This window comes from Nomascus leucogenys, chromosome 12, assembly GCF_006542625.1.
Source record: "Nomascus leucogenys isolate Asia chromosome 12, Asia_NLE_v1, whole genome shotgun sequence".
Classification (NCBI taxonomy): Eukaryota; Metazoa; Chordata; class Mammalia; order Primates; family Hylobatidae; genus Nomascus; species Nomascus leucogenys.
Genome location: NC_044392.1, coordinates 31,396,639 through 31,468,727, shown reverse-complemented (window position 1 = coordinate 31,468,727; position 72,089 = coordinate 31,396,639). Strand labels below are relative to the sequence as shown.

General features: G+C 38.2%; 1 long non-coding RNA gene and 1 pseudogene across 1 annotated transcript; one reads left to right on the top strand and one right to left on the bottom strand.

Moving 5' to 3' along the window:
- The first annotated feature begins 35,494 nt into the window (after positions 1-35,494).
- Positions 35,495-53,848, top strand: LOC115837520. The gene is made up of 4 exons (XR_004032536.1): positions 35,495-35,505; positions 37,291-37,295; positions 46,575-46,581; positions 53,776-53,848. It is a non-coding gene; the product is annotated as an uncharacterized LOC115837520 (long non-coding RNA).
- A 10,036-nt stretch (positions 53,849-63,884) lies between these two features.
- LOC100604618 lies at positions 63,885-65,063 on the bottom strand (annotated as a pseudogene).
- Between the last annotated feature and the right edge of the window lie 7,026 nt (positions 65,064-72,089).

Here is a 72,089-nt window from a genome sequence, read left to right as displayed (position 1 = left end):
GGAGTCCCAGGGCAGACTTCCATTACAGAAATTGAGAGATGTTGTTGCCTTAGGCTCCAGCACCTTTCCCAGGCTTGTTACATGCCATTCACTCATTCCTTCATTCAATAGATATTGATGAAACACCCCTGACTCAGAGCTGGGGAACATGTGAGGCCAGGGAAGGCAGTATGCTAGGAGTTGTCCTAGGAGATGAAAAGGTCACTGACCCTGACCTTGAATAAGCAGAATTGTGTCATGGACATAAGTAATGCAGATATTAAAGTCAATGTTAGGACAATAAATTAAAGTCAATGTTAGGACAATATAATAATAAAGAAAAGGTTAACTATTTGGGGAAATAATATAGACTAGCGGGCAAAGGCCCGCCAACTGTCAGAAAGTTTTGAGTCCATGTCCTAGACCCTCCATTTTCTAAAACCACCTTGGGCATGCCATTAACTTCCATGAGGTTCAGATACAGAGAACAATGCTCACCTTATAGGGTTACTATGAGCCTTAAATAAGATAATGCTTTACCTAGCACATTATTGTCTGTGTCATAGTAACTATTATTAGTATTTTGACAGTCTAATGTTAAAGCACATCTCTTTCTTTCTTCAGACCCCTAAATTAAAATAAAGAAGTATAGCTATTATTGCAGGGGATAATCCCATATTTGGTAAATATCTCCAGAGATCATTCTAAATAATGGAGTTGAGCCCAAGGCAACTTTGCCAAAAGGTCTTGATCTTTGAATGCCTGAAAGTGACTTATGTTCATTAAAAACTGTCTTGTTGGCCGGGTGTGGTGGCTCATGCTGTAATCTCAGAACTTTGGGAGGCTGAGGTGGGTGGATCACCTGAAGTCTGGAGTTCAAGACTAGCCTGGTCAACATGGTGAAACCCCATCTCTATTAAAAATACAGAAAATAGCCAGGTGTGGTGGTGTGCGCCTATAATCCCAGCTACTCTGGAGGCCGAGGTAGGAGAATCACTTGAGCCCTGGAGGCAGAGGTTGCAATGAGCCGAGATTGTGCCATTGCACTCCAGCCTGGACAACAAGAGCGAAACTCGTCTCAAAAAACAAACAAACAAACAAAAAAAAACCACAAAAACTGTCTTGTTTCCACTGTATTGCTTGGTGCTTTGTTAATATAAACTGATCCCCAGAGAGATTGATGCCCATTGTCTCTGAGAGAAGCTCTGTGCCTCCACCCCAGCCCACTCTACCATGTCCAAGGCTTTTCTTTCCAGACTATTTGAGAGCTGAGCATTAGTGAACCTTATTAAGCTGAGAGGAGATTTGACGGTTATCAACTTAAGCCCTACTCCATTGCATGAGCCAAACCATGTAGCAAGTAAGAGACTCAGGTTGGCTGATAACATTTCCTCTGAAAGTCTCATATTTTTTCTTCTTCTAATTTTAGTTCAGAGTTTCAGGACCCCAGATTTTCATGGAATAGGCCGAGTGACATTGGAGAGACTACCTGTGAATGACCATTTAGTAAATGGGAAAAACAGTGATGCCATTTGGGGGCTTCTTGTGTTGATGATGGCTGAGCATCAGAGACTCTGGGATTGGTGAAGGGGATGATTGGCCAGCCTGCTGGCTTTTGGAGTGAACTATGAAATGATATGAAAGTGTCAAGAACCCCATTGCTTTCACCATCTGTACAGTATTAAGACATATGCATTTGCTTTGTGTGTACTATTTGGAAATACATTTCTACATATGCATTTATGTAAGAGTGTTAGCAGTAATAGCCACAAAAAGGGTCCAAGAAGTAGTGATTGGAAGGCAAGGAGAGGCCACCAAATCATATCCAAAGGCAAGATGTAGAAAGAGGATGAAGTGCTTTTTCAAAGTAATGAATACTAATAATAAGGGTAATAATAACCAGCTACTACACCAAGAAGCAAAGGGTTAAGTGGTGTTGTTCATTGTCACATGATTCTGGGAAAGAGCTGAGCAGGAACCTCAGGGATCCAGGGATCGGGAGGAGGCACATCTTGCTTGCACATGTGGCCTCTACCACAAACACTTCAAAGTGCCTCCTCAGACCGACATAACATTCTGACGCCAACTGTAAATGCCCTTGACACGCAGAGTGGAAAATATCAAACACTCCAGCAGTCCCCCAAATGCAGTGTCTCTGCACTGGGAAAGGCCTTAATGAGCCTGCAGTGAAGGGAGGGAGGGGGGTTTGAGGGTAAGGCTCATAGCCAGAGAGAGGGGAGGAGGTGTAACGGGTGGTTCTGATTTAAAGCTTGTACTGATACATGCCGGCGTGTGCAACTGGGCTCAGGCCACTGTGAATCTAAATGCCCTAGGACCTTGCAGAACAGCCCAAGCATTAATTCCAGGCCTTGCTGAGTCAAGACCCTACTGAGACTGTTTCCCCTTGCACATTCCAGAGCATATGACTCTTAAGTGGAAGAATTTCCCAGCCCATAGAGCTGTACTTTTCTGCAAATGAATCTTTGCACCCAATTTTCTCTTGCATGGTCCCCCTCTATTCTTATTGATAACACTTTGTGATGCTGCCCTCTCTTTGGTAAATTTTAATGACAGAAAACTTAAGAAGCTCTTTCATCCCATGAAGTCCCCCTTGCATTTCTGTAAACATAGAGTCTTTCCATGGGGGTCTGTTTGTATCATCTCCCAGAAAACTCTCTACAAACTGAGTCAGTAGGTTAGTCCAGACAAGGTGGAAGCAAAAGGCAGGTCTCTGCTTAAAATCTCATCTTCTTTCCCATCTATCATTGGACCCATGTGCTGGGTTGGTTTATTCATTCATTCTTTAATTCACTCACTACTTTTGAAACACTGGGGCACATAAAATTCATAGAACATGTTTCTTCTTCTTATTATTATTATTATACTTTAAGTTTTAGGGTACATGTGCACAATGTGCAGGTTTGTTACATATGTATACATGTGCCATGTTGGTGTGCTGCACCCATTAACTAGTCATTTAGCATTAGGTATATCTCCTAATGCTGTCCCTCCCCCCTCCCCCCAACCCACAACAGTCCCCGGAGTGTGATGTTCCCCTTCCTGTGTCCATGTGTTCTCATTGTTCAATTCCTACCTATGAGTGAGAACATGCGGTGTTTGGTTTATTGTCCTTGCGATAGTTTACTGAGAATGATGTTTTCCAGTTTCATCCATGTCCCTACAAAGGACATGATCTCATCATTTTTTATGGCTGCATAGTATTCCATGGTGTATATGTGCCACATTTTCTTAATCCAGTCTATCGTTGTTGGACATTTGGGTTGGTTCCAAGTCTTTGCTATTGTGAATAGTGCCACAATAAACATACATGTGCATGTGTCTCTATAGCGGCATGATTTATAGTCCTTTGGGTATATACCCAGTAATGGGATGGCTGGGTCAAATGGTATTTCTAGTTCTAGATCCCTGAGGAATCGCCACACTGACTTCCACAATGGTTGAACTAGTTTACACCCCCACCAACAGTGTAAAAATGTTCCTATTTCTCCACATCCTGTCCAGCACCTGTCGTTTCCTGACTTTTTAATGATTGCCATTCTAACTGCTGTGAGATGGTATCTCATTGTGGTTTTGATTTGCATTTCTCTGATGGCCAGTGATGATGAGCATTTTTTCTTGTGTTTTTTGGCTGCATAAATGTCTTCTTTTGAGAAGTGTCTGTTCATGTCCTTCGCCCACTTTTTGATGGGGTTGTTTGTTTTTTTCTTGTAAATTTGTTTGAGTTTGTTGTAGATTCTGGATATTAGCCCTTTGTCAGATGAGTAGGTTGCAAAAATTTTCTCCCATTCTGTAGGTTGCCTGTTCACTCTGATGGTAGTTTCTTTTGCTGTGCAGAAACTCTTTAGTTTAATTAGATCCCATTTGTCTATTTTGGCTTTTGTTGCCATTGCTTTTGATGTTTTAGACATAGGGGAGAGGGACAAATAAAAATTAATTTTGCAAACTAGTGTGTACTGTGCTACAGTAGACGCCTGTTACAAAGTGCCAGGATCACAGGGGAGAAAGTAACTATGTCAGTTTTAGGCACTGTGAATCCTTCCCTTAAGAGACTATATTTAAGCTGAACTTTGACTAATGGGTGGGATTTCACCAGGCAAAAGAAGCAGCCAACACAAAGACTTTGGAGAGAGCAAATCATGGTGAATTTGGGGAAGGATGAGTTTTGCATGGTTGAGGTGGAGGATATGACAGCAACGGTGATAGACAAAGCCGGAAAGGCACAAAGTTAAGGGCATATGTGCCAGGCTAGTGCCTTCATTACAAAGTCTAAAGAGTTTAATGTAGAGCTCTTATTCAACCATAGCTGTGTTTCAGAAGGGCACATTTAGTTTTTGAGTGAAAGATGATCAGGAAAAGGGAAAGGCAGAAGGCTTGCTGTGTGTGACAGGCTCTGTAAGTCTGAAGAACATCATTTGCACACCGAAAGAGGAATTAATTTCTATTTGTTCCCAGGTCTGCTAAACTCTCTTGGTACTGCTGCTCCCAACTCCTTAAAGACATAGCATCTAAATTAATAGTGTTCTCAAGGCATTCCTTTGGCCTCTGTTTTAGTATTTCCAGATCATGTGTTCTAGGAGAGAGAACTTCGGGAAGACATCAAAACCACTGGTTCATTATAGAGCTACACCCCAGGGGGAGTATGGAGGATGAAGTCCAGCCCCAGGAGAGCATGAACACATTCTTACATAAATATGGAGCAAATGGGAAATTTTAGCCAGAAAAATGTACTGACTTAAAATGCATTCTGTTACTAAGCTTATATCAAATAGGCCCAAAGGGACCTGTCAGAAACTTTCTTGCAAATTATGTTTATGTGTTTTTAGATGGTGTTTGGGTGGTTACAGTTCTTCTAGTATAGTAACCTGGGAACAGTTGATAAATGACTAACAAAAAATGGTAAAGGAATCCCTTGTGTTAGGTTCTAAAGTTTTTACCTCTTCAGGGATTAAAGAGGAATTAACCCATGAGCAGGAAGCGTTCTGGAAGAAAAGAAGCAGTTGTCAGTGTTGTTGTTTTGTTTGTTTGTTAGTTTTACAAAATTTTAATTGTCACTGCTGGAGAAAAGACCCCAGAATGAAAGGATTAATTTGCTTGATGAACCCCAGCAGATTTTACATAATTTAAAAATAACTAATGGGACCTGCTCTAAAAATATCCCATCTTGTTTCTCCCCACAGAAAGACCGTAGGTAGTCAAAAGTGATTGCTTCATCTGGAATATTGGCTCTATTTAAAAATCTTTAGACAGGACTCGGTTATTTGTTACTGGAAACTTACATAGCTTTGCCTGCATGCACTGACCATATCAAACATCCGCTTTTGATCTATCCATCTATCTAACTGTGTTTACCATTTATAGAATACCAAGCAGTGTGCTGAGATCTTCATATGCATTGTGTTATATTAGCCAGTCTTACAACAACCCCATAAAATCAGTCCTACTATTAGCCCCATTTTACATGTGAGGAAATTGAAGGCTCAGAAGGATTAAGTTAATTTGCACCAAGTTAACTTGAAGCAACCAAGGAGTACAAATGAGATCCCAATCCAGATCTGACTCCATTACACTGTATAACACACTGATATTTCTAAAGAAGGACACTAAAAGCTGTTATCTGAGTATGAGGGCAGAGAAAGGGGATTGGATTTGGTTTAACATAATCAAGTAGCTTGGATGATTGAGGGGTGGAACCAAAAACTCATCTCCCTTGTCTTTGGTCTGGGCTTTGCTTTTGACCCTCTAGAGTGTAGGAAGCAGGGGACTGTTATCCCCGTGCCTGGAATTGAGTCTCCAGGTCACCTTGCAGAGCTGGACAAAATCACCACTGCAGCAAGATCAAGGTCTGAAAGCAATTATGCTAGGCCTAAAAATAAATGAGCTGCAAGTAAAACACAATTTAATAATGTCTAATTTATAAATTCCCCCCGCTTTTACAAAGACACCCAGCTCTTACATGTGGAAGTTCTGTGTTGTAGTGAAGGGAAGTGAATTACAAGGATTTTATTCCTCAAAGAAGCTGCCCCTGCCAGACAACCTTTCTGTGAGCTCAATGCACAGGCAGTCTGCCCTTGTGCACTTGGCACCTTACTCGTCTCTTAATTTAAATGGTCCAGGTGGGCAAGCAGAGCTCCTTGAGGCCCTCCTTGTTCTCTGCCACTGAGGCAAGAGAACAGCCTTTACTGCAGTTCCCCTCTCTCAGCTCCCACTCCTGACAAGATAAGAGGAAAAAATAAAAGCATAAATTTGGTTTTGGTGAGCGTCTTCATGTGGCAACCAGCCTTGCAAGGAGCCTGAGTAAATGTTCTGCTTCCTCCTGCATATGAGCTAACAGGCTTCAAAGCCTGGAAGAAGTAATTCCCAGGTTGCAAGAAAACAGTAGGGTGACAAGTGATCTTGTTCCTCATTTGATTCTAACAGAGATTGTGAGTCCAGCCAAAGCATTTGAAGTCTTTGTCACCCTTTGAATGGAAGCAGCAGGTCCCTTGAAATGGCGTAATATCAATGCTTTGGATTGGAATAGAAAATTGAGATGCAAGAGGACATGATTATCTGGATGTGGTAAAGGCACCTCATCATTTCCCTACAAAAACTTTCCCTTGCCCACGTCTTTTATCAGTGAATGGGTCCATCACATACCTAGGCACCCACAGTGGCATCCTACATTCTTCTTTTCAACCTCATCTTCCACTAAGTCTTGTTGTTTTTCTCCTGAATGTCTCTTTTCTCTATCTTCTTCTTTTCACATTGTCAATTGTCCAAATCCTCTTAATCTCCCCAACCCGCACCCATCCTCCACACTGCTACCAGAGTGATGCTTGTAATCAAGGAATAATAATCATTATAGCTAACATTTTATCTGGGCTCACTAGGTGCCGGGCGCCATGCTAATAACTTTGCCTCTATCCTTTTATTTACTTTGATAACATCACATCCTGCTCTGCAGTTTTTAATGATTCCCTTTACCAGAAGAATACAATTGTAATTATTTAATACAGTGTCATGATCTGGCCCACTCCTTACTGTGATTCACCTCCTGCCACTGTCACCCTTTCACTTGACATCTGCTTGATCAGGCACTACTCACAGCTCCCTTCATACACTCTCATTTTCTGTGTTTTTAGACTTGCTGGCTCTTGTCCTCTACCTGCACACCCCCCCATCCCAACTTTTAACCTCTGGTGCCTCATTAACAGGATCACTTTCTTAGATGAGACAGTTTCACCATTGAACACCTTGGAGAATAGTAAGATCTATATTTGGGAACTTTACTACTAAACTTCATTGCCACAAATTAGTGCCCTCAACAGACTATAAATTCTATATTCAAACAATCTATGTCAAAAGGAAGGCTTTAGATCACCATTACAAAACCCAAATCACAATTTTTGCCAACAATCAATATTTAACCAGCCAATCTGGTGATTGGCTTGTGAAAACACAGTCCTTAAGTGGCAAATTTTGCAACCAGATTCTCTTGAGGACAGGGCTCTTTGCCTGTTTTGTTTCATGCTTTCTTCCCACTTTCTAGGACTAAACCTGGCATATTTTAGGCACTTGAATATTTGTCTTGTTGATATGAAGAGACACTTTTTTGGCTATAACAAACATTTGGATATGTACACTTAATTTTTCCCCATGTTTTATTTTTCATTTTCGATGATGATGAGAGTGTAAACATTTCTAAAAAAAAGCAGTTTAGCAATATGTATCAAGACCCTAAAATAATGTATATCCTTTGTGGCAGAGACTGCAAACTGCCTACCCAATATCTATTTCCCTTTTCTTTACTAAGAGAAAGAAGTACTTCTTTACTACAGAAATCCTTTATTATTGAGATGAAAAGGTGTCCTGCTAAACTTCTACATTTCCCAGCCTCCTTGCACCTAGATGTGGCCATGTAACTAAGTTTTTATGGCTAGCGAGATGTAAGTGAAATTCTGTGAGAGGCTTCTAGGAAGTCTCCTTAGAAGGTGGACAGAACACTGATGAAATCCCCTTTGCTTCCCTGTCCTTCCTGAAGTCTAAAACTAAGGTTAGACTGCAGAATCTTCTGCAGCCATCTTAGACTCATTGAGTCAAAAACGGTTTATTAGAGGCTGTTGGAAATATACAGAATTTTTAAATGGTCCATGGAACTTACCAAGCTGGGGAGTACTGGCCAAGGACAGCATCCAGGGGAAATGATGTTCTGAGGCACATCCCTCTGTCATGGCCTGGTTGCTCACCACTTGGCACTTGTGACAGGAGAATGTCAGCTCATCTTAAAGAATCCAGGCTCCTCCTCCTCGACACCATCCTTTCCAGAGGATCTGGGCTTTCTCTAATTGACCACCACCTCCCCGTGCTCCCTTCTGCCTCCAAGTCTTGCAGCAGTGTGTGTGCATGGAGGAAATCAAATCCCCTTAGAACCTGGAGCTACCAGGAGACCTGGAAAGCATCATTCTCCTTTCTGCTTTTCCAGTCTCTGAAGTACAGGAAGACACATGCAAAGGGGACTGGAGCAGGTGTTGAAGAGCCAGTAGGAGGTAATTCCCACTCTCTCAACTCAACGTCATCTGCAGTTCTTTGTGTCAGGGCTGTCATTGTTCAGAATCAGCAGGGATATCCAGCAGTAGGAATAAATAGTGAGGTTTGTTTCATGCATGCTATGCCGAGGGAGAAAAAGTTATAGAGCCCAGAAAAGAGATGCTATAGAATCACACTTGGCATTTAGAAGACCTCAAAAATGACAGGAAATACCAACTACCAGCTAGGCATAATCAATTCAATAATTCTGGGGAATAACAATGGCCTCCTAGCTGGGCTCCTGCTCTGACCATTGTTCCCTTCTCTGCACAATAATCAAAGTGATTGTGATAAAACTCAAGGCACATCAAATTTCTCTTCTGCTCAAAACTCCCCAAAGTCATCCCTTCTCAGGTAGAGAGAAGCCACAATCTGCACTCTCCTTGCTCCCTCCTGGACCTCATCTCCCACTTCCTCCCAATGTGCTTCCTCTTGGCCACTCCAGCCTTTGTTTCTCTACTGTTCCAAGTACACTCCTACTCCGGCCTTTGCTTTGCCACTTTGCCTGGAATACTCTCCCCAGGTATCTCTGTGGGCTTTTCCTAGGTGACACTTTTTAGGGAGGCCTTCACTGGCTACCCATCCCTTATTTAAGCCTCCCCTATCCACCAACTTTCTACGTCTGTTCCTCTGTATTTTTTTCTTTGCACTTATTGCCTCCAATATACCATATTTTTCAGACATTTATCTTATTTACAGATCATCTCTTCCCATCTCCTAGAATATAAGCCCAATGCAGGTAGAGATTGCTGTCTCCTTTCTTCATCATTGTCTCCAAAGAAACTAGAGCAGTGCCTGGCACTCAATAAGTGCTTCATAGATACTTGTTGAATGGATGAATAAATGAATGTACTGGTAGAAATAGGAACACTTTTACACTGTTGGTGGGACTGTAAACTAGTTCAACCATTGTGGAAGTCAGTGTGGCGATTCCTCAGGGATCTAGAACTAGAAATACCATTTGACCCAGCCATCCCATTACTGGGTATATACCCAAAGGACTATAAATCATGCTGCTATAAAGACACATGAACACGTATGTTTATTGTGGCACTATTCACAATAGCAAAGACTTGGAACCAACCCAAATGTCCAACAACGATAGACTGGATTAAGAAAATGTGGCACATATACACCATGGAATACTATGCAGCCATAAAAAATGATGAGTTCATGTCCTTTGTAGGGACATGGATGAAACTGGAAAACATCATTCTCAGTAAACTATCACAAGGACAAAAAACCAAACACTGCATGTTCTCACTCATAGGTGGGAATTGAACAATGAGAACTCATGGACACAGGAAGGGGAACATCACACTCCGGGGACTGTTGTGGGGTGGGGGGAGGGGGGAGGGACAGCATTAGGAGATATACCTAATGCTAAATGACGAGTTAATGGGTGCAGCAAACCAACATGGCACATGGATACATATGTAACAAACCTGCACATTGTGCATATGTACCCTAAAACTTAAAGTATAATAATGAAATTTAAAAAAAGAAAAAAAAAGAAAAAAACTGTTAAAAATAAAAAATAAAAAATAAAATAAATTAAAAAACCATCAGACTGGTGACAAAATCAAAGAAATTTTTCCGTAGAGGGATCTAATGTAAGTGGGGTTTCTAAAGAGATAGAAAAGGAAATTTTCTAACTCCCTCTTCCTTCCAGAGCTCCTTGGGTTCAGGACTGTGGAGGGGCTGTCTGCCAGCCACCCTCTGTAGAGAAACCCTGGAGCCGACATAGTTGTGGCTGGGAAAGAACATTGGCAGGGAAGCCAGGAGAGCAGACTGCAGCCTCGCCTCTACCCTTCCCACTCATGTGGCCCCTGATTTTACTGATGGAGAAACTGAGCTTCTGTGGGTTCCTACTTTCTTCCATGGTGTATTGGCACTGAAGGAATGATTCACTGATAAGTGACTTATACTCCATGGGTGTAACTCCAGTGCTCAGGGGCTACGTTTTTAGCCTTTGAATTTCCTCCAGAAAGGCTCATGGCAGTAAAATTCCTTCTTTCCACCCCATGGAGTGGGGCCACGTCCCCCAGGCTGTGACCTTCTGCAGGCTTACACTGACACTCAGGGCCCATGGGGCTGGCCATGGCCTGCCTCTTTAGGATACTGCATCCGGTCTGCTGCCGCAATCTTGCTGTCCAGCCTCTGTTTCTTCCCTAAATACACAAGCTTTCCCTGCACCTTTCACATGAGTGTCTTGAAGGAATCCAGAAACATTTTTCTTTAACCTGCCTTAAATTTGTTTTGGCAGAAATTCTGAAGGCTGAAGTCTTGAAAGATTTGGGCTCTGTTAAATTACAGACATAAGTTCGGTGAGGTAAATAGCTCAGGCAAAAATTGGAGTACCCTCACTGTTATTTCTGTGCCTGAAACTCAACCCATTCTGCAAACCCGACTCTAGAGCTGTCTCATCCACGAAGCCTTCCCAGGTCACCAGAAGGCAGGGCATCCTACTCTCCCAGTGGCTGAGTGGCAGCACGGCATGGAAGAGGAGCCAGGCTGATCAGATCCCAGGTCCTGTTAGCGGGTAACTTCAACCAAGTTCTCCAACTTCCCTGAGCCTCAGATTTCTCAATTGTAAGTAATGATAGTGACAATATATTGCATACTTGAAAACTGCTAAGTTCAACCAATTTCTTGAACTTCTCTGAGCCTCAAATTTCTCAACTTTAAGTAATGATAATGACAATATATTGCATACTTGAAAATTGCTAAGACTGTAGATTTTAAATGTTCTCACCCCCCAAAATAAGTATGTGAGTTCATGGATATGTTAATTAGCTTGATCTAACCATTCTACAATGTGTACATATATCAAAACATCATGTTGTGCCCCATAAATAGACACAAATTTTGTCAATTAAAAACAATTTATAAATAGTAATAGTGAAAATAATAGTACCTAACATTTATCAAGAGCTTAAGCCAAGCACTCTGCTGGATATATTATATTATCTGTTTTAATCAATCATTTTTAACAACGCTGTGAGATAAGGTATTTTATTATCCCCTCTTTACATATGAGGAAACTGAAGGTAAATGGGATGATAATTTATACCTCACTGGGTGTTTAAAAATACATGCGTCCTATCATGCAGTAAGTACTCAATAAATGTAAGTTCCTTCTCCATCATACCCACTAAACCAACTTGTAGGTGTTATTCTTAACACTTACCATATATTGTCTTATATAGTGATGTACAGTACTGTACAGTCCTGATTAGAGCATATAGGACAGGAGACAAGGGTTAGAGGCTATCGAGAGTGAGCCAGGCCTGGGCTCCTGTGCTTGGACATGTTACTTAATCTCTTTCACTGTAAAATGGGAGTCTCTTTCATCTTAGTCTCTTTCACTGTAAAATGGGAGTAAGACTGTTAACTATAAGGATTCATTGAAATAATATATGAATATAATCTAGAATAATGCCTGGCATATAGTAGCTATTATTACCACTATTATTTATCATTAATGTTAAAATACATATCAGTATTTGTTCAAAGTTTTCTGAACAATAAGACAAGTCTGTTCCATGTTCGTAAATCTGTTTGGGGCTTCATCCTATGCCTGAGATGCTATAAAATTGTTTCTCACAGTGCATCCAAAGGGTCGTCAGCATCAGAATGTCCTGAAAGCTTGTTAAAAGGAAACGTCTTGAGTATCTCCCCAAAGCAAATGAATCATGATCTCTGGCAGTAACCCAAAATTTTGTATTTGAACAATCTCTTCAGGTAAGTCCCATGGATACTGAAATGTGAAGACCATTCTACTAGGAGCACCAAATATCTGTGAATGAAATAAGCAAATGGGCATATTATTAAACTAGTGCTAATAACTTTAGGTTACAATGACCCTGGTTTTGCTCCTGACATAGAATTTTTTACTTGAATTCCTCATTTGGCTTTTCCTTGTCCCAAATCTTCCTTCAGTCTATTTCCTTGGATAGGTGGAATAGCTTTCTATTTAGGCACAGGTCTTCCTCAGGCTCTGAAAAATTCCTGAGAGTTGTTATACACCAGCTGATTCATCAACAACATGTGCATAGACGTAGGCACACTCTGGGTTCTGGCCTCTGAGTATCATCCTGAAGCTCTATTAAGACAAGTTATATTGATGAAGGCTATAAGAAAACAAATACCTCAAAACTTTCAAAATATTATAATAATAATTTTAATCGGCATATAAATCTTTTCAACCTGAACATTTTAGCAAAGGGAAGAACAAAAACTTGAGTCACATGAAACATATGAATTAAATACATAGGTATTTTGGATTTATTTTTACACCAACTAGATGTTTTTAAAGGACATTTTTTAAAGCATCACTAAAGTAAAAGATTATTGTTCTATAAAGACATGTCATACCAACATTTCAGTAGAACACTACCCCTTTAAAAATAAAAGGGAGGAAAGACAGAATAGTGATGTGGTCAGCAGAGTAATAAATTAAATTCACCTGGCAGAGTTCATTCTTCAGGTCTGAGGAATGTAAAAAAACACATTTCTAGTGAATGAAAAAATATCCACAGAAAAAGAGACCAGTTTCAAAACATGAAAGGAGAGGTTACAGTCTCAAAACCCTGACTCCAGCACAAACAGCATGTCCAGTTAAGAGTCATACTCCCTGGGTAATTTCTATACCAAATATGCAACATTTTATATAAGCCAAAAAAAAGCTGTCAAGCCCAACAAAGCCCAAGCTTGTTTAATTTCTCCCACAAAAGGAAGACAATAGCAACCTAGAATTGAGCACTGCTTTTTTATTAATGGTGCCTATATTTTAAGTTTTTAGTTGAGTTGGATAGTAAAAAACTACACGCTAAAATGACTTACTCCAGAAGGCAGTAATTGTCATATGCTAAAAAGCTGAGCCTAAAGTTCTGTAGCATTTGCATGGTCTCAGCTCTAGCAAATTTCTCACCCATTTCTGCTTCAATTTCTTCATCTGCAAAATTAGAAAAAGAATTGTGCCTATTTGAAAGGGTGGTTGTGAGGATTCTATGTTATAATGCCTGTAGAGCTCTTAACACAGTTCATTGCATATTGTAAGACCTTAATCAAAGCTAGTTTTTATAATTGTACAAGATTTAGCTTGGAGACAAAGATGTCCACCTGTATTGGAACGAATAATCCATGCTCAAGACCCTAAAAATAATAATGAGATATGATGTTGTGTAGCCCTAGGAGGGGAGCTAAAGCTCACATGGAAACTGAAGAACATCAGGTAAATCCAGTTATCTGAGCACTGAGCAGCAGGAGGTGTTTGATATATATTAGTTGGACATAGCAAACTGTAAACAGATGGTACTTTTAAACAGGCCTCATGTCATCAAGAAGTTTCTATGCCAACAATAATTCATCATAAATTTAGGAAACAGTGCCAAATCCAACCCCAGATTATCTGAGTTGTAATTTCTAGGGATAATGGCTGTTAACTCCTTTTTCTCTGAGATATATAAAACCCTGAATATGAATTTGTATGTTTTCACAAGTTACACTGTAATAGTGAGGGAGTGGGTGATATTAATTTCTGTTTTCTGTTGGATAGAAGGAGGTCTAAGAAGATAAAACTGCTTTCATAAAGTCAATTGAAATAGAAACTCCATCTCTTAACACCAGATTTCAACTTCAGTTCTGTAAAACTCACCGCCTTTACATGGGCTTAGAGTGCACAGTAGCTCTGATTTCCTTTGGTTTCATTTTTAAGAGTAATAACTTATAAATTTAAACCAATTCCATGGTTTTTCCTATCACTGTCTTTCTGGATATGGTTTAGGGTGTTTTTCTTTGCAGCTTCTAAGTAAATGTGATGCAGGTGTGAGTCTCGTGCTGGGAAGGATTAGAAGGCAGTGCAGTCATGGAGGCTCTGGGGACCCACACCTTTGGTTTTTCATTACAAGCAGGTGCACCAAGCTGGGATCAAATACAAGATCTGAGAGAGAAGAGCCTGCATTCCAGGAAGCAGTCTCAGCTTCCAAGCAGGATGCAGCAAGGTAGTTGGGTGAAACTTGAGGACCAGAGAGATGGCTGTCCTGAAAGGAGCCCCCGTCTATGGGGAAGTGTTACATATGGAAAATGGGTATCAGAGTTTGAGATAATGACCAGTCAAGATAAGAGAGGTATGGTAGAAGAATCTGCTATAATAGAAGCTGAGAGGTCGTTGACATCGTGCCTATTATTTTAAAACAAATGGACAAAAAAGACAAATAGAACCTGTAAAGAAATGATGGTTCTATAACTCGCAAGCAGAAAGCAAATGAAATAAGAGAAAAATAAGCTTTTTGGCACCAGTGTTAGTTATCATTCATTATTCTCAGAAATAACAAATACATATGTCTAGAAATATATACCTTAGGAAAAACATCAGAAACAGCAAAGATTTCTGCTAGAAGATGTACATCACTGTGTTACTCAGACTAATAAAATAATGGAAGCAGATTTCATGTTCAACAATGAGATGATTCTAAATAATTTAGCACATATTAATACAAGTAAATGTTAGATACCTATTAAATAAGCTCTTAAAGACTGTTTCATGACATGAAAATGTTTACAATATTGTATTTAGTAAAAAAGCAAGACATAAAACATGTATACAATGTGATTTTCTGCAAAAGAAACACAAGAACATAAAAGAAAAAAAAATTGAGGTAACTGCCATAAAGGAAACAACGATACCCTATCATTAGGTGATGAATTTGTGAGAGATTTTTGTATTCTTTTTTGTTTAAATTTTTAGAAATACTGAAAAATACAACTAGCTTTCAATGATAATATTATTTGAATAAAGGTTATGTAATAAACTAACACAGAAAGATGGCCAATGTGCCTGGAAACCATTTTTTTTTCCTACTAAAACTACTGTGCATATTAAACCTGGAGAAAGGCAATTCCAAATTAACCTTACGCAGCACTAACCCCATGGCTACCTTGATTCAAACATACAGGAATTCACCAAGACCACACTACTCAGCTGGCCTCAGGAATGCACATGTCTGAGCCATTTCCCTTCGGCCATGTGGGGAACATCATTCCCATATATCCAGAGTTGTAAGCAGTCCAAGTTCTGTCATTTTCAGTGGGTAAAGGGAGGAAGAGGACTACGTGATGGCATGCATGGAATCACACATCATCTCTTGTGCCATTATATCTTACCAGCTTTCTTCAGGCGCAAACCCTCCAACATGCTGTTCATTTTTTTTCCACTCAAGAATTTGTCCAAAATTTGATACGTGCAAAAGATGTCTGTTTGGCCTTCCTTCCTTCAGCGTTTTCACCATTCATTCAAATGTGTGATAGGAAAAAAAAACTATCTGATTAGCTTTAAAACTTTTATATTGTCTGCATTGAATTTTTTCTATTATTTATTTATTATTTATTTATTTATTTATTGAAATGGAGTCTTGCTCTGTTGCCAAGGCTGGAATGCAGTGGCACAATCTGGGCTCTCTGCAACCTCTGCCTCCGGGGTTCAAGCAATTCTCCTGCCTCAGCCTCCCAAGTATCTGAGACTACAGGCGTGTGCCACCACACTCGGCTAATTTTTTGTATTTTTAGTAGAGACGGAATTTCACCATGTTAGCCAGGATGGTCTCAATCTCCTGACCTTGTGATCTGCCCACCTCGGCCTCTGAAAGGTTTATTTGGTTTTTAAATGTTCTCCTCTTGGAAAGTGAGCATTTTCATATGCTGCAAGTAGGAATACAAACTGGTACAACATTTTTTTTAAGATCGTTTAGTGATTAAAAACACATATACACATATGTTCATATAAGTTTACCTGCTTGAAAGTATGTATACCCTTTAACCCCAAATGCCACTTCAAGGGGTTTATTCTAGGTAAATAATCAGCAATATTTACAAACAAAGGTTTTGCTTTTGCTTTCTTTCCTACTTTTATTTTAGGTTCAAGTGGTACATGTGCAGGTTTATTACATGGGTAAATTGAGTGTTGCCAGGGTTTGGTGTACAGATAATTTTGTCACCTAGGTAATCCACATAATACCTGATAGGGTAGTTTTTCAATTCTCATCCTCCTCCCACCTTCCACCCTCAAATAAGCCCAGTGTCTATTGTTCCCTTCTTTGTGTCCTATGTGTACCTAATGTTTCACTCCCTCTTAAAAGTGAGAACAGTCAGTATTTGGTTTTCTGTTCCTGCATTAATTCGCTTAGGATAATGGCCTCTAGCTCCATCCACGTTGATGCAAAGGACATGATCTCATTTTTTTATAGCTGCACAGTATTCCATGGTGTATATATACTACATTTTCTTTATCCACTTCACCATTGATGGGCATCTAGGTTGATTCTATGTCTTTGCTATTGTGAATAGTGTTGCAATGAATATACATGTGTGTGTCTTTATGGTAGAATGATTTATACTCCTTTGGATAATATACCCAGTAATGAAATTGCTGGGTCTAGTGGTAGTTCTATTTTAAGTTCTTTAAGAAATATCTAGACTGTTTTCCACAGTAGCTGAACAAATTTACATTCCCACCAGCAGTGTATAAATGTTCCCCTTATTCCACCACCTTGCCAGCATCTATTATTTTTGGCTTTTTAATAATAGCCATTCTGACTGGTGTGAGATGGTATCTCATTATGGTTTTGATTTGCATTTCTCTAATGATTAGTGATATTGAGCATTCTTTTTATGTTTGTTGGCCACATGTATGTCTTCTTTTAAGGAATGTCTGTTTATGTCGTTAGCCCATTTTTTAATGCAATTGTTTGGTTTTTGCTTGTTGATTTTTTTGAGTTCCTTATAGATTCTGGATATCAGACCTTTGTTGGATGCATAGTTTGCAAATATTTTCTCCCATTCTGTGGGGTGTCTATTTACTCTGTTCATATCTTCTTTTGCTGTGCAGAAACTCTAGTTTAATTAGGTCCTACTTGTCAATTTTTGTATTTGTTGCAATTGCTTTTGGAGTCTTTGTCATGAAGTCTTTGCCAGGGCAAAGTCTGCCTATATCCAGAATGGTATGTCCTAGATTTTCTTCTAGGGTCTTTATACTTTCAGGTTTTACTTTTAAGCCTTTAATACACCCTGAGTTGATTTTTGTGTATGGTGAAAGGTAGGGGACAGTTTCAATCTTCCGTTTATGGCTAGTCAGTTTTCCCAGCACCATTTGTTGAATAGGGAATCCTTTTCCCATTGTATGTTTTTGTCAGCTTTGTCAAAAATCAGATGGTTGTACATGTGTGGCTTTATTTCTGGGCTCTCTATTCTTTTCCATTGGCCTATATGTCTGTTTTTGTATCAGTACCATGCTGTTTTAGTTACTGTAGCCTTGTAGTATAGTTTGAAGCCAGGCAGTGTGATGCCTCCAACTTTGTTCTTTTGTCTTAGGATTGCTTTGGCTATTTGGACTCTATTTGTTTCCATGTGAATTTTAGAATGGGTTTTTCTAATTCTGTGAAAAATACCATTGGTAATTTGGTAGGAATAGCATTAAATCTGTAAATTGTTTGGGGCAGTGTGGCCATTTTAATGATATTAATTCATCCTATCCATGAGCGTGGAATGCTTTTTCATTTGTTTGCATCATCTCTGACTTATTTCAGCCGTGTTTTGTAATTCTTGTTTTAGAGATCTTTCACCTCCCTGGCTCGCTGTATTCCTAGGTATTTTACTCTTTTTGTGGCTATTGAGAATGGGATTGCATTCTTGATTTGGCTCTCAGATTGGACATTATTGATGCATAGAAATGCTACCAGTTTTGGCTGGGCGTGGTAGCTCACACCTGTAATCCTGGCACTTTGGGAGGCCGAGGCAGGCAGATCACCTGAGGTCAGGGGTTCGAGATCAGCCTGGCCAACATGGTGAAAACCTATCTCTACTAAAAATACCAAAAATTAGTGGGGCATAGTGGTGGTTGCCTGTAATCCCAGCTACTCAGGAGGCTGAGACAGGAGAATCGCTTGAACATGGGAGGCAGAGGTTGCAGTGAGCCGAGATTGTGCCGTTGTACTCCAGCCTGGGCAACAAGAGTGAAACTCTGTCTCAAAAAAAAAAAAAAAAAAAGAGAAAGAAAGAAATGCTACTGGTTTTCATGCATTGATTTTGTATCCTGAAACTTTGCTGAAGTTGTTTATCAGATTGAGAAGCGGGCAGAGACTCTGGAGTTTTCTAGATATAGTATCTTATCATCTTCAAAGAGAGATTGTTTGACTTCCTCTCTTTCTATTTAGATGTCTTTTATGTCTTTCTCTTGCCTGATTGCTCCAGCTAGGACTTCCAGTACTATGTTGAGTAGGAGTGGTGAGAGTGGGCAAACTTATTTTATTATGAACAAAAGTTTCTTATCAGATTATTATTTATAATTGAGAAAAGCTGAGAATAATCTAAATGTTTAAAAATAGGAGATAAGTTAAATGAATAGTATATTCACAAAATAGTAAACTATGCCATTGTTAAAAATAATGAGAATATTTAATGGCATGAAAATATTTATGGTATATTGGTAAGTACAAAAAGCACAGTATAGAACACTGTGATGCTAATTTTGTTATTTTTTTTTAAGGATGACTAAAAGCCTATACAACACAGTGTCAACTATAGTATCTTTGGGTGACTTTTATGTACTTTTTCTATTTTCCTATGTTTTTCAAACATTATATATTGAACATACATTATATTACTTTACTAATAAGACAAAATAAGTTATAATATTTCAAATTTCTTTGCATTAAAAACCAGTGTTCTCCTTTGAAATTTGGTTTAAACAACAACACTGACTATCACATGTCATTGGCATCTTTTGGATAAGACACCAAAGCTCATAGAAAAGGCTAAGCAAACAATATTTGCTGAGAATTTACTATGTGCCAGATATTTTGCCAAGCTTATCTTATTTAATCCTCATATAAACCACCTGAGATAGATGGTGTGCAGCCTTTCTTTAATTCCTCTTTATATACTGGAATATAATTCATCCAGAAGATTTTCTCACAAGGGTCTTGTTCAATGTCATTGAAACCACCCTGTATTTTTCAAAATGATGATGATGAACTGATTCCTGAGGTTGGAACTGAAAATTGTTCTGGGATTGTGAGACATGGCTCTTTGAAAGCATCACAAGCACCATCACAGTGAGGAAACACAAAGACTTCTGGGAAGGAACTAGTTATTGGCACCAGGAATCGGTGTCTAAGACAGATGTCCATGACTTTCGTCCAGTCTAGCCTTAAAAAGTTGTAAACACATATCTCTATGAAGAACCAGAATCTCTCTGAGGGGAATGTGTATTCGTTCTCCTTCCTTTTGGATCTAATCATTTTACCAAATTACTTGAGAACATGCACTAAAAAACAAAAAGAAGTGTAACTTTTCCTTTAATGGATTAAATAACCAGAAAGTTTGTAAAGTGGAAAAAGTAAGTATGAATTCTATTTTCCCTAAGATCAGAAGTAAAACAATTAATCTTTTTGAAGAGATCAGATAATTTGGTTTTGGCATTTAAAATTCTTTGTCTCTTTTCTGAGAAAGGATCACTTGATTTTATAAATTATTTCCTCCATCAATTAAAAATATTCTGATTCTTCCTAGTGATTGAGGTAAAAAACAAGGTTTCATATAGATGTTTTTCTTCTAGGGGCCACAAAAGTAGGGTTTAACATTTAGGGAATGTGTATCTTATCTTTTCTGAAGTTTTATTTATTAGCAGTGTGTCATTTTTATATTTTATGAAGAATGCTTCCCAAGACAGTATGGCTGAATATCTCAACTCCAGTTGGATGGGAGTAAAAAGGCCTTTATAATTACAGGGTGGAAAAGTAATGCAAGCTTCATTTAGACCAAGAGCTCTTTGCCCTAGACAACTTCAAAAATTAAGTGACCGAGGGAGGGTCTGGAATTTCATTTAAATTAACATGGTGCCTGTCATTATACTTGACACCTGGGTTTAGTATCTAAATGCTGAATTAAAAAAAAAAAAAAAAACAGACCACAATAGGACAAGATAGATTCCCTCTGTATATTGCTCTTCACCCAACACTTTTCTCATTGCCAAGAAGAGTATTATAAATCACTCCCTGATTATTCTTCATATGTTCCCCAGATTGTAGTTCATTTTCCCAAACCTCAACTTATTGCACTTTGCTGGACTGTAAGACCAGAGTGTGATATTGAAACCAGGCTCAACTTCTTCAGAACTCTACTATTCATATTACTCAACCTTTGTGGTTGTGCTCAGTGCTAAATCTATGGTCGCTCCACTCCCATTAAAAGCTCCCTGGATTTTGTTTAAGCAGGGTGATATCCTTTGTTACCTCTGAGTGGCCTGTGGACAATTTTGGCTAACCCTTGAGAAGTCCATTCACTTTGCCTGGTTTGACATACTTCAGAAGCCATCAAATATAGCACATGTAATGGCTCTGTGACAGGAAGATTCTGAAGCTGGGGACCAGGAATATATGTTGTCCTAATTACTGAGGGATGCTTTTACCTATCAGTATAAGCTCTGAAAGGAAATGAATGTGGCTAAGTGTACATGGATCATTAAGCTTTCTTCCTTCTATAAACTGTGATCTTTCCTCCAATTTTAACTTGAATGTCAGGCAACAGGATCACAGTTCCAAGAAGAAAAAAATGTTTAAGGCCTGGAGAAGGGAACGGTGGGGAAAAGAAGTAACATTTTTAAAAGTCTCTTGAGTTTTAAGTGGAGACACTAAAGGAGGCAGGATCAAAGACATCTTTTCATAATACTGGTAATAATTGTTACTGATGATAATTTAAATACTTGATTGTCTCCATTATATTCAAAGGAGACTTGTGGTTTGGTTGTGCCTTCAGAAATTACAGAATATAAAACAAAGTTGGAAAGTTGCACATGGACCAGACTTTGTAAAGGAAAGAAATAGCATTTGAAATTTAAATAGAAGTCATAGAAATTATTTTCCAAAGATAATTTATTAGGAGAAGCAGAAAGAACTCTAACCAAAAAAGAATAAGGTGTCACATGTGTTTTTTACAAAACAACATAAAAGGGAGCTTTAATGATGCCTTCCAGAATGCAGTAATAAATATTGGTAATATAATGTAGGGATTGGGCATGATGGGTGGAAGCAGGTAAATAATAAATAATTCTTCACTGGACCAGATTCTAGTGTAGAGTTGAGTAGGGAGAAGCCAAGTTACAATTTTTGCACAGAGAATACCATGTTCTCAAAACTCCTTGCCTCCTCCAAAACACTATATCCATTCGAAGAAGGGTTCCAGCCAGAACTCAGTTCTTCCATGCCCCTCATGTCTGACAAGAAGCTCTGCAAAAACATGTCTTGCCAACCTGCACATCACTCATGTCCTGAACTTTCTGGAAATTTAAGCCCTCATTGGGAGAATAGGATGTTTGTTTTAAGTTCCCTCTACCAGGTCCATAGGAGTTTATAACTGCCTATAGCTGGTGCCAGCTATACAGACTGAAGTGTGTAAAGATCAAATATAGATAATTGAGTTAGAGGTTGCTAATAATCACTGACGGTTAACAAATCAACAAAAGAATTTATCAAATATCCTTGATATATAAGGCCAGAGGAATACAAATAAATTTAACACACAGCTGCGTTCAAGGGACCTACAATCTTGTTGTAGGGAGGACATTAGATATTAGTTATTGCTAGGTATTGTTAGTTAATTTTTCATGGATATCAACATGAATTGGAATGATCAATAAAAGCCATCAAGTTCAGATAAAGGAGAAATAGATCACCAGGTACTAGAGTGATGACAAAGTCTTCAGAAAATTTATGAGACCCGAGGAAGGAAGGGAGAGAATAAACATACCTTCATTGATAAACTGTTAGGGGTCAGGCACCTTATATATGTTCTTTTACTTAATCCTCTCACTGAGTATCTGGGGTAGATTTTGTTCTTATTTTATATATGAGAACACTGAAGCCCAGAGATGCTTAGAAACTTGTGAAGTTCACAAAACCAGTAAACAGAAAGGTAAGGATTTGAACCCAGTTTCAACTGCATTCATAATCTTATACTCTTTGCACTTTATCATGAAGGATGTATGGATGTGATGGGCTGAGAAGTCAGAGAGCTGATTTAGAAAACATAGGTGCTGATTTAGAAAACACAGCATTTGGCATGTGTTTTCTAAAGCAACACCTGCCAGATGATTGAAATTAGTCCAGAAGTTAGCAGCTGTCTCAGTGAAGGAAGGAGGAAAGAAACATGGCAGCCCAACACACAGAAGAAGATGCTATAATTGGAGAGTTTTTAGCTAATTATTTTCTTGTTTGGGGTTTCTCCAGAAGCAGACCAAGAGACAAAGATTCAAATGCAAGCAGTACAAGGGTCAAACTGGAAAAATTGATAGAAAAGTATAGGAGTGAGACAGAGACGAGAAGGCAGCAAACACAAGGTGAGATATTAAGACAACGACTACTGTGGATGACAGAAACTTAATCTTACAGGGGAATCTTTGGAAAACAGTGTAGAAAACCAGCCTCAGAATCCTCCACCCAAGTGTTCAGAGAGCTAGAGGATTTATACACCAGCTCCTACCAGCCATTGGTTAAGAACTGCAGGTGGCAGAGGGTACAGTAGTTATTTCTCTGGTACTGCTTGCCCACCATGTATACAAACAGAGCTTTATCCAAGGCTTGGAGGAAAAGCCCAAGGAGAAGGCATAAGATACTGACAGCTGAAGCTGGCTGCCTGAATGACATGGTTAAGGCCCAGGGATAAGCACAGGGCATTGATAGCCCCTGCTACAAACATCAGTATCTTTGGCGCAGGCTTTGTGATATTCTCTATTATTCTACCCTCTTTGAAGCGTATGAGTACGTAGATCATTGTCTCTCAAACTTCCGAGTGCATAGGAACACTTGGGAAGCTTGTTAACAAACCAGATTCTGGAACCTTACCCATTGAAATTCTGACTCCTATTTCAGGGATGGAGTCCAGGAATTTGCATCATTAATAGGTATCCCAGATGATTCTGACACATAAGGTCTGCGGATTACACAATAAGAAACAATGCCTGGACTCTCCAAGTATTACACAAAAAAATATATGAACAAGAGGGAGATTCTGTTATTCAGTAAAGAGAATGGCTTTTGGATCAAGGTATCCTTGGATTTGAAAGCTGGCTCCATCACTTAGTGATCTTAGGAAAGTTACATAATCTCTTTGCTTCTGTTTCTTTACCTGTAAAATTGGGGTAAAAGCACCCATCTCAACTCTTTGTATGAGAACTAAATAATGTAACATATAGAACAGTCCAGAGCAGTGTAAGGTACATGGTAAGTGCTCAGTGTTCATTCCCTCCTTTAATTTTTCTTAGAAGATTAAAATCTGTTGATTTATTTGTACCAATGGCAATTTATTGTTAGTGCTGTTTGACAAATTATACCTGTATAATTTATACAAATTATAACTGTATAATTTATACAAATTATAGAAGAAAACTCAGTAATAAAACAATGCAGGCCTCAGCTCTAAATTTACCCTATACTTTATCAGTGCACCTAAAACTTGGGCTATTTTTTGTCTTCCACTTACAATCACATTACCTAATGATTATCCTGCGGCTATCAAAAGAAATGCTCACATGCCAAGGAACAGATCACGTTGATCTGGCTTCTAGGTCTTGCCCAAGAACCTGACTCTAGATTCTCGTTCTTAGACACTGACTTTCTATACTGTGAAGCTACTGCATTTGGTTTATTGGCTCTTTGTGTTTCCAGGAATGACATTTCCAAGCATATATTGGGGAAAAAAAGGATGATACCAAGAAAAAGATTAGAGACAACACATAGATTATGATTTTGGATAAATCATGCCTATTGATTGTTATCCCATCATACCCAAATTGATTGGCAATCAGAATGAATTTGAGATTATAATAGTATTACCATAATATAGACCTAAAAAGATGAATATTATAGCACAAAGCAAAATGCTTTGCACTTAGTAGATTCACAAATGCTTGTTGAATTTAATGACACCATTCAGGGCACACAGTCATCTTTATGCTTCCTCAGCATCTCTAGGTATAATCGTTTTCTCCCATGACTCATCTTTCTCTTAGTCTCCTAGTTTGGCCTAAGTGTTAACCAAATCTCTTTTGCCTTAGTTTAAGATAATTGACTTCTACTTTGTCCTTGGAATATGGAGAAAAATATAACAAAGAATGAAGTTTTGTTAACTTAATTGCATAAATAACATGTCTAGACTAATAGTAGTGATTTAAAAGGGAAAAAAAAAAGCTTTCTATAAATGTTGATCCCATTTCCCTGATAAGGGTCTTTTGCCATAGCACTGTGCCACCCACAAACATGGAGCAAGGGCATTTGTTTTTTCAAACACAAACTTATGAGATATGCATTCCAGCATCTAAACATCACCAGAAAAACAGACACTGCTGGACATGAAGCCTGAAGCATGAGCCAAATAGGAAATCACTCTTTTATCTAACCCCATGAAACTGCACCTTCTAAAGCAGTCATTTTCCCCATGTCTACTCAGGAAAGCCAGTGTGGTCTAACTGGCTTTCAGGGCTCTGTCTATTCTTAACGTCTGAGATCAAGTCACATCTTGACACCTCATTTTCTCTAATGTAAAATTATGGAGTTGGATGAAATGACAGATAAACCCTCCTGCATCCCTAAAGGTAATTTGTCTAAGGGAAACATTTAAGATAATCAATAATAATTGACTCTCATTATTTGCAGAAAGTATGTTCTATAAAGTAGCCTCAAACACTAAATTAATAGCAAATACTGAACCATTGCTCCTAGAGGAAATACAGAGTTAGGTTCCTGCAAGCCTCTGAGCACATTTTTTTTTTATCAACTGATCAATTGATCAATAAATAACCTTGTTTTATGTATGTTTTTATTTAAAAATACCTTATTTATATGCTATTGATTTATTAACATGGAAATCATGGCCAAAAGCATTGCAAATCATGACTGGATGGAGCTTATCTAACAGGGATACTTTCTCTGCAAGGCGCATTAGAGTCCTCTTGTGCTTTGGATCACTACACAGTACATTAGCACTATAATTGGAGGCCATTCCAAATAGCAAAATCACCAACAAAGCACAAAAATGCAGAAAACATGGCATTAAATAGACCATGGAAAGAATACACAGAACATCATCTTATTCCACTTTAGGTGGGAACCTGTGGATCAGGAGACTCAAACTTTTGCCTGTGTGTGTCTGTGAATGACCACAAAAGAGCCACAAATATTGATTTGGCAGTTACAAATTAGTTTTAGTGAATAGGTACGCAAGTACAGAATCTGCCAATAATCAGAATCAACTGTGCATTAAAAATATAAATACTGTTTTTATTTTATAGTGTCTTGCTTCTGAAAATAGCAAATTTTCTCCAAAACCTTAACTTAAAAGCAGTGTAGTAAGCCCCTGAGATCCCCTACGAATTCGGTAAAATTACAACCCCATCTCACAGATGGTGAAATTTAGAAATGAAGCAGCTTCCTGCATGTCCCCAAGCAATGTGACAGCCAAGCCAAGATAGCTCAGGAGTGTGAAACTAATCCTGTGTTTGGCCCACTGGGCTGCCTTGTTCCTGCTCAGTTACCCGCTGTACGATGTTCTCCCTTCACTGCTTGTTAGCTACATCCTGCGCTTCGGCTCTGTGGTGGAAGTCTGCAAATCATGCTGGGACATGCCTTCTGGAATTGAAACAAGTGATTATAACTATCAACCTGTAATTTCATCCTGTAAGAGTGTTACCTGAAGACTCACTGGCTGTTTTTTTACCATAATTTTTTATTTCAGAGATGGCATTGCTGACATTTACTTCTATCCCCTGTGTACAGGCAAAAGTCTCAGCTCCACAGCCTCCTACTCAGGACACTCCAGTCTCATCTATCTCTACATATATGTACCTAGAAACCATACTGGGCTATTCACTTTTCCTTTTCTGGAGGGCAAGAATCAGTTTATATTTATTTTTTAAATTCTCTTTTCCTTCTCACCATGTCTGTAGCAGTGCTTGGGGGCACAGAACAGACTCTGAACATATTGATGAAATTGAATTCTGTTCTGCAGAGCACATTTCTCCCGCCTTTTCAGGACTTGTAGTTGGAGGGAAACAGCACTATGGAGTATTTTCAGACTTGCTAAACACGTTATATAATTTATCTCACTTAATCCTTAAAAACCCTGCAAATCATTATTTTTCCCATGTTGTAAATGGAGAAACAGGTCTGAAAGAATTTACATAACTTGTCTAAAGTCACAAAGCTAGTAAAGCTAGTAAATGCAGAGCTGTGATTGAAACTTAGAACCTGTTTTTCCTATGGGCTATGGCTTAATTTATTGGTCGCAGTAATGCCTTATATTTCACCAGCTGCAGTTTTAACCAAACAGGTAATTTCAGTTTGAAAAAAGAAATAATTTTATTCTACTACTCATTGCCTAGACCTTCACAGACAGACAAAAAGAGTTGGGGAAGAAAATAAGGATTGGAGTATTCGGGCCATTTACCGGTTGCCCTGTAAGATTTACATAAAAGTTTCTCTGCCAAGAAATATGAATGTAGTCATACACTGGGAGGACCATTTTAAGATGTTTATCTTTCAAAGAAATGGAGATTAATAGAAGTAATATATCACAAGTTGAATACAAACAACAGTATTGGAAATCTCTAAACACAGTATACAAAATGGCTTTATTTTACAGCTATTCATCTTTCACCTAATTACACAGCTTCTATATTATCTCATAAGAAGATAAGTAACTGACATTCTTTTCTCTCCATTAGTAGCTGTTGGACATTGTTTGTCTCTCTAGAATTCAGCAGATATTACAATTCCCATTATATAGATGAGTTTCAGAAAGCTTAATTGTTCCAAAAGATTCTTTTGCATCAATTATGTGCCAAGCATTGCATCTGACAATAAACCCTGGATTTGGTGACATCCTAAGCTCCCTTTCAGTCAATGGTCTATTCTTTTCTGTGGCTACTCTAAAGATTATCAAATTCTTTCAATAACTATGAACCCATTAAAAGTCTTTGGAAGAATGTGTAAACCCAGAAAGAGATTTTTTCTTTTCCTTTTTTTTTTTTTTTTTTTTTTTTGACCTTTGCTGAAATCATTCCAAGATTCTCAGGGCTATGATTCTACACCTTTAAGATCTGCCTATAACAATACATTGATCGAAAATCATGAAACCTTTAGAAAGATCCTTGGCATTTACCTTGCCCAGCTGTCATTTTCTCCATAGCATTCATGTTCAGATTTAATATTTCCAGTGGTGATTTTTCCACTGCTTATGCCATTTTGGGAAACTCTTCATGATACTTATTTAAAATTCATCTCTCAGTGACCTTTTTCTGTAAGTCGTAACTCTTCTTGAACCATAGAGAACAAATCCAAATAGTTTTAAAAGGACTCTATGTGGCATGATCATAAGTCCCTGACAATACTAGTTTATGAGTGTTGCCCTGGTTTCCTGTCTATTTTAGCATCTATCTCAGACTTTTCATTGTATAATGAAATGTTAGTGTAATTGTTGCTTTAGAATAAGCTGTAAATAGGTAGGCCTCCCCTTTCCTCTTGCAACTTCTGCCGTGGTCTCATCTAGTAGCATGTGTGACATGCATGCAGTGCACAGCGTTCTTACCCTCATAAATGGCCGAATCTAAAAGATCACCAGTGGTAATTCATCCCTCTTTCCCTGCCCCTTTCTTAATCATTAACATTTCTTCTTCAAAAAGAGCTTGCTGATAAAATGAAGTGTGCTCAGACATAAGTTGCTAGGGACAGCTAACTCTTTCCAGTTTCAGGTAGTTTTGGGAGATGTATTTGATAATCTATCACTGCTGGCCACTGGGTATACCAATCAGTTATACTGTGATCAGTGGCAAGGCCTGCAAGATACATGAAGTTACCAACTCACAGTCAACCAGGAGACTGTGAATGACAAATGTAATAAATTATAGTTCAGGTACGTGTGAAATAAGTGGAGGAAATAAAGACAGAGTCATCCTACCTGTGGAGCAAAAAGAGAACAGTTTAAACAGTTTTTGTATTGTTTTGTCATTTATTGTACAGTGTAAGATTACAACTATTTACTTATTTTTTTGACAAAGCTTTTCAATTTTGACATACATACTTCTAGCAACAATAGCTAAAAGAAAAAAGTAGATGTCTGTGATATGGTTTGACTATATTTAGGTTGGTGCAAAAGTAATTGCGATTTTTGCCATTGGAAGTAATGGCAAAGACCACAACCACTTTTGCACCAACGTAATATGTCCCCATCCAAATCTCATGTTAAATCGTAATCCCCAGTGTTGGAGGTGAGGCCTGGTGGGAGGTGTTTGGATCATGGGGACATATCCCTCATGAGTGGTTTAGCCCATCCTCTTGGTGATATGTGAGTTCTCTGAGTTCTCAGGAGATCTGGCCATTTAAGTGTGTGATCCCTCCCATCTCACTCTCTTTCTTGCTCCTGCTTTTGCCACATGAAGTGCCTGCTCCCACTTCAGCTTCCACCATGAGTAAATGCTCCCGGGGGCATCCCCAGAAGCAGATGCTAGTGTCATGCTTCCTGTACAGCCTGCAGAACCATGAGCCAATTAAACCTCTTTTCTAATAAATTGCCCAGTCTCAGCTATTTCTTTATATTATATAATAGCAATGCAAGAATGGCCTAATACAGTATATTGAGTTGGAAAATAAGAAGCAAATTTTGTTTGCTCAAGAAAGTGAATAATAAGCATGTAATGTATGTAAAATGTTTGTTGGCATTTACCATTCATCATGGGCTATAGTGATATACTGACCACATAAAAACCAGAAGATACAAATCTGCTGGAGAAGCAGCAGACATTACTGCAAAAGTGAGTAACTAGTTTGTAAAGACTGTGTCCCATTTGTAACCACAGTAGGTACCCTTCATAGCCTTCTGTGAAATATGACTTTTCATTTAGATCAAATAGCTATTTTAAATTACTTTCAGTCATTTTTCACTCTATGGGTTTCTGGGTTTTTTTTTGTAAATGAATTAAGAGTAAAGCAATAGCTGTTAGTATATGGCTTAAGGAGCAGAAGAAATTAACAGTTAAATAAGGACAGTTTTTGTTTTTCTTTTTTTAGAGACAGTTTTTCTCTATATTGCCCAGGCTGGACTCCAACTACCAGGCTCAAGAGATCCTCCTGCCTCAGCCACCTGAGTAGCTGGTACTACAGGCATGTGCCACTTCTTCTGGCTTGACAGTTTTATGTCAGTGCCATCAAAAGACCTCAAGTGAAAAATCAGTTCATTCTAATCTATGCACTTTTTTCATCAAATTTATGTAATCAAAGTCAGTCTTTTGCAAATTCATTCTCTTAACAGTGCAAAACATCTGACATTATTATGAATAAACAATAATAATAAATAAATTCAATTAAAGCATTTAACACTAAAGGTAAAACTATATGTTTTTGCAATGATAATACAGCACAAATTTTGGTGAAACAATGTTCTTAATACCTTCAGAAGCTTATGGAGCAGAGATGAACTTAGAATTGGATATGGTCATATATACTTCATAATTATGTCCAAATAAGCTATGATATTCAACCAATTGATATGGAAACCATAGTGGTCAAATTGTACAACTACATTTATTAATACACAGAGTAACTGAACTCCCAAATTTTAAGAAATTACTGCGGTATATAGTATGTATATTTTCTGTTTGCTATTTGAAATCAGCTTTTAAAAATGTTTGTGCTTTTGAAGAGCTACTTTGTAAAGCAACCCAAGTGTCCTACAACAAAAATAAACATTTATGTAAGAGGTTTCTCTCCATTGGATTTGAATTCTTAAAAAACTCCATTGGATATATTTAGTAAAAATATTTGATAAATGGAATAGTAAAAGTACTTTAGCCTTTGAAGTTTATAGATATTGTATATACTAAACTATGTTGAATATCTATGTGTGTGTCTCAATGTACACATACACACACAATATATTAAAAACAAACTTGCAAAGAGAAAGACACTGAAATGTATCCCTACAAAAGCAATGAAGAAACTGATCAAATTAAATAATGAGAGTTTAAATGACATACTTGATAAACTTTTAGCTCTAGCAGGCCTTAGTAATATTAACACTAATCAGTAAGGGTTAGCTTCTTGCCAGCAGCTAAGTAAACAAAGCACTTCGTGACTTCTTTTAATGGTCTCAACTACAAAGGAGATACAGTTATTATCCCTGTGATTTTTTTGTTTTGCTTTGTATTTTTGTTTTTCAGTTTAGTTTGTTTGTTTATATTAAGAATCTGTAGCTGAAAACAGTGAGATGGCTTATCAAGGTTACTGAGCAGGTGGTCATGACAATCAGTGCAGCATGGCTATCTATCCCGTAACTGCTCAACCTTGAAAACCTATGTCTTGCCACCAAAACGATGGTACCAAGCTTTATTTTGCATTAGACTTTTTTTTCAAATTAAAAGTACTAGCCTCTTCTGGGTAAAATAATAATTCACCCTTTAGGAGAGATGAAACTTTCTGATAACTTTAATTCCTTCATTTTATAAATGAGGAATCTAAAATTCCGAAGTATACTCAATGGTATCTTCAAAGATACAGTGCAACTGAAAGCAAAGCTGGTCCCAGAAGCCCTGAGGCTTAGCTCTCTCCTCTAATGCATGCCCCTACCTCAGATAAACCTTTAAATATCCCCATACATGTTAGTGTAGATCTGAATCTTCACTCTAACACCCAGAGAGCTTGATAGTGCTTCTGTACAGGTAGAAAGGCCCTATGGCCTCAGGGTGTTCAGCCAGAAAATTATAATGACGTTAAGAAGAGTTGGCCTAGTAAGAAAGATCTTGGGAGAGCATGGACTGAGGGAAAACATGCATCCTGAAGTTGCTTGTATTTTTATTAAGGCTCATTGTTTCTGTGAGAACACTTTATCTGCAGGATGAAAGGAGCATGTGTCTGAAAGTCCTGCCTTCCTTGACTCACTTCCAAAGAAATGAAGGACAGAACCAGCGTGGCTCCTAGCCATCTGTGCTCCTGAGGGTCCCCAAAAAGGCCTTTCCCTGGGTATTCAGATGATGCCATCAGCTTAAAATGTCTTTGTGTAGGACTGGCTGCACCCAGAAATCTGGCAGCTGAGTGTTGGGAAGAAACTAAGAAATCCTTGAAAAATATGAAAGGATCAAAGGTGCTTATTCAAATATTTTAAAAAGAGCTCTGTTTTTAATAAGAAGCAAATGAGATCGGATAGAGAAGAATCCAGAGACTGATTCTGGTGTGGAAAACTCCTTGTGGCAAAGACCAGAAGAAAGGAGGATACCGATGGGAACATTGCTTATTTGGAAGCAAGGCATTAAACAGTGTGCAATTGAATTGCTCTGCCCTTGAACCTGGAGGAGTGCGCAGGAGTAAGCAATTACTTAAACAGACACATCTTTCCTAAGAGATATGATCCAAGAAAAATAATGAATTACAACAACAACAAAATTAAGGAAAAGAGAAGAAACTCTCAGCCTTCCCTCTTACCAGAAAAGCCGTTTCATGTTTCAGGAAGACTTTCAACATAGAATACTGACTTTATTCGTGCATTAGTCAGTCATCAGCACTCTAGCAGTTTGGATAAAAGAATGTTGAGAAATTTTGGATATTCTTCTCTCACTAACTAACCAACCAAACCAACCAAAACTACCCTCTATACATTTTTCTTTAGAGTAAAATATAATTTAAGTGTGTGTTATTACATAGAATAATTGTTTATAACAAAGAAGATCCATTCACTTAGCAAACTCCTAATCTTTAAATAGACCAGAAATAGTCAATGTTCAGATCCACACACATATTGAGGCTTCAAAACTGGCATAGAAGGATCTCTTTTATAGAACCCCATAAGACTTATTCCTGTATTCTTGCTGAAACTTTAAAAGAGGCTAATTTATATTTATCCCTAAGGGGTCAATGAAACTGATGGCAGCAATCTTCTCTTATAAATTGCAGATGAATAATTAACAAAATATAATAAATTATAATACTAGAAATGAAAAACAGAGAAGCATAATACCTGGTGTTCACAGGGTATGAAGAAAGAGAGAGTTTGTACACAGGATGTATGAGTTTAAATTGGTATAACTGTTTCTGTAAAATTGCAGTATTTGTCAGTAACTTTTGTAAAAGTTTATCCTCTTTGACCCAGCAATTCCAACTGGAGAAATATATCCTAAAGAAACCATGTATGTTTACAAAGACCTAGCTACAAAGTTGTTCAGTATATATTTGTTTAAAAATGAAAAGTATACATTGTAAAATTTTTTAAGGCTATGAAATAAATTATAGTGCATTCATTTGATAACCATTTTATAGCCATTAAATAACATTATTTTAGTAAATATTTAGTGATGTGCAAATATATATAGAATTACATTATGCAAAATTAGTGAAAAATATTCAGAGTGTATGTGCCTATGTTGAAATTGGAATGAACTGTATTCAATTATTCATGGCAGTTATCTTTAGGTGGTGGGATTTTAAAATTACAGGGATTTTAAAATTACTTTCCTTTATACTTATATTTTCTAAGTATTTATATTTATGGTTGACATATCTGGTGCAGTATCCAAACTTCCCTTCAAAATTAAACTGCCACACTCATAGCCTTGTTCAGCAGACAGCTGCTCTTTGGGCATGGGTGGTTCTGATTGGTCCAGGGAAACTTGCCTGGCCCCACATGACCTCATCCCTTAGGTTGGCTGGTGAATCTTGCGATGGCACCACCTTTCACGGGTTATGAGAGAGGGAAAGAGAGGGATAAAGGGAGGCAGAGAGGGAAGGAGGGTGAGATGGTTGGTCCCTAAAGCTGCCTCCATTTGAATCATTTCCTAGTGGCAATTAAAGTAGATATGTACCTTGCAATAACTACCCCGCTTCTCATCTGTTTCTTGTAAACAACTACAAAAGCACAATACCGGGAAGCCTAATCTATTATAATCAGGAAATAATGCTAAATTTTGTTTTCAAATAAAACTGTAGCAGGGTAATAACTTTTTATGCTTTCTGAATTATAAAAAGATAATTAGGCATATTTTATATTCTTGGCATTCTGTTGAGCAGCATGTGCTTTTCTCAAGAGATTAAAGTTGTCTGCTCTGCTTCTCTATTTTTATAATTCTGAGCAAATAATAATATTGCCTTATTTGAAGCTTGTATAAGACTTTCCCCCTACATGTGAGTCTTAGTCTTACAGAAATTCATTTATCATACCTCCTCCAATGCAGTTTTCTTTGTTTATTAGGGCATATTCTTCCAAATGCATTTCTGAGAGTGGCATTTTAGTAACATCATTGATCTCCAGCCCAGTGTGCTTTGGAAACTCTGAGAATCTATATGTGGTCTGCAAGCAGGAAATATTGTGTTAGAAGAAATAATTATTGAAGGGATGGATGACCAGAAAGAAGAGATATTAATATCAGTTAAGTATGATTTTTCCTGTCTGTCATATGCTTAGCACTGTGCCAGCCTCTGAAAAGCCATGATGATAAGGCTGATTTCTATTCTTAGGGAGCTTAAAATAATGTTATGTTGGACTGGAAGTCATCAGGTTCAGATCCTCCCTAGGAGAAATCTATTTTTATGGGTGATCCTCTCCTGAAGGCTGGCTTGACCACCCTAGAATATGTGAAGCTCTGGAAAAATACATGGAGCCTTTGTCTGTATAAACAATTTTAGTTACCTCAAATCACTGTTTCGGTCCCATTCTGGAGGTCCAACCTCATGCAGTCCTTCAAAAGACATTCCACACCAGACAGTAAGGGTAATCAGCTTGCCAGGGCACTTGAAGCCCTGGAATAACCCCACAGATGGGAATCTTAGAGCTCCTCAGGGCATCTAATTGGTTCTACACATGGGATAGAGGTTTGACTGAGATCCACGAGGGTCCCTGTCTTGGCATGGAAAGCCCTGCCTGGATGACATTGTGGGCCTCACCTGTCTCAGGCACTGAAAGGGGACTAGAAAATTTTGAGGAAGATCCTCCAAAGCACAGTCCCCATAAGGTGTGGGGCTTGGGGCAGGAGTTCTTGCTCACCTAGGTCTAATGGCAGTACTAAAGGTAGACATTTCTCTTCATCTTCCATTTTTCAGATGCCTTTCCCTCTGACTCACTTTGTCACATACATACCCACAGCATCCAAGGCACTAAACATAATAAGTAATGACCTTGGTAATGGAAAATTCCACCTCCCTCCCTAGAGTCTGACATGTCATCACTACATTTCCAGACAGCTTATCATTAATGACAGCAGTATGAGCACATACACATTTAAATTTACATTCCAAAGCTCCAGACAGATAAGGGAACATGGATAAAAGCTCTTGCTCCTATATTCAGACCATATGACTCCAATATATATATAGACATATTTTATTCTGCAACCACTTAACTGTGAGGTCATGATGCTGATGAGCCACATGGATTTCTTCCTGTAAACCGAGAGCCGTCCAGCAAATCAGGATCACTGAGCTGTTACTACCTGGATAGCACATGAACTTTCAGCCAAGTGCTAAAGACCATAGGCAGAAGTTCTGGCAGCTGGAGCCCCAGAGGATGAAAGTGGGAAACTGAAAGGAGATGGAGTCTAGTGCATCCTTTGTCCCAGACACAAAGACCCAAGTATGAGCCCTGTGGAAAGAAAAATCACTAGCGAAAGCTGAAGGAGCCTCTCTTCTTAGACATTCAGCAGCATAAGGCAACTCAGTATAGCTTTAGAACACAGGAGATGAGATGTGGTATATATTACATTAAAAGATCACTGTTTTCCTTTTTGTGGTGCTTTTTCACAGAGTGGACCCCTGACGTACGGTTGCATCTTGAGGTTGGTGACTTAGGGGGCACTAGGAGATGGTACTCTCAGCTCAGGTACCAGTGTCCTCGTAATGAACAATGGCAGAGATGACAGTTGTCAGGTTTTCAAGAGTTCTGAGGATGTATGAATATCAGCTATTTATAAATGGGCATGAGAAAGGGAGAATAGAAGAGGTGCAGAATTGAACTGTGGCTGACAGACATCAAATCTTTTATTCATACTCCAAATTGACATAATATTTAATAGAGATCAAATTTCTTCTTCTGCTTCCCAGAAAAATGTTTCTTAGAAAAATGAAAAGAACTTAGGAGTTAGCCATAGAACTGAATTCAAATCCTGGCTTTTCAGATTATGAATTGTCTTTATTTTTTTTTAATTAAAACCCACCTCCTACACAAGAATTAATAGTCTTTGAACAAGCCATTTGATCCTTTGGAGACTTAGTTTCCTCATCTGCAACATGTGGAAAATATGACTTCATAGAGGTAGTACAAGGATTAAATATGCCTTATAAGTCTGTTACAAAATCTTTTGTGTTACTAGTCATATGGTCACTATTTTCTAAGAGCCTATAGTTGTTGTGTTATTCAAAGGGTACACGAGGATATACTATCCTTGTTCTTCAAAAACATGGACTTCTTTGCTGGATCCTCCCTCTGGTTGCCAGTTACAGTGGTAAATAATTGGGTGCAAGTGCTTGTTTTCTACAAACAGTTGTTGGAGGAAGAAAACTCATTCCTTCAAGCCCTTTAAAAGCTACAAGACACTAATGCATGTCTGTGTGCCAGCAGTTTAGAAATGAGAGTTCCCACATTCCTTGCGCCTGGTTTCATTAGTTCACCCGCCTTGTTGGTGTTAAGGTTTTATAAATAATCAAGACAGGATTGATTTGTTCCATTTCAGCAAACTGTAAAAGAAAATAGTCAAGAAATTACTTCCATCATCATTTCCCCACCAATCACGTTACTCTTTAAAATTGGGCATAAGCCTGTGTAGCCTTTCTCAATTAGGTGAATGATGATTTCATTTCAGTAATCTTCAGGGAACTTATTTCTGGTTTTCTACAAACATGCCAAAAAATGTAGCAGGCTTCATAAAGAGTTCACTTTGATTTCTCTCTGGCTGAAGGGATACTTAAGATGCAGAAAGATCTGACCACCAGTATTACTAGGATTTATGGTGTTTAGTTAGACCTACCTGGATGTGGCCTAGAGTGATGGAAGGAACATCAAGACAAGAATCAGAATACGCAGGGTGCTTAAAGGTCTCTGGTACTGGGGTTTAAAGCCTCTTAGGCAGGACGCTGGAAATTCCAGACTAGGGCTGCCTTTTAGATATGAATAAAGAAAGGGACAAGAATCTTCAGCAAGAGTAGACCTACTTTTGTAGGTTCTACATACTAGATATCCATTTACAATCAATTTCATCCACCAATATAGTCTATAAAACCTTCCGTTGTCCAGATTTTCTCTATAACATCCTAACTGATAGATCCTTGTACCTATGCCTGAACAGCTTCAGTGGCAGTTCTCCCAAGGCAGCTGTCTTTGGGCTGATATCCCCTATATTCTCTTCTAGTTCTATTAATCTATGCCAATGCATGAATGTAAACAGGAAGTACAATGCTGTGAAGACACAGATTAAAGGCACTAGCCTACAATCTATAGCATCCCACAAAGTTACTTTTTTTTCTGTAGCCAATGCACACACAAACAATTTTAAATTTGTTTTTGTAATGTATTTTTAAAACATGTGAAACTACCCCCTTTCTTTGACACAGGGTTTTGCTTTTTCTCTTCAAGAGAGAAAACATTCACATCAGGATTGATTTAATTTTTCCCCTTTTAAATCATAAACAGTCCTGGTACAAGAAACAGTAGCTGTTATTGATTAAAAGTTCATTTGCCTTGCCTGGGTTGATGATTGATACTTGGAGTACAGGAGGGGTGTTGGATTTGGGCTGGGGGATTGGAAGTGGGGCAATTTTGTCACATTACCTGTTCTTTTTATAAGAGTGTTAGTGTTGGAGGAAATTTGGGTTTGGGGGGAGAGCTTTTTTCTCTGTGTAAATTTTAGTAGATGTTGGTTCACTTTTTTGTTTTGTTTTGTTTCTCGCCATTGCTGGGTTCACCAGCTTTAAGTACCTGTAGTGCACATGAGCTTGTGAGAGGTCCTCTAAGTGGGCTTTTAATGGTCTGTTGAATAAAGCAGCTACCAATTCAGGAAATGCATGCATTTTATAGGTGCATATTTTCAAAGCTTCTATTTGTGAGTGCCAGTTGAGAGTGCCTTTGTATGTGTTCTTCACAGACCCAGTATAGCAATAAAGACTGCCTCTGGAAGCATTAAAAAGCAAAGAAGAAATTTCCATGTTCCATTTATGCTTCTAATATAAAAAATAATAATTTTGTGGTTAAAAAAATCTTACCTTTGGAAAGTTATTTGAGCCCATCAGAAAATTACGATTTCACAAGCGTGGCAGTCAGATTCATTGAATACATTGGTCAGTGATATTTGTAATCAAGGCATGGGATCTTAAAGAAGGTAAAAAGTAATTAGTGGTTACAACAGAACTCTTGATCTTCAGTTTTCTCATTTTTTTGTGTTGTGAACATTACCTCCCTTTTAGTTTTTAACTGTAGCAAACATGTACCATGCACTAGAGATCCTTGGACTTGTCAGTTAGCAGAACATCTGGAAGTAATAGCAACCTTTGCACAACACCATTTAATATTGACATATTAAATTTAGAATAACAGAATATATAATATGACACCAGGTTTTATTAGTTATTAATAAAGGCAATGGGTAGCAGCACCAAATATTTAAGAAAAAAATGTGATGGGAAACCTTAGATTTGAAAGATATTTTATTAAATTTATTTTTCTGAAAAATTAAAAAGATTGCTATTATTCATATTTAATGGCACAGCACCCTGACTAAAATTATGGGAAAATGGTCTTCCATAGAAGGTATAGTTTGATAACAAGTATCATGAGCACAAACGCATGAAAATTTTGAATAAGTTTGTAGAGAGCTTGTGTATCATAAATTTGACTTTTTCAACGTTGCTTTAAAGTTCCTGGAATTGTCTAAGCCAAAAACCAAAGGGAAAATACAAATAAGCAAATGCTGATGGATTTGACTACATACAATGTAAAACCAGTTTGTTGCATAAAACACTATAAATAAAATTAAAAGGGAAAAAAAGACAAATTGGAAAAAAATATTTGCAACATTTATTATGAAACATTACTATGAAATGAGAATTTTTATAAATCAATAAGTGAAAGACTAATAGGTAAAAATTGGTAGGCAAAAAAGATAATAAGCTATTTATAAAAGAAGAAATACGAGCAGCCAATGTACATAGTAAAAATTATTCAACATTATTGCAATGAAATGCAATGAAATGACATTTATTTCTATCAGCCTGCAGGTTTAGGGAAATGGATGCAGTCATACACTGCTATGTATGTTGGCACAATTTTCAGAAAAATAGTTTGGGATCATCTATCAAAAGCCTTTAAAATGTTTATACGTTTAATGTAATAAATAGTTTCATTTCCAGACCTGTTGCTATCTCTCATTGTTTCCCTTACACCAATGGTTTTGTTGGCATTCATGGTATCACTATTTGCAACTGAAAAATTATAAACAAGTCTCATTGTCTAATCCTAAACAACAGATTAGGTAAATTATGATGCAGCACGTGATATCATACTGTGAGCTGTGTAATTATTGTGCTAGAGATCTTTCCTTATTGATACTAACTCGTATTCATAATATTAAATTTAAAATAAGCTTCAAAGATGTATTATGCTATGATTCTATTTCTGTTAAATTATATATGCAGATTAAAAAGCTGGAAGCTTGTATATCAAGTGTTTATGCCATTTTATCTGGGTGGGTTGAATTACGTGTGTTTATTTTGTTTTTCAGCCTAAACCTTTTTTTTTTTCTGTATTGATTATTTGTGTTAGACTGAGAAAAAAAAACATATTTGAAGTTCCATCCTGCAGAAGCTATCTAAGGAGACCAAATGACATATCTAGCTCAAGATATATCATTACCACTAACAATCTTTTTTTTCCTCTAAAAACAACTTCTCTTAGAGATTCTTCCTTTCTAGAATGTTTTTCACCCATTTTATTCATGGGTCATCTCAGCCAGTGATGACTTTCATATTCCTCCAAGGGATCATAAGGTTTGTTTCTGTGCAATAAACTCTCCCAATCACTAGTAATGAAATCAAACCAGTCTAAATTAAGGTCTTTGTTAGAGAAAGGCCAAGTCAATAAATAGTTTTGTAGGATTTGAATGAATTGATGAAGAAATAAGTCAGACTCTTGGCTCTCATCTTACTTCCAGCCTCTGGAATAAGAATGTTAACTCAGCCAATGTAATGTTTAGGAAAATCAAAAAAAGAAAAAGAGAACAAAATTTTAAAACTTCCATGTCCAAGCATTAAGATACTCACTGATCAAGCCGAGATTGCACCACTGCACTCCAGCCTGGGCGACAGAGCGAGACTCCGTCTCAAAAAGAAAAAAAAAGATACTCACTGATCTTATTTTTGAGCACTTATCCAAAGGAGATTAGAATGCTCAAAATCTGTTTAAAATGAATAAACTTGAAAAACAACAGAAACAATATACAGGTTTTGGAACTGGTGAGACCTTGGGTGCTCCTAGATCAGCCCTGCATCTTGCAAGGCTCTGAGCCCTGTGCTCTTCCATCCTTGCATCTTGTAAGCTGTGAGAATAGATGAGGCATTTAATCCTTCTGAGGTGAAATCATGCCAAAGTAAGGTTGCTACAAATATTAAATAAGATTACATACATCTTGCATTAGACAATTGATAAATATCAGTTTCCTTCATTCCAGAAGATAAATATGAGGGCAGAGGAGGGGAAAGCAGGAAATCTCCCTCTTCTCTAACCCCTATGTTCGGAATTTCAGGAACAGTCCTTGCAGTGTGGTGGGGGAAATATATATGTGTTTGGAGGGAGATAAATGGGTATATGTTTGGAAGGAGAGAACATTTTAAGATAATTTTAATATCCATCTGAGAATAAGAACTAAGAAAAATCCATGGTCATAAAGTACAGTAACTACTGAGATACTGTAGAGCCCAGGAAAGCTTTGGGCCTGCAACACGTAGATCATTATTTTTGAGAGTCAGCAGGTTCTCCCCTTGCCCTGCCTGCCAGATGGTGCTGAGCAATCTTAGCTATGCCACCGAATGCCTACTTCAGTTTTGCTCTTTGCCAAATAAGAACGCAATATTTTTTCTCTCTTAGAATACACCAACAAAATATAATGATTTTAAAAAATGCTTTGAGTGCTAGAGAAGGTAATATTTCCATCCAAATTATTGTAGTTTTTGTCATTTTTGGTGTGGCTGAAGGTGTGAGTTTTATCTTGGAAGTCCAAAGCTGGAAAAAATTCCATCTCAGTTCCAGTTGAAGTGAGAAATGCTTTGGAGGAGACCTGAAATTTTAGGAGCTCTTGAAACATGATGAATAGGTAGAAAGTTTAATGAAAAATAAACATTTTGTGATGGTTGGGGCTAGGTGTGTGGGTTGGGAAAATAGGAATGGGCGTTTGGTGTGTACCTCATACTGAATGTGGTTTGAGAGAGTTGCTGTGAATTAGGCATATCACAAATGTGAAACACATCTACCACAAGGTCTACTATTGTGGGTTTGAGTTTGAAATACTGAAGTGTTTCTTTAGGATCAAAGCTTTGGCAAGGGAAGGTGGGCACAGGGACAGGTTCCAGACCGGCCAGAAGCAAAAACTTCAACTTTTCCTCAGGAGACACGTAGTCTAAGAAAATGCTGTTGATTGCTCAAGTATATGTGTTCACATTTACTTTGGAGCATTTCTTTAAAATATTTCTTAAGTAAAAATGCCTCTTCTTTAGAAATGAGCAATAGCTGGTAGCTGTTGATTTTCTGTCTCGGTGTCTCTTCTCCCCAGTCCTTTTGAGGCCTGTTAGCACTTCCTGCCTGAACCTTCTGGAGGAAAGAGAGAGAATACCCCTAATGAGTCGCAGTCTTTTTCTTCTACCATAAGCCTGGTTTATGAAGTCAAAATGGCAAATAAAATATGAATGCTCATGTATTTAGAGGAGAAGAGGACCTGGATAGACAAATTCCTTATCTGGGCCCTGGGCCTCACTGTATCTCAAAGCAAAGAGAGCAGGACCACTCAATTCCGTCACATCAGGAGCACCCAGCTGGCAAGGACTGCCCTCAGCATTCACACCAGATGTCTACTGCATCTTACAACCTTCTTGGGAAGTTAATTTTAAAATAAAGGCAAAGCACACAACTGGCAAAGGTCCTCTGATGGAAATTGGAAATGTCAGGGAACAAACAACACAGGAAATAAGAGTTCCCTTTAGGTGCAGCTACATCCAAGAAGAGTAAGGCAAAATCCCATTCCCTGCCACAATCCCACCACTCATCCTGAAGGACTGAAACCCGGAAAGTAAGTTGGCCTTATTTTCTCTGCACCTCTTGACAATTCCCCATTCCTGCTCTCACAGCTTTCTTTTATTCCCTCCAAATGGAGGACTTTAAATAAAGTCCTTTCTCCTGTTAAGCGCAATAGAAAACTAACTCCTTGAGGCAGGGATTAGATGTTATTTATATTTGTATTCCTAGGGCCCAGCAAAGAGAACTTCACATAGTAGGTGCTCAATAAATGTGTGTTTATTGTATGCATGAACAGATGCATTCAATAATAATTCAAAGTGTGTGTGTGTGTTTGTGTGTGCATGTGTTTTGGGTGGCAGTGGTGGGAAGACGTGTTCGAAGACTCTCCCCTAGGTCAGGGTACCTGGCATAAGACTGTCCATTTTATATGAGCTATCTCGCTCACTCCTTCCAATCCTACAAGGTAGGTCATCAGAACTTCTCAGGAAATGGAGGCATGTAGAAGTTAATGTCACATGTGAGCTATTGAGGATTGATATTTAAATTGAGCACATGCTACTTCCCTACTATGATGATTGAGACTCTCATTTATTACACCCTCTCAGACAATGATCCATGCAGTGCCATGCCTACAAGATATGAGGCTGGGTAAACCCCTTTATTGTGTAAGTTTAAGGAAGGACTCCCAAAACTCAAATTGTTCCCACAGGATGCCTGAGAGACCAAATTCATTCTATGTTCCTTTCTAAAGGAATCTCTGGACTCCAGAATTAGCAAAGATTACTGGCATTGAATCTTTGGGTGTATTTCCAGCATTTCCTCTAACTGGATATAATACTATGTGAATCAGTTTGCCTTTCTGAGCTTCAGTTTGTTCAAGTCTCCAAAAGGAATATATAGCATTGCCTATTCTCTCACCACAGAGGAATGATGTTGAATAAAAAATCCAATTAGATGAACTTCATAAAAAGATTTGAAATTTGCTAGATTGTTAAGAGACCTGTCTTTTATTTTTGTAAACTTCACAACACCTGGGAAAGTGTTCAATAAATTTGTGAAATGGAGGAGTTAGGATAACTTCATATTCAAATACAAAATTTTCATTTCTGTGGTTCAATTTAGAAAATTGTTAATACAATCAGAAATAACAAAGATAGAAACAAAAATAGCCAGTCAATTTTATACTCTATTTCTCTTTCTACTAGATCAGGTGTTATCAACCTAATATAAGAATAAGCAAAAGATTTATTCAATTGTCCTCAGTGTTAGAACAAGATCGACAAGCTTAAGTGCAGGTGCCTGGCCTACCCGGTACAAGTTTACTAGTCCTGGTTTCTGTTTTACCATATTCTCCTGTATGTAGTCCTTCTCTTGTGATCAGTGCCATCCCAGATGAAGTCTTTGGCTCTTAGAAACAAGAATTCTTTGTTAAAACGAAATTGCCAACATCAGCCTATGTGAATAGCCACACCACAAGTTAAGAATAAAGAAGGTCTTCAGAGCCAATGTCGTGTCCTTCAAACAATAATCAGCTTTTAGGAGACCATTTTTCTTCATTATGCCTCAACAATTGCCACTCTTCTTACCTAACTCAAGCTGTTTTCTTCAGCTTTTTCTTCAACATTCTCTATGTAACATAGTACAATTCTTGTCATATAAACTGAAAATAGAAAGGAGAAAAAGATGATAATCACCTTGATGGCAGTAGAGCAGAGTAAATAGATAAGTTAATTTTACCAGGTTTTTGAAACTGTTGGTAGTTTTCCCTTCCCATTCCAAGGTAGCTAAGATATTTTGTTTTCCTGATTGAGGGCTTTAGAATTTCAAGGAAGCAAGCAGAACCCAACAGATGCTTATAAGACAACCATTGCGTTGATTGAGTTTTGGAGTTGAGCTCACTGAGGGGCGTAATAATAAATTGTTTCAAAGGGATAGAAGTGAGTTCTGGGAGGATTTGAAAGTATCTGGGCAGGGGAGAGATTTAGGGAGAGTCTCTCAGAAAGAAAATGGGAGTGCTGCAGATCTAGGGAGCTTGGGAAAACAGTAGCCTGCCTGCTCTCTTTCAATGTCCTCTTCTTTTCCAGTGAACTGGGGAGGTGGCAATAATTTAGAGGACACTGGTTTCCTGGTATATTTAAGGGGACAGTTTGAGATATATGGAAGTTCCTAGCTTCAGCAAAAACACTGGAACATAAGGCTGATATGGAAGTAGCAGGGCTGCCCACCTTCAAGGGCACAGGTGTGCTTGGACGACAAACATATCAATGGTGACCAATGTCGACCAAAGATGAAAAGGTTACTCAATGTTCTGAGCTGCCTAAGACTCTCACAGTTCTTGAATGATACCAGAGAGGTGAGATATTTCCTCTCTCACTATTCTCCAGGAATATCCTCTACCAATGTTACAAATGTCTGGGTTTTTATCTTCCAATATCCTAATTAAATTAGGTTTTGAAAAATAAATTTATTTGCCGTTTATTGCACCCTGGAATTATAAATTAAAGTTCATACTTGTTACAAAATCAATATATAAGTTTAGGTCTAAGAATAGGTTATACAGCCCATGTAAAAATATGTGTAAGCAATTTGCTAACATAAGAAAAGCCTCCTAATTCATAAATGTGGCTATAAAAAGTCCTTTGGGAAATCCTGGCAGGGACTCTCTTTAGGACTCAGCATTCAGCATCTTATTTAATTCCTGCTTATATTGATTTTTTGTACTAAAATTGTTTATTTCCTAAGTTATTTATACACATTAACTAACTTAGCCACCTAATAACCCCATGAGGTAGCTAATATTATTATCATTTTACAGATCATGGAACATGAGTGGCAAAGACAAGACAAAACAAGTCAAAAGATCCAGCACTTTTGAGTCCTCAACTGTAAGAGACCCCACTGTCTTTAAGAACGGTCCAGAAAAGCCTTTTGTGTTCCCACAGACTAGCAATTATTGATTCTAGCTCATATGACAGGTGTCTTGGCAAACAGGAAATGGATGACAGAGCCTTATAACAACTGTAATTTTAAGAGACAAATCAAGAAGACATGACTATTGGATGAGGAACAGATGGCTTTCATCTTCCATTACTACAGCACATAGGAGAATGCAGCAAGTCCACGTGGGTGTCAGAAAACAAAAATCTCCTTGTGTATCTAGCATTTAACACTCTCTCTTCTGCTTCAGGAAAAAAAGTAAACATGCCACAATAATTGAACCTGCACACTTAAGTTTCTAATAGTCAGATTCTCATGAAGAGGAGAGGGGAGAGAAAGAAGAAGAGGAATTAAAAAGGAGGAGGAGGGAAGAAAGACAGACAGAAAGAAAGACCAGCAACATTATTTTGTTCTTTGTTTCCATTGCTTCTTCATGGCTGAATCACCAAATGGCACACAAATATTAACTCTGAAAGATATGTGGAAATGTGAAGCATAATCTTTATGATTCTGACAGCTGGTGATAAGCAGCAGCTGGGTTCATGAGTTCCATAGCCTTTGTGGGTATATTGTTAAAGCATTTCGATGGAGGAGAATTAAAAAATTAACTCTCCCTTCAAGCCTTGCCTACCCTGAAATATTTGTTTATAAATTGGAGTAATGCATTCCTTAAGTCATGTGCATTTATGTGCTTTTCAATCAGATCCTCATTCCTCCCATCCATTCTCTACACTTTTCTTTTTCTTTCCTTGGTTGTCGCCAAAGCATCAGAACCACCCCACCTCTCCAATTCCTAAGCTGCTCTGCATACACAGCCTCCCTTTGATCAGCCGCTACTGGGCCTAGGTATCTTGATTCCAACAATAATTGACTGAGCTCCCATGCTCCCATTTTCCTTCCAGAGATTCCTGTGGTTTAAGCCAAATACTATGTAGCTCTAACTACTTAAAACAGAGCCTCTGATTAGGACACAGAAAGTTATAACAATTGGATGCAAAGCTCCTGTTCTGAGAGTGACCAACATCCTGGCCTCTGACAAGCAGCCAGTCCAAACATACTGGAGACCAAATGGAGCTTTAGTGGAAGGATGGTTAATTGTGTGTTGGTTCCCATGGACAGAGTCCATGTTTCCATGTGTCATTTGCAGAATATCCAAGAAGAATTATAGGAGAGGCTAGATGAAAGCCTTGGTATGAGTGATAAACAGGGATGACAGAAGCAGAGAGTGGTTGGGTTAGATGAACTTGTCAGAAGGTTACTTGTGGACATTAAAGCTGGGCAATGTGCCTTGTGTGGCCTGAATATAGGCCCTTGCTTGGATTCTAGAAGCCCTATTTTCTTGGGCTCAATATTAGGATCCAATTACCTGCAGCAGAGCTTTATTTGATCCACTTGAATTTCTATTTTTCTACAGATATTTGTGAGTAGCTTCCATGTGCGAATCACCAAGTGCCAGAAATAAGCAATGAAAAAGACAGGCAAAGGTTTTTTTTTTCCTCCAACTTGGTTTGATTCCAGTTGGAAAAAACAGAAAACTGATAATTAAACAAGGTTACTTTGGGTCATAATGAATGTTATGAAGAAAAATAAAGGAGTTAAACTGGGAGAGATGCTAGAGAGTACTGGGATGCTAGAAAACCACTTTAAATTTGATGTTCAAGTGAAGCCTCCCATATCGCAGGGAAATATACCTAAGACTTTAAAGATGCAGTGGAGCCAGACATAGTACAGGGAGACATGGGTGGGTGCGTGGAGGGATCACAGAGAGTATTTGAAAGGAAAAAAGTACTACACAAGACAGAATTAAGGCATGACCTTGAGGATCTGTATGTTCAAAAGGAGGCCCTGTGGCTGGAGCCTCATGAAAAAGGTAGAGAGGAGAACTAGATAAGGTTGGGGAAGCCAGCAAAAGCCACATCATGTAGGTCTGTAGGCCATGGTAGAGTTAAGATTTTGTTCTAAATGCAATGAGAAGTTTCTTAGCAGTGTGGCCACAAAAACCACATTCTTCTTTCTTCACTGCAACTCAGTAGTCTTCTCATAAGTTTGCATTTGACAATCTGATAGCTACGTTAAGGATATCAAAACCTAATCTTTGGCCAGTACTGAATTGTTCCTTTCTGCTTTGCTTTGGGTAGTTCTCACAATCTCTTAATGCTCATTCCAGATTTTACTTTGCTTCTGTTCTATATTAGTTTCTGTCCAATTAGCCATGGGGCATGTTACGTATGGGTGGAATCATGTTTTGCCCATATGCCCTGTTTAGAATTACAGTGAGTGTTTATTGTTCAAAATGGTACTACACTGATAAGAATCTATGTGAATGCATCATGGACTCTAAGAATATAGGATTACTGACTATTCACTCATGGCTCTTTACATTAAGCCCTTTATAGTAAGGATCAGTTGTCATCTCATTTGGCGTACCCAGCCTCATAACTTCTTATAAATTATTATTCTCTTACCATTAATGCAAGAATATAGACATTAATTCAAATGAATGGCGTCTGGAGATTGATTTTACCTTTGATAGTTATCCATGATGGGAAGGCTATGAAGGATGTCTTGCTAAGAAATGGGCACATGATACCATTATTTGTCTGCTGCTAGATTTAGATAAACAGATTTATGTGAAAGGAACAAATTGGGATTTTAACCCACACCTTCCAGTGTTAATAAGAAACTATGTATTGAGTTTCTTATTAACTGTGAGTTAAGACAATGGACCTTCAGCTACATACTGAGTAAAATCAGAGACTCAAGCCTGGAACTAGTTTTCCCGAAAACATACATTGAACAGTTTCCGCTACACACTTTCACAAAAGTATTGGCAATCTGACATCTCCTAGGCATCTGGGCTCATGAATATTTAGATAGATAGAGTGCTGAATACTTGATTGAATGATGCCATCTGGCACTCCTAGATTAGATGATGCGTCTAGTTCTAAGAGAAATAAAATAGGTTACTATGAAGGATATTAACTTTTATATAGGATTCACCTATTAATGAGAAAAAAATTATTCTCTATCAGTCCAACAAGTTTTTTCTAGGTACTAACCTTGCGCAAGATAATGTGTTAAGGTCTAGGAAAACAGTATGAAGTTCTATACTTAGGACTTTGTACCTGATATTTGCTGGTTTCTTAGGAGGTTGTTTCTAAAGCCATAGGTATCATTCGAAATGTGTCTACTGAGAAATTTCATGATCTTATCTGATACATTGCAAAAAATATATTTTAATTAAAATCAGAAGCCCAAGGATCTAGGAGTTAAATTGACCCCAAGGAAATTTCTGGAAACTTAACAGGGCCAAGGTGAACTCATAGATCCCAGTTGAAGATTGTTTAGTTAAGGACCCTCAAGTATTATTAATATGTGTGAAAAATTTTTATACATCTCGTCTTTCCATTTCTAAGGCACACAGTATAGACATCAATTATAGGTAAAGCATATTTGCATTTCCTAAACTCTTGTTTCCTTCTCATTACAAACTATGTGTTTATGCCAGGTTGTTAGTGTCATACAGAATGCTTAGACTTTGACATTCCATACTTTAAAGTGTGAGCTATTGTATATTTCCCTGGTATTTATATCTTACTGTTTTTTTTTGAAACACAAATTCTCTGCTTTGATGCTTCATTTCTTCACTAGCACCTCCACACCCCTATCCTGAATCCAAGAACCACATCAGTTCAGGTCTTAATGACCACATTACCTACTATACATAAGTCTTTTCTCTAAAAATAACAAATCATCCAGAACTGATAGCTGCTCATGGAAAGTCTATTACTTTGTTACTTCTGGCAGGCGCATGTATTTTTCTTTGGCTGGTTAGCCTAGTGGTGTTTCCAGCAGCTCGGATAATTGGCAACCCTGCATAATTCCTTCTGTTAGGCCTGTCAAAGTCTTGTCTGACACAGGTAAACTGGACATGACTATACAAATCTACCAGGGTATACAGTGTCACTCTGAACTGTCACACCCTGCCAGATAGTCTCCCTAGTGTGTCAGTGACTGGTTAGAGCTTTCTGGGCCCAGCATAGTTCTTCTCCATGAGATAAGATTTCTGCAAGCAGGACTTTGCCCTCAAGGTTTATGTTTTATTTAAAACTCAAGGCTCCAAAAGCTTCGGGTCAAATTCCATTGCCATTTATTTTCCCTTGCCATTTCGGATTGGATTGTCCCCCAGAGTCCCTTTCTTGAGCCTTGGACCTATCACTCCCCAATTGTGTTTCTGACCTTTTCACTCTTCGGCCCTAAGTGCGCTATTTTGATCCACATGCTGGCTTTCCCTTCCAGGGCAATTTTGAATAAACTTGTAAATAGAGATCCAAGTAACTTTTTCACTTTCATTTCATGGTATTAGTGACTTCCATGGTTCCAGAATCCCCTCCTTACCCTTGCATTGGACTGCCCTCAGAGGAGAAGTCACTGGCTTTCCCGCATTCTTCTGAAGTTGATTGACCAAGCATGGGAAATCCAGAAATTTGCTCCTTGAAATATTCCTACAGTTATGTGTTGTGCTCTCTCTAATTTCTATCATGCCAAATGGCCCTTTAATACATCTTTGTTTTCTCCTAGACAAAAACCTCTCTTAAAGAAGTAGTGCCTATAGTTTTTACTCAGTACTGTGCTTCATGCATACAATAGACTCAACAAGTTATTTATTAATGAATTTAAAAATCAGCATCATAAACTCATTAGCTCTAATTTGAGTTTTTAACATAACCTGGTTCATTGATGGCTTTCTCTTTAAAGTTTCTATTTTAGAGAATTTGTATTTTTTCTAGCCTGAAAGCTTTAAAAATAGGAGGCTGAAGAATTCCATTGTTAGCCAAAGTGATTGTTGTGTTTTAATTTCAAGGTAAAAATGTACATTGCTTCATCCATAGCCTGAGTGTAGATTTTATGTTTGGCTCTTCAGGATAAATTTACCTTATAAAAGATCACCTAAGATAGCAGAGAAAAGCTGCCATTCATCCTTACTAAAAATAAAACTCTAGGCTTAATGGAACACAAGATGTCTCCCTTGCACGGAATGTAATGTAGCTAGGATAGAATTCTCTGTTGGGTTTTTATGAAAAAATGGCCTAGTCTCCTTCTCTTTCTCTGAAGCATTGGGTAGCTGCCAATTTATTCAGATTCTTCAAGCATCTGGTAAAGCTCTGACTTGATTGCCTTGGTCAGATTGGATAGAAGCAGACCCAGGTGTTGCTCTTCTAGGCATGGTTTCCATACTACCTTGAAGTTGATCTACTCTGTAAGTTCAATCACCTTGAAAATTACCCTCTAGTTTTCCATCAATCACATTGCCTCAGTTAGTCAGTTTTTTAGCTACTTGGATTTTGTGTGAAATATTTATTAAATTAAATTACACCAATGGACTCTGGGATTCACAAATATGTTGTAGATACACTTATAGTTACTCATCTGACCGAATTTTTTCCTGAGGAAAAAAAATAGATAGTCAAAGGACTACCTTCTATGAGTGGTCTTCTAGACTGCAAAAATCCAGATCTTGTCAGGATTCCATAATTTAATGAACAGAGTTCGGACTGACTTTGATTGGGGTGAAGAGCCTTAAAGAGAAGTATTAGTCCTTGGTTGCCAAAATGTCAAGTGTGACTTCAGCATCTTTTTATTGTTAAGACTAAGCACAAACAGAGGTATTTTTGGAGTTAGTAACATTTCAAACCATGTAGAGTTTTCAAGTCTGTGTTTGTATATACCATGGCAATGCTTTGAAGGAATTCTTGACCATACCAATTATTATTGAAAGTTTCTACATGGATAAGTGGACTGCCTCAGGTAGACCAAAGATTTATTTCAACCATTTTGTTTATTCACAAGAGAAAGGTTTCAAGTTTTCATATGTTTTATCTGTGAACAACTTTCAAATGTGTAAAATGGCCTGTGAACATGTCCAACGTAACACCCCTCAACTCAAAAACTCCCAAAAATGTGAGAATTCACCGATGGTAACAAAGCCCAATAAAGAGTTTTAAAGTAAGCAAAGGGGCATAAAATTATGAAATCTTACCGATAGTTTACAAGCAGAAGTATGGTTACCTAAATACCACCCATCTACACACTCCTCATAGAAATTCCTACAGGCTCTTGAAAAGGAAAAGAACAAGTTTCATGCTGTAGAAACACAAGAGATAGAGGGAGTAGTAATGCTATAGGACATCAGGTGGAGGTCTAACGGATGTACAAGCCTCAAAACTTTCTTGAAACAGAAGGCTTTCAGAAAAATAGAAACCTATGCAGTTTCTTTCTACCTCTACTGGCTCACATTGGATTGATTCTCACTTTCACAATTGCCTGGTACTGGTTGCATGGGTAGGAGCCCTAGCCTAGGAAGGAATGTGGTAGAGGTAGAAAAGTATCACTTAGTTAGCAGTATGTTATATTCTGTTTTGTTTGTTTACAGTTTCCTGTGTTATTATGGTCTCACCAACTAGAATGTGTATCAGTGGGCAAGGATAGATGGCATATATTAATACTACCCTCTCTACAGCAAAAAGCAGAACACATTGTTCTATGTAACCAAATTCTGGAGCCAGGAGTTTGAACTCTATCAGTCTGTGCCCCCTCTACTTTTTATTATCTTCCCTATCTTTGTCTCTTTTTAACTCTCCCTTTATTTGCATGCCAATCCCATTTTCTCAGGCCAGCTTTAAACATGGCTGCCAGCAGAATACATGTTCGCATCTCAGCTTTGACACAAAAATGAACAGAATCAAACAGTACTTTTTGTACTGTAGTAAAAATGTGCCACCATGTTCCATAGTCTCCCTAAGAGTGATTACATCTTGAAGACCTTTCATCCGCAAGTGAAATGTCAACATAGAAATCTTAAGTATTTTAGAATATTTAAGAAAGAGATTTTTCAGTTAACATTATTAACTAAAATATAAATTTTAGGAAAAATACAGTAAGATGGGAAATATAATGTTCATACACTGCTGGTGGGAACATGAAGTGGATAACCACTTTGAATAATACTTTTTCAGTATCTTAAAAAATTATGTCTGGGCATGGTGGCTCATGCCTGTAATACCAGCACTTTGGGAGGCCAAGGCGGGCAGATCACCTGATGTCAGGGGTTCAAGACCAGCCTGGCCAACATGGTGAAACTCCATCTCTACTAAAAATACAAAAATTAGCTGGGCGTAGTGGCACACGCCTATAATTCCAGCTGCTCAGGAGGCTGAGGCAGAAGAACCACTCACTTGAACCTGAGAGGCAGAGTTTGCAGTGAGCTGAGACAGAGCCACTGCATTTCAGCCTGGGCAACAGAGCAAGATCCTGTCTCAAAAAAAAAATTATACATCTACAGTATAACTCAACCTTTCTACTCCTAGGTATTTACCCAAGATAAATAAAAGCATATATTCAGAAAAGGTAAATACACAAATACTCATACCACGTTTATATGCAATGGCCTAACTCTAGTGACAAACCAAATGTCAAACAACTGGTGAATGGATAAAATTTGTGGTATGTTTATACAATGCAGTAGTAATTAGGCAATAAAAAGGAATGCACTATTGATATAAACTACAACATGGATGAACCTCAAAATAATTACGCTTTTGCACAGGTGGAATTATACAATATGTACTAATATGTATAAAAGTATGAAAAAGTATGAAAAGTACAAAAAAAGCAAAGTAATCTTTAGTGACAGAAAGTAAATCAATGATTGACTGGGGGAATGGAGGCATGTGAGAAAGGGTAGGTGAGAGAGATTATAAGAGGACATAAGGTAACATTTGAGTTGATGAATATGTTGAGGATATAAGGAAACATTTGAGTTGATGAATATGTTCATTATCATAACTGCACTGATGGTATATATAGCCATATATGTATACATATACACATATATTTATAAATATACACACACAGAAATTTATCAAATTATATGCTTCAAACATATACTTTTTATTGTATGCAACTACATCAAAATAAAACAGTTAAAACTTATGTGGGGCTCAACTAAAGCAATTCTTAGGGAAAAGATTATATTATTGAATACTTATATTGGAAATGAAGGAAGGCCTGGTGCAGTGGCTTATGCCTTTAATCCCAGCAGTTTGGGAGGCTGAGGTGGGAGGATTGCTTGAGGCCAGGAGTTTGAGACCAGCTTAGGCAACAGAGCGAGATCCTGTCTCTATAAAAAATAATTTTAAAAATTAGCTGGGTGTAGTGGTTCACATCTGCGGTCCCAGTTACTTGGGATGCTGAGGTAAGAGGCCTGCTTGAACCCAGAAGTTTGAGGCTGCAGTGAGCTGTGATTGTGCCTGGTTAAAATAGTGAGACCCTGTTTCTAAAAAAAAAAAAAGAGAAGAAAGAAAAGAGAGAAGAAACGAAGATACTGATGAGCAAATAAAACACAAAGCCAACAGAAGAAAGGAAAAAATAGATAAGAACAAAACTAATGCAATTTAAAAGATAAAATCAATAAAGTCAATGAAACCATTGGCTTTACTGGTTTGTTACTTGAAGAGATCAAAAAACTTAACAAACTTTTTTATTAGACTGATTAAGAAATAAAGAAGATACAAATTACCAACATTAGGATTGAAAGAAGAACATCATGTGACCTACCAAAATTAGGAAAATTAGGAGGTCAATAAAAGCATATTATGAACAACTTTATGCCTATACATTTGATAGCACATGTGGAAATGGACAAATTTCTTAAAAGACAGAAACCAATAAAACTTATTCAAGAAGAAATAATGTCAATAAATAGCTCTAGTAAAGTAATTGAACTAGAACCTAAAGGCGTGCACCCTAAAAATTTCAGGACCAGATGTCTTCACTGTTTAATTCTACTGAGAATCTATGAAAGACATAAATTTTACAAGAATACTGCCAAAAAGTAAAAAGGAAGGAACACTTTCCAATTCATTTTATGAGTCATCATAGCCTTGATATCAAAACCAGACAAAGACATTAGAATGTGAGAAAACTATAGCCCAATATCCCTCATGATCATAGATGCAAAAGACCTTGACAAAATTTTAACTAACTGAATCCATCACCATATAAAATTAATAATATATTATTATCAAGATGCTTCTCAGGAATTGGCTTAATATTCAAAAATCAATCAATCCAATTAATAATTCAACAGAATAAAAATGCATAAAATTATCTTCATTGATGCATAAAAGCTTTTTTCAAATTCAAAACCCTTATAGATAAAAATTCTCAGCAAACCAAGAGTGGAAGAGAGTGCTCCTAACATCATGAAGGACCTCTATGGAGAAATCATAGTTAACATACTTAATGGTGAAAGCCCGAAGCCTTTCTCCCTAAGATAAGGAACAGTACAAAGCTGTCTGCTCTCATCATTTCTATTTAACACTATACTAGAGTTTTTAGACCAGAGTTTCTCAACATCAGTATATTGACATTTTGGGCCTGATAAATTTTTGTTGTTCTTGAGCTGGCACGTGCGTTGTTGTATGTTAGCAGTATAGGGCCCTGGCTTCTCCACACTAGATTCCAGTAGTACTTGTGTCAACCAAAACTTTTTCCAGATGTTGCCAAATGACTCTTGAGGAGAGATAAAATGATTACCAGTTGAGAATCACAGTTCTAGAAAGTGTATAGTGAGAAAAACAGGAAGAGAAAAGAAAGGAAGGGAAAAGAACCAAATCAGAGAGGAAGAAATAAAATTGTCTATTTTTAGTGCATTATTGTCAATGAAGAAAATTCAGAGAAATCTCAAAGAAAAGGCATAAGATCTAATACATGAGTTTAGTAAAGTTGAAAGATATAAGGAAATATACAGAAATCAGTAGTATTTCTATATCTGACAATAAACAATGAAAAGTTGAAATTCAAAATTACCATTACAAAAGCATAAAAAATATGGAAATACTTAGGATACCTTTAACAAAATATTTGAAATACCCATACATTGAAAACTCAATATACTGTGAAGAGAAATTTTAAAAAACCTAAATAAATGAAGAGATATATCATTTAATAGAACAGAAAGCTGAATATAGTTAAAATAGTAATTCTTCCTAAATTAATCTGTAGATTCAATGCAAATCTAATCAAAATGCCAGCAAAATTATTTTGTAGAAAGTAAAAAGCTAATTCTGAAATTTATATGGAAATTCAAGGACTTAAACATAGTATAAAAATGTACATATATATGTGTGTATATATAAATACACACACATAAATAAAAGAACCAAGCTAGAGAAATTGCACTATCTATTTTCAAGGCTTACTATAAAATCACGTTAATCATGGTAGTGTGGCCAGGCACAGTGACTCACACCTATAATCCCAGTACTTTGGGAGGCCAAGGCAGGTGGATAGCATGAACTCAGGAGTTCAAGATTAGCCTGAGCAACATGACGAAACCTCATCTCTAAAAAAAATACAAAAAAATTAGGCAGGAGTGGTTGCATGCTCCTGCAGTCCCAGCTACTTGGGCAGCTGAGGTGGGAGGATCGCTTGAGCCCAGGAGTTTGAGGTTGCAGTGAGCTGTGATTGTGCCACTGTGCTCCAGCCTGGGCAACAGAAGGAGATACTGTTTCAAAAAGAAATTATGGTAATGTGGTGTTGTAAAAATAATACACATATAGATCAATAAAACAGAATTGAGAGTACAATAATAAACCAAGACACACTTGGCCAATGATTTTTATTTACTTATTTCTTTATTTTCTTGATATAAAATATTTTACATATTTATGGAGCACAAGTGAGTATTTGTTAAATGCATAGAATGTGTAATGATCAAGTCAGAGTATTTGAGACATCTATCACTTTGAGTATTTATCTCTATGTGTTGGTAAAATTTCAAGTCCTCTCTTCTAGCTGCTTTGGAATATACACTATATTGCTGCTAACTATAGTCACCCTACTCTGCTATCAAATATTGGTGTTCTTTTTCTTCTATCTAACCACTAATCAATGTCTCTTTGTCCTCCCATCTCCACCCACACACCCTTCCCAGTCTCTGATACCTATTATATCTATCCTCTACCTCCGTAAGATCAACTTTTTTAGCTCCCACATATGAGCGAGAGCATGCAATATTTGACTTTCTGTGCCTAGGTTATTTCACCTAACATAATGACTTTCAGTTCTATCCATGTTGCTCCAAATGACATAATTTCATTTTTTTATGGCTAATAATATTCTATTGTGTATATATACCATTTTATTTATCCATGCATCTGACAGTAAACACTTAGGTTGTTTTCATATCTTTGCTATTGTGAATGGTTCTGCAATAAACATGCCAGCACAGGATCCCTCGATATACAGATTTGTTTATTTCTTTTTTTAATATATTCAGTAGTGGGATTACTGTATCACATGGCAGTTCTATTATTTTAGCTTTTCAAGAAATCTCTATATTTTTATAATGGTTTTGCAAATTTACATTTGTACCAACAGTGTATAAGGCTTCTCTTTTCTCCACATCCTCACCAGCATCTGTTATTTTTTTGTCTTTTTAATGATAGCCATTCTAACTGGGGCAAGATGTCATCTCATTGTGGTTTTGATTTTTGTTTCCCTGATGATTAGTAATGTTGAGTATTTTGTCATATACCTGTTGGTTATTTGTATGTCTTCACTTGACAATTGTCTATTCAGGTCCTTAGCCCACTTTTTAATGGGGCTAATAGTTGAAAAACTATTTTTTTTTATTGTTGAACTGTTTGAGTTCCTTGTATAATCTGGATGTTAGTCCCTTGTTGGATGAGTAATTTGCAAATATTTCCTCCCATCCAGCAGGTTGTTTCTTCACTCTATTGACTGTATCCTTTGCTGTGCAGAAGCTTTTAGGTTAATATAGTTTTATTTGTCTATTTTTGTTATATTTGTCTGTGCTTTAGCCACGAAATCTTTCCCTAGACTGATGTCTTGAAATATTTTTTTAAGTTTTTTTTTTCCTGGCAATTTTATAGTTTCAGGTTTTGTATTTTAGTCTTCAATCCATCTGATATAATTTTTGTATGTGTAGGAGATATAGGTCCAGTTTCATTTTTCTGCATATAGGTATTCAATTTTCCCAAACTCATTTAATGCAAAGGGTATCTTTTCTCAGTGTACGTTCTTGATGCCTTAATTGAAAAACAGGTGGCCGTAAATACATATATTTATTTCTGGACTCTATTTCATTGGTCTATATGTCTGTTTTTGTACCAATGCCATGCTGTTTTGGTTACTATGGCCTTGTAATATATTTCGAAGTCACATAATATGATGCCTGTGACTTGATTCTTTTGCTCAGAATTGCTTTGGCTATTCTGGCTCTTTTTTGGTTCCATCTGAATTTTATGACTGTTTTTTCTATTTCTGTAAAAAATGATGTTTTGATAAGAGATTTCATTATATTTGTAGATTGCTTTGGGCAGTATCGTTATTTTAAGGGCATTAGTTTTTGTTTATCCATGAAGATGGGATATCTTTTCATTTCTTTGCATCATCTTCAATTTTTTTTTCATCAGCTATTTGTAGTTTTACTTGTAGATGTCTTTCACCTCTGGGTAAAATTTGTTTCTAGATATTTTACTTTATTATGGCTATTGGAAATGAGATTGCCTTCCTGACTTGGTTCTCAGCTGAATTGTTGGAGTATAAAACTACTACTGATTTTTGTACATTGATTTAGTATCCTGCAACTTCCCTAAATTTATCAAAATTGCGTTTTTGTTGGAGTCTTTAGGTTTTTTCAGATATAAGATCGTATCATCAAAAAGAGGGTCAATTTGACTTCCTCTTTACAATTTTGTGTCTTTTATTTCTTTCTCTGGCCTGATTGCTCTGGCTAGGACTTCCAGTATTCTGAGGAATAGAAGTGGTGAAAGGGGGCATCCTTGTCTTGTTCTAGAGCTTAGAGGAAAAGCTTCCAGGTTTTCCTCATTCAGTATGATGCTAACTGTGGGTTTGTTATATAAGCTCTTTATTATTTTGAGATATGTTCCTTCTATTCATAGTTTGTTGAGAGTTTTTTTTATCATAAAGGGATATTAAATTTTATCAAATGTTTTTTATGCTTCTATTGAGATGATCATATGGTTTTTCTCCTTCATTCTGTTAATGTCATGTATCATGTTTATTGGTTTGTATATGTTGAGCCATCCTTGGCATCCCTGGGATAAATCCCACTTGATCATGGTGTCTTCCTTTTGATCTGCTGTTGTATTCAGTTTGCTAGTATGTTGTTGATTTTTAAGTCTAGGTTCATCAGGGGTATTGGCCTGTAAGTTTTCTTTTCTTTTCTTTTTTCTTTCTCTCTGTCTCTCTTCTTGTGTGTGTGTGTCCTTGTTTGGTTTTGGTATCAGATTAATGCAGGCCTCATAGAATGAGTTAGGAAAAGTTTCCTTCACTTTGAGTTTTTGGAATAGTTTCAGGAGGATGGTATAGTTCATTATATGTTTTGCACAATTCGACTGTGAATTCTTCCTGTCCTGTTTTATTTATTATTATTATTGATTAAATCTTGCTACCCATAATTGGTGGATTCAGGTTTTCTATTTCTTTCTGATTCAGTCTTGATAGTTTATAGGTTTCTATGAATTTACCCATTTCCTTTAGGTTTTTCAGTTTGTTAGTATATATTTGTTCATAATAATCTCCAATGACTTTTAATATTTATGTGGTATCTTTTGTAATGTCTCCCTTTCTTCATTTCTGATTTTTCAAAATTTGGGTCTTCTCTTGGTTAGTCTAGCTAGTGGGTTTTCAATTTCTTTTATCTTTTTGAAGAACCTAGTTTCTGTTTTTTAGTCTCTATTTCATTTAGTTCTGCTCTGATCTTTATTGTTTGATTCCTTCTGTTAATTTGGGTTTGGTTTGCTCCTGCTCCATTTAGTTCCTTGAGGTACATGTTGGGTTGTTTATTTGAAGTATTTTGACTTTTATATAGGTATTTTTATACAGGCATTTACTGCTTCCCTCTTAGCATTTTCTGTATCCCGCAGGTTTGAGTATGTTTTGTTTCCATTTTCATTTATTTCAAGAATATTTTTTATTTCCATCTTAATTTCTTCATTCTTAATTCTTTGTTGACCCAATGGAGGTTCAGGAGTATGTTGTTTACTTTCTATGTATTTGTATAATTTTCAAAATTCCTCTTAGTATTGATTTCCAATTTTATTCCATTGTGATGTGAGAAGATACTTTATATAATTTTGATTTTTTTTAATTTGAGACATATTTTGTGGCCTAACATATGGTCTATCCTGGAGAATGTTCCATGTGCTGATGAGAATAAGGTATCTTCTGTAGTTGTTGGACAAAATGTCCTGTAAATGTCTGTTAGGTCCATTTGGTCTAATGTCCAGTTTAAATCCTGTTTCTTTATTGATTTTCTGTCTAGATGATCTGTCTAACTCTTAAAGTGGAGTGTTGAAGTCCCCCACTATTATTGCATTGGAGTCTATTTTTCTCTTTAGATCTAGCTATATTTGCTTTGTAAATCTGGGTGCACCAGTGTTTGGTGCATATTTATTTAGAATTGTTATTTCTTCTTGTTGGATTGATCTCTCTGTCATTATATAGTGACTTTTTTATTTTTATTTTTTACTGTTTTTGTCTTAAGGTTTGTTTCATCTGATATAAGTATAGTTATTCCTGCTTGCTTTGTCTTGCTTTGCATCTTTGTCTTCCATTTGTGTGAAATACCGTTTCTTTCTTTTTACTTGAGTTTATACGTGTTTTGCAGGTAAAGTATGTTTTTTGTAGGAAGCATATAATTGGATCATGTTTCTTTATCCATTTAGCCAGTCTACATATTCTTAAGTGGAGAATTTAATCATTTACATTCAGAGTTATGGCCGATATGTAAGGCTTTGTTCTTGTCATATTGTTAATTGCTTTCTGGTTGTTTTGCATATTCTTAGTTCCTTTCCTTTTTTTCTATTGCCTTTGTGGTTTGGTGATTATGTATAATGGTACCATTTGAGTTATTTCTCTTTCTCATTTGTGTGTTTGCTTTACTGTTGAATTTATACTTTAATGTGTTTTCATGATGGCAAATGTTGTCCTTTCAGCTTCAGATTCCCCTGAGCATTTCCTGTAGACCAGCCTAGTGGTGATGAATTCCCTCAGCATTTGCTTGTTTGGGAAAGACTTTATTTTTCTTTCATTCATGAAGGGTAATTTTGTTGACACAGTGTCATGGCATATTTTTCTTTCAGTGCTTTGAATATGTCATTCCATTATCTCTTGACCTGTAAGGTTTCTGCCGAGAAATTCACTATTAGTCCGATGGGTGTTCTTTATAAGGTGTAGATGTGGGCTGGGTGCGGTGGTGCTCATGCCTGTAATCCCAGCACTTTGGGAGGTCGAGGCAGGCGGATTGCGGGGTCAGGAGTTCGAGACCAGCCTGGCAAACAAGTGAAACTCCATCTCTACTAAAAATACAATAAATTAGCCAGGTGTGGTGGTGTGCACTTGTAATCCCAGCTACATGGGAGGCTGAGGCAGGAGAGTCACATGAGCCTGGGAAGTGGAGGTTGCAGTGAGCTGAGATTGCCCCATTGCATTTCAGCCTGGGTGACAGTGCAAGACTCTGTCTTGAAAAAAAAAAAAAAAAGGTGTAGATGCTTTTCTGTTACATTTTAAAGACTCCTCTCTTTGTCTTTGGTTGTAGACAGTTTGCCCAAAATGTACTGTCAAGAAGAACTTTTTGCATTGTATTCATTTGAGGATCTTTGAGCTTCCTGTATCTGGGTATCTAAGTCTCTTGCTAGACTTGGGAAGTTTTCATCTAGCATTTTGTTAAATAGGTTTTCTAATCTTTTCTTTCTCTCTTTGCCCTCAGGGACACTGATAATTCAAATATTCCATTACTTTATGTTGTCCCAAATGTCACAAAGGCTTTGCTCATTCTTTTTTATTTTATCTTTATCTTTTTCTGACTGGATTATTTCAAAAGACCAGTCTTCAAGTTCTGAGATTTTTTCTTCTGCTTGGTCTCATCTATTTTTGAAGCTTTCAAATGTATTTTGCATTTTAGTAAATGAATTATTCAGTTTCAGAATTTCCGTTTGATTCTTTTTTAAAATAGTTATCTTTCTGGCAATTTTTTTAAATTTATGACCTGAATCATTTTTCTGATTCCTCTAAATTTTTTTTTTTTTCAGAATTCTCTTGTGTCTCATTGAGCTTCTTTAAAATTGGTATTTTGCATCTTTATTTGGGATTTTGTTTCTTTCTTTCTTTTTTTTTTTTTTTTGAGATGGAGTCTTGCTCTGTCACACAGGCTGGAGTGCAGTGGCACGATCTCGGCTCACTGCAAGCTCCGCCTCCTGGGTTCACACCATTCTCCTGCCTCAGCCTCTCCGAGTAGCTGGGACTACAGGCACCCGCCACCATGCCCGGCTAATTTTTTTGTATTTTTAGTAGAGACAGGGTTTCACTGTGGTCTCAATCTCCTGACCTCATGATCTGCCCACCTCAGCCTCCCAAAGTGCTGGGATTACAAGCGTGAGCCACCGTGCCTGGCCAGGATTTTGTTTCTTTAATTGGGATCTGTTGCTGGAAAATTATTGAGTTCCTTTGGAGGTGTTGTATTTCCTTACTTGTTCATGTTTCCTGCATCCTTACGTTGATATCTGCACATCTGGTGTAACAGACACTTCTTTCAAGTTTTTTAATTTGATTTCATGGGGCAGAACTTTTCCTGAAGATGTATATTTGTTTGCAGTTGAGTAGGTCACTCTGGCTTTGATATTGGGTGTATGCAGTAGGGTAGTCTCTGTGTGATTTCTTCAGCTATGAACAGGGTCAGTGGTATTTGCGATTTCCTTAGTGGCTTAGGGTGTAGTTGTTAGTGGAGGCTATGATGAAGTTTTTATGGGTTCTAAGATGCCTGGTGGGCCAGTCTTCAGGCCCCGGTGGTGGTAGCAGTGGGTTGAATAAACCTGTCCTTGAGCCTCAGAGTGATGTATGCTGCCACTGGTATTAGCAGGTCCAGGTAGGCCAGTAGTGGCATCTGTGGGCAAGGCATGCAAGTGGGTTCTTAGGTCTCCAGGCAGTGGTGTGATGTGGGTGATGGCAGAAGCAGTGGTGGAGCAACCCACTGGACCCCAGGTAGTCCATTCTGGTATTGGTGGTGGTTGTGATAAGTTGAGTGGGCCAGTCTGCTGACCTGCAGGTGGCTCATGTGGGTGACTGCCAGCTGTGGTGGTATCAACAGGTTGGGTCAGCCCATCTTCAGACCCCAGGAGGAATGTTCAGGTACCATTGGTGGTGAACTGGGCTGAGAGACCCCCAGGCCCCTAAATGGCATAATAGAGTAGTAGGGAAATGGGACTGAGTTGATAACCTTGTCCTCAGGTTCCCTGGAAGTGTGTTCAGGCAGTGGCTGTGATAGGCAGGGGCAGATGGTTCCTAGGCTGCTGGCAGAATTGTCAGGTTTGGGCAGCAGTGGCTGCACTGCAGGCTGCCTCCAGGGAGGGCAAGGCCACTCTCAGTGGGAGCAGCTAAAGCAGTAAGCTGTGGAGCTTGCAGTTTGCTCACACCTTGGTCTCTTAGCAGCCTACAGCAGTGGCAGTGGTATTTGTCCTCAGGGCTTGTTAAAGGGCCCAGCTTTCCCTCTCCTTCTTTGGCCTGGTGGCCCTAGGGAAGATCATAGTGCTTTGGAGGCTGGGCTGTCAAAATGGCACTGGCTGTGGGCCTGCTACCAGGGAGGGCAGTGCCACTCTCAGTGGGAGCAGCAGGGGCAGACAGCTGTGGTGTGTACAGTTTCTTCACATCTTGGCCCCACAATAATCTGCAGTAGTGGTGGGATTTGTCCTCGGAAGAAAGTGCCCATCCTCCTCTTGTCCTCCTTGGCCCAGTGGCAGCTATGGCAGTGATGGTCCCAGGGTAGGACAAAGTCCTCTGGGGGCTGAGCTCTCAGAATGACACAATGTTACAGTTGCACAAGGCTCAGAAGCCTGTGGGACTCAGCCTAAGTTCCCTTTCTGAACTGATGCCTCTGTACAATCTCTAGGCAGCTCCCTATGTTAGTCTTGACCCTCATGAGGGTTGAGGGGCTCTCCAGTGCCTAGAATTGAAGTTCATGACAGAATTTGGAGCCCTGAAGTTCTCACTGACCATTTCCCTGCATCTGGGAGCTTCTCCCAACTCCCAGGCAATCTTGGCTGAGCAGGCTGCCTCACTTCCCTCTCCTTCTTCGTTTTCAGTGCTTCCTGTCACTTCTCTGTTGAATTCCAGTGTTCTTTCTTAGATTTGTGATTATCTACTTCCTATTTTGTTCCTTCTCTGTGGAAGGGGCTCATACTAGCTGCATCTGGTCAGCTATCTTGCCTCTGTCTCTCCCAGTGACTTTTGATAAAAATGCCAAGGTATTTCAATGGGGAATGTATTCATTAATCAACAAATGGCATAATCAAAAAGTGAACATTGACCCTTACTTTCACCATACAGAAAAATTAACTCAAAATGCATCATAGACCTAAATGTAAGTGTGAAAAACAAAACATTTCTGGAAGAATATGCAAGAAAAATCTTTGGGACCTCTAGCTATACAAAGATATCTTAGATTGGACATATGCTCACAAACACATACAAGATATAGAAATAATAGACACATTGAACTTTACCAAATATAAAACATTTGCCTTTTAAAAAACAACATTTAGGAAATAAAAAGGCAGGCCAAGGACTGAAAGAAAATATTTTCAAAAACTATATCCGATACTGAACTTGTACAAAATACATAAAGAATGCTTAATTTCAATTATAAAGACCACATTTTTAAAATAAGCAAAACATTTTTTAAGATATAATATCATAACTTTATTCAGGAGATAATCAAATACGATACAGGGCTGACACTGACAAACAGCCATGCATAAAAATTATATAAATCTGCTTGCTAGATTTTCCAGAAGAGGCCCAGTCATTATAAACAAGAAAGAAAAAACAGGAGGGTGCCTAAACGACTGCAGTCTTTCAAGCAAGTGCAAACGTTCCCACACTCCCTTGTAGCAAAGGCAGCCCCAGGTGAAAGTGGTCTTACTAGCAGGAAGATTAGGAGGCAGCAGCTGTGCAGAAGCCATGTTTCCTGGCCCCGCCAGAGCTCAACAGTAGGCCTCGTTGAACTCCTGGACGGCCCACCGCTTCTCAGTTGCCTGCTTGAGTAGGGTGGACTCTTTTCACCAGTCTGTCAAACTCCTCCCCAAGTATTTCATAAGAGTTCAGGACCTGTCTTGACTTCTCCATGTGCTGCTCCTGTAGGTGAATGGCTCCCTCCAAACGGTCCCTAAGCAGACAAGGAACTTCCACTTTCTCAGCAGTGTGTTGGACAAAATCTTTAACTCTTCTATCCTCAGCTTAAGTATCATAGCACCACACTTGACTTCCAGGTACTGGGCATTGATGTGGTCTAACTCGGAGTGAGTCTTCAGCCGGTATTCCTGAAGAAGCCTCTGCAGCAAAGTGAGGCAGCGGAGAAGCACCTGGAAGTAGGTGGCACTCTTCTTCTCCAGCAGCACCATCTGCTCCTTTTGCTGGCTCTTGGCATCCTGGCACTGCTGCTTCCTACCCACTAGGACCTCTGCAAGTTTCCACATGTTTGCTGCCTTCACGGTTTCACTGTCAGCATCTGAATTGGGATCATAGTACCAGAGCAGAGTGAAACATTTCTTCTTGAGCTCCTCCTCCACTTCTTGCTGTAGCAGAGCCCTCATCCACACAAAATCCTCTGAGAGTGGCATGGATTCCAGAAGGTCCGCTTTCTCCAGCTCTAGCAGTGAAGGTATCTCCCTCTCCTGCCTAGGAACTAAGAGCCATGTCAGTTCAGTTATGAGTAGCCGCTGTTCAAGGGTCTCATGAAAACTTTTGTCCTCAGAAGTTAAATTTGTGTCTTATATCTTCACACAAGTCCACAAGCAACTCTTGAATAACTCCACGTAAAATCTCAGACCTCAACCATGTTGTCTTATGCAGGCGAACTTCCTTCCATGCCTTGTTGAAGTATTTCCATCCTTTCTCCAGGTGAGCAGAAATCCCTGAATGCCTTTTGATTTTCTTGGGATTCTAATACTGGGGCAGCTGAAGCTCTCAAGGGGGTGCCAAGATCCTCAGCTGGGGCAGGCTGGACAGCCCCGTCTGTCTACACCCAGGACCCACCCCACCCCGGGGCTCCGGAACTTGCTCCGGAACCTCTCATTCAGGCCCACCGCAGGGGCTAGGGGAAGCGAGGCCCAGGAGGACCGTGCTGGAAGGCCCTCCGGGAAGGGGAACGGGCAGCAAAACATTTTAATAGACACTTCACCAAAGTAGATATGCAGATAGCAAATAAGCACATTTTTAAATATTCAAGATTGTTAGTCATTAGAAAAATGCAAATACCCAACTAGAATGGTAAAATTTCTAAACGCTCACCATTCCAAGTTTTGGCAAGTTATATGGAGGAACGGGAGCTCATATACATTGCTGGTGGGAATGTAAAATTGTATGGTCATTTCTGGAGGTTTAAACATATAAGTAGACTACAGAGTTAAACATGTTCATACTTACCATACAGCCTAGAAAATCTGCTGTTTGTTTTTACTCGAGAGAAATAAAAACATAAGTCAACTCAAAGACACATACTTAACTGTTTATAGAAGTTTTACTTATAGCTCCAAACTTGAAACAATTCAAATTTCTACCAATCAGGAATATTTTTAATTAGACATAATTTTATTTTATTTTATTTTTATTTATTTTTTATTATACTTTAAGTTTTAGGGTACATGTGCACAATGTGCAGGTTAGTTACATATGTATACATGTGCCATGTTGGTGTGCTGCACCCATTAACTCATCATTTAATATTAGGTGTATCTCCTAATGCTATCCCTCCTCCCTCCCCCCACCCCACAACAGGTCCTGGTGTGCGATGTTCCCCTTCCTGTGTTCATGTGTTCTCATTCTTCAGTTCCCACCTATGAGTGAGAACATGTGGTGTTTGGTTTTTTGTCCTTGCCATAGTTTGCTGAGAATGATGGTTTCCAGCTTCATCCATGTCCCTACAAAGGACATGAACTCATCACTTTTTATGGCTGCATAGTATTGCATGGTGTGTATGTGCCACATTTTCTTAATCCAGTCTATCATTGTTGGACATTTTGATTGGTTCCAAGTCTTTGCTATTGTGAATAGTGCCACAATAAACATACGTGTGCATGTGTCTTTATAGCAGCATGATTTATAATCCTTTGGGTATATACCCAGTAATGGGATTGCTGGGTCAAATGGTATTTCTAGTTCAAGATCCCTGAGGAATCGCCACACTGACTTCCACAATGGTTGAACTAGTTTACAGTCCCACCAACAGTGTAAAAATGTTCCTATTTCTCCACATCCTCTCCAGCACCTGTTGTTTCCTGACTTTTTAATGATGGCCATTCTAACTGGTGTGAGATGGTATCTCATTGTGGTTTTGATTTGCATTTCTCTGATGGCCAGTGATGATGAGCGTTTTTTCATGTGTCTTTTGGCTGCATAAATGTCTTCTTTTGAGAAGTGTCTGTTCATATCCTTTGCCCACTTTTTGATGGGGTTTTTTTTTCTTGTAAATTTTTTTGAGTTCATTGTAGATTCTGGATATTAGCCCTTTGTCAGATGAGTAGATTGCAAAAATTTCCTCCCATTCTGTAGGTTGCCTGTTCACTCTGATGGTAGTTTCTTTTGCTGTGCAGAAGCTCTTTAGTTTAATTAGATCCCATTTGTCAATTTTGGCTTTTGTTGCCATTGCTTTTGGTGTTTTAGACATGAAGTCCTTGCCCATGCCTATGTCCTGAATGGTATTGCCTAGGTTTTCTTCTAGGGTTTTTATGGTTTTAGGTCTAACATGTACGTCTTTAATCTATCTTGAATTAATTTTTGTATAAGGTGTAAGGAAGGGATCCAGTTTCAGCTTTCTACATATGGCTAGCCAGTTTTCCCAGCACCATTTATTAAATAGGGAATCATTTCCCCATTTCCTGTTTTTGTCAGGTTTGTCAAAGATCAGATGGTTGTAGATATGCAGCATTATTTCTCTGGACTATGTTCTGTTCCATTGGTCTATATCTCTGTTTTGGTACCAGTACCATGCTGTTTTGGTTACTGTAGCCTTGTAGTATAGTTTGAAGTCAGATAGCATGATGCCTCCAGCTTTGTTCTTTTGGCTTAGGATTGACTTGGCAATGCGGGCTCTGTTTTGGTTCCATATGAACTTTAAAGTAGTTTTTTCCAATTGTGTGAAGAAAGCCATTGGTAGCTTGATGGGGATGGCATTGAATCTATAAATTACCTTGGGCAGTATGGCCATTTTCACAATATTCATTCTTCCTACCCATGAGCATGGAATGTTCTTCCATTTGTTTGTATCCTCTTTTATTTCATTGAGCAGTGGTTTGTAGTTCCCTTGAAGAGGTCCTTCACATCCCTTGTAAGTTGGATTCCTAGGTATTTTATTCCGTTTGAAGCAATTGTGAATGGGAGTTCACTCATGATTTGGCTCTCTGTTTGTTATTGGTGTATAAGAATGCTTGTGATTTTTGCACATTGATTTTGTATCCTGAGACTTTGCTGAAGTTGCCTATCAGCTTAAGGAGATTTTGGGCTGAGACAATGGGACTTTCTAGATATACAATCATGTCATTTGCAAACAGGGACAATTTGACTTCCTCTTTTCCTACTTGAATACCCTTTATTTCCTTCTCCTGCCTGATTGCCCTGGCCAGAACTTCCAACACTATGTTGAATAGGGGTGGTGAGAGAGGGCATCCCTATCTTGTGCGAGTTTTCAAAGGGAATGCCTCCAGTTTTTGCCCATTCAGTATGATATTGGCCATGGGTTTGTCATAGATAGCTCTTATTATTTTGAGATACATCCCATCAATACCTAATTTATTGAGCGTTTCTAGCATGAAGCGTTGCTGAATTTTGTCAAAGGCTTTTTCTGCATCTATTGAGATAATCGTGTGGTTTTTGTCTTTGGTTCTGTTTATATGCTGGATTACGTTTATTGATTTGCATATATTGAGCCAGCCTTGCATCCCAGGGATGAAGCCCACTTGATCATGGTGGATAGGCTTCTTGATGTGCTGCTGGATTCGGTTTGCCAGTATTTTATTGAGGATTTTTGCATTGATGTTCATCGGGGATATTGGTCTAAAATTCTCTTTTTCTGTTGTGTCTCTTCCAGGCTGTGGTATCAGGATGATGCTGGCCTCATAAAATGAGTTAGGGAGGATTTCCTCTTTTTCTATTGATTGGAATTAGACATAATTAAAAAAAAAAAAGTTTAGACCTGACTAGAAAGCCTGAAATCACATGTGTTTCTCTGACTTTATAGTCATAGCTAAATGTCATAATGGCCCATTAAAAAGTTTTAAATTTAAAAGGTACCTGTGTAGGGCCAATTATTACCACTATTACAAAGGGAGGATAATGAGGCTGGAACCATGAGATTTCCTCCTCCTCCTCCTCCTCCTCCTCCTCAGTAATTACTGTACACAAGGCACAATGTTAAAATCAATTTTAAGTTTATGGCCTCCAAATAAATGCAAACTCCATATCGTTTTTAGAGCAAAGCTTTCCTGTGTTTCTCTCACATGTCTTGATAGGAAGGAATGTTCCTTCTATCCAAGCAGACATCCATTTCTAGGTCTCTGTAGGAAAATCCTGGCTTATTCGACAAGGTTTGAATAACCAAGTGCCCCTGTCGGAGCTGGTTTCCTTATTTGTGCACAACTGTTAAGCAGAACCATCTGAATTATCTTTCAAAATCATGTATTAGGCTATTCTAGAATTGCTATAAAGAAATACCTGAGACTGGATAATTCATAAAGAAAATAGATTAATCGGTTCATCATTCTGCAGGCTGTACAGGAAGCATGGTGCTATAATCTGCTTGGCTTCTAGTGAAGCCTCAGGGAGCTCACAATCATGACAGAAGGCAAAGGGGGAAAAGGCATGTCACACAGTGAAAGCAAGAACAAGCAAGAGAGAATGTGGTGTGTGTTTGGGGGTGCCACACACTTTTAAACAACCATATCTCATGTGAACTCAGAGCAAAAGCTCACTTATCACCAAGGGAATAACCCAAATCATTCATGGGGGATCCACCTCCACGATCCAAATACCTCCCACCAGGCTCTATGTCCAACACTGGAAATTACAATTCAACATGAGATTTGGGTGGGAACAAATATCCAAACCATATTATTCCACCCCAGCCCCAACCCAAATCCCATGTTCTTCTCACATTGCAAAATATAATTATGCCTTCCCAATAGTCCCCCAAAGCCTCCCTCCACCCAAAATCTTAACTCATTCCAGCATTAACTCAAAAGTCCCAAGTCCCAAGTTCAAAGTCTCATCTAGAACTGAGCTGAGTTCCTTAACATCTATAGAGCCTGTAAAATAAAGAAACAAGTTATCTACTCCCAAGATACAATGGGAGTATAGACATTGTAAACATCCCCTTCCAAAAGGGAGAAATTGGCCAGAAGAAAGGAGCGACAGGCCTCATACAAGTTCAAAATGCAGAAGGGCAGTAATTAAATCTTAAAGCTCCAAAATAATCTTCTTTGACTCCATATCCCACATTCAGGGCACACGGGTGCAAGGGGCAGGCGTCCAAAGCCTTGGATATTTCCACCTCTGTGGTTTTGAAGGTTTCAGAACTCCAGGCTGCTCTTATAGGTTGTTGAGTACCTGTGGCTTTTCCAGGTGCCGGGTGCAAACTGCTGGTGGATCTACCATTCTAGGGTATGGAAGGCCATGGCCCCTTTCTCACAGATGCACTAGGCAGGGCTCTAGTGCGGATTTTGTGTGGGAGCTCCAACCCCGTATTTCCTCTTGGCACTGTTCAACAGAGGTTATTCTGTGGGGGCTCTGCCCCTGAGGCAGGCTTCTACCTGAGCACCCAGACTTTTCCACACATTCTCTGAAATCTGACAGAGGGTGCCACACCTCATTTACTCTTGCACACTGTGCACCCATAGGCTTAACACCAGATGGTAGCTGCCAAGACTTACAGCTTGCCACCTCTAAAGCCATGGCCCAAGCTGTGCCTGGGCCTCTTTGAGCTGCAGCTGGAGCTAGAGTGGCCAGAATGTGGGGAGCAGAGTTCTGATGCTGCAGAGGACAGCAGAGCCCTGGACCTGGCCCATGAAACCATTTTTCCCTCCTAGGCCTTAGGGTCTCTGAAGCAAGGGCCTCCTGTGAAGGTCTCTGAAATGTCTTTGGGGCCTTTTCACCATTGTCTTGGAAATTAGCACTCAGTTATTTTTTAGTTACATGAATATCTCTAGCAAGTGGTTGCTCCACTGCCTGCTTGAATTCATTTTCTGAAAAATCTTCCTTTCTCTGTCACATGGCTAGGCCACAAATTTTTCAAATGTTTATGCTTTGCTTCCTGTTTAAATATAAATTCCAACTTTCAGTCTTTTTTTTTTTTTTTTTTTGCTCCCACAGCTGAGCACAGGTTGTTAGAAACAGCCAGGCCATTTCTTGAATGCTTTGCTGCTTAGAAATTTTTACCCCCAGATATCCTAAATCATCACTCTGAAGTTCAAACTTCCACATTTTCAGGTATCTTTATAGCAATGCCCCACTCCTCAGTACCAATTTTCTGTATTAGGCCATTCTTGTATCACTATTAAAAAATACGTGAGACTTGGGTAATTGATAAAGAAAAGAGGTTTAATTGGCTCATGGTTCTGCAGCTTTGCAGGAAGCTTGGTGCTGGCATCTGGTTGACTTGTGGTGCAGCTTCAGGGAGATCACAATCATGGCATAAGATGAAGAAGGAGCAGGCACATCACATGGCAAAAGCAGGAATGAGAGAGAATGTGTGTGGGGGGGGTGTGGGGGAGTGGGATGGGTGCCACACCCTTTTAAACAACCAGATCTCATGTAAACTCAGAGCAAGAGCTCGGTTATCACCAAGGGGATGGCCCAAGCCATTCATGAGAGATCTGCCCCATGATTCAAACACCTCCCACCAGGTCCTACCTTCAACATTGGATATTACAATTCAACATGAAATTTAGGCAGGAACAAATATCCAAACCATATCAAACCAAGCAGCAGAAAACATGAGAACAGGTTAGGAAGCAGGGCTTTCTTTTGATGTGTTAGCATAAAAACCCAGTATCTAAAGTGGAGAAATCTCTATTTTCTGCCAAACACACCCCCACACACCACACGTGTGCATGTGCACAAACACACACACACACTTGCAGTGCCTTTAATACAAAGTTCTCCCTTGAGGCAAAATCTTTTGTCATTAGCTGATCCAATGATGAAAAGCTATGTGGTATCGACTTAATAAAACCTTCAAATGAAACCAGCAGAATAACTGTCAGAGTTTCTATATTGAATGTAACTTGAGGAGTTGCTCTGATTCTAGCATAGTCAACCTACTTACATACAGAAGGCCAGTAAAAAGTGGGAGAAGTGAGGCTAAATTGGGAATGCGGAAGGGGAAGCCAGTGCTTGTAAACATACCTTCACATTTTATTTTGGAATTCACCCTTCACATAGGTACACTCAAGATTGGGCTGCTGAGAGTCATAGTGGGTTTTTGAGATATCCAGAACTTGTACATTTTTCTGAAGTATTTTTAAGCTATTAAGAGGATGAAAACTAGTAACGCATGACAAAGTAATAGAGCGGTTTTAACTTTATCATTTGTAATAGCTAAATGTATCAAAAGTGTGAATAATTTAAATCCATTAACAATGAAAATTTTTCATTGTATTCAGTAAAATCCCTACCATTCTCTAGCTAGTATTTAGAAGACAGTGACGTAAATATTTTCTCTTTTAGTTGAAAAGTGTCCAGCAGAAGAAATGAAAAACATAGTAAATTTCTTCGAAAATCTACACATTTGGGAATTTGCTTTTGGACAATTGAGAATGGATTCACTTCCATGTTTGTTTAAGAGAAACAAAAATATCAACTAATCCACTTGAATTGTTAAACCTAAATTTTTCTGTGAACAGTAACACACAACCATTGATACTCTTTTTTTTTTTTTTTTCCTTATTCAGTCTAGAGAGAGACCAATGTAGGCTACTTTGGGAAAGTTCTTTGCATTCCACAAAACCTTGTTCCAATCTTCATTTGAAGAAGCAGAACATCACCAACTGAAGAGATCTTTGTCATAACCTCACCCCAAAGGATGAATGGTTTCCTAATAACCTATAAACCAGCAGGTATATGGCTCAGCCAATGCTTCAGAGTTATTTAGTGTCCTCAGAGATTGGCAGATACTCAGGAGAAAGCATCCAGAAAATCAG